General features: G+C 46.1%; 5 protein-coding genes across 6 annotated transcripts in view; all 5 read left to right on the top strand.

Annotated features, from left to right (window-relative positions):
- LOC135509179 (ankyrin repeat and BTB/POZ domain-containing protein 3-B-like) overlaps positions 1-1,362 on the top strand; it is a 134,204-nt gene extending 132,842 nt beyond the window's left edge. For both annotated transcript variants that reach the window (XM_064929611.1, XM_064929610.1), the window contains one exon: positions 1-1,362. This exon is cut by the window's left edge and continues 317 nt beyond it. The gene's annotated coding sequence lies outside the window, so the exon portion shown is untranslated.
- A 5,032-nt stretch (positions 1,363-6,394) lies between these two features.
- On the top strand, positions 6,395-18,527 carry LOC135508796 (membrane protein MLC1-like). The gene is made up of 12 exons (XM_064929012.1): positions 6,395-6,485; positions 6,687-6,831; positions 6,948-7,002; positions 8,583-8,672; positions 10,162-10,322; positions 12,194-12,292; positions 13,262-13,370; positions 14,131-14,247; positions 14,418-14,504; positions 14,577-14,699; positions 15,467-15,628; positions 18,438-18,527. Exons 1-12 carry the CDS (start codon positions 6,395-6,397, stop codon positions 18,525-18,527), a joined length of 1,329 nt encoding a protein of 442 aa, XP_064785084.1.
- Positions 18,528-26,006: 7,479 nt separating this feature from the next.
- Positions 26,007-35,234, top strand: LOC135509178 (pannexin-2-like). Its single transcript, XM_064929609.1, has 5 exons — positions 26,007-26,309; positions 28,580-29,694; positions 31,522-31,654; positions 31,910-32,098; positions 32,419-35,234. Exons 1-5 carry the CDS (start codon positions 26,081-26,083, stop codon positions 32,724-32,726), a joined length of 1,974 nt encoding a protein of 657 aa, XP_064785681.1. The 5' UTR covers positions 26,007-26,080; the 3' UTR covers positions 32,727-35,234.
- An 8,657-nt stretch (positions 35,235-43,891) lies between these two features.
- LOC135509175 (protein adenylyltransferase SelO-1, mitochondrial-like) lies at positions 43,892-51,594 on the top strand. Its single transcript, XM_064929607.1, has 9 exons — positions 43,892-44,568; positions 44,742-44,945; positions 45,050-45,227; positions 45,708-45,838; positions 46,036-46,313; positions 48,253-48,412; positions 48,690-48,875; positions 50,424-50,580; positions 50,723-51,594. Exons 1-9 carry the CDS (start codon positions 43,967-43,969, stop codon positions 50,954-50,956), a joined length of 2,130 nt encoding a protein of 709 aa, XP_064785679.1. The 5' UTR covers positions 43,892-43,966; the 3' UTR covers positions 50,957-51,594.
- A 583-nt stretch (positions 51,595-52,177) lies between these two features.
- On the top strand, positions 52,178-63,870 carry LOC135509177 (mitogen-activated protein kinase 12-like). The gene is made up of 12 exons (XM_064929608.1): positions 52,178-52,756; positions 54,922-55,051; positions 55,522-55,580; positions 55,790-55,901; positions 56,030-56,059; positions 59,289-59,336; positions 59,681-59,795; positions 61,110-61,181; positions 61,422-61,501; positions 61,600-61,678; positions 62,626-62,799; positions 63,256-63,870. Exons 1-12 carry the CDS (start codon positions 52,638-52,640, stop codon positions 63,321-63,323), a joined length of 1,086 nt encoding a protein of 361 aa, XP_064785680.1. The 5' UTR covers positions 52,178-52,637; the 3' UTR covers positions 63,324-63,870.
- The last annotated feature ends 7,557 nt before the right edge of the window (positions 63,871-71,427 follow it).

The raw sequence follows: 71,427 nt of genomic DNA, 5'->3' as shown, positions 1-71,427 counted from the left end.
AAATTGCTTGCTGTGCTAACACGCCATTGCCATTCTCCTGCAGCCTACTGAGCTTTGGGCCGAGCACTTAGGCAAATGGACAGCGCTGGAACCCCAGATATTGTGATAAGGAGATTTTCATAGGGCTGAAGTAAAGCTGACTCATCACAGCAATAGTGGGACTATATCGCTGAGATGCAGTGAGGGATGTGTGTGTGTGTGTGTGTGTGTGTCTGGAATCATTCGTAAAGCCCCAGTCAACATTACTTCGCTCCTTGACATTAGTCTCCAGACTGCATTCAGACCTGTCATTACTCCACGTGACTACTGGGAAGAATCATTGTTGGTACTTTTCTCAGCATGGTTCTGCAATCCTACATAGCTTTATAGTCTATTTATAACTGGGCCTAGCCAAACTTAACATAAGAGCAGACCTGAGTTCAATATTATTTGAAATAAAATAATTTTAGCATTTGCTCTAGTCTGCCCGGGGTGTCAGATTGGTGCAGTTTGCACTTTTGTGACTATTATATTGGTTCCATTGTGCCAGGCAAGCTCAATCACGCCTAGATAAAGTATTTAACATGATTTCAAATAGTATTTGAACCCTGGTCTGCTACATGTAAAAGTGATATGTGGATATACTGTATGTCATGTGGTAGTATGTTTTAAGGGAGTCATGCAAAGGAGAGAGGTATTGGGAAATTCTTCAAGCTACGTTTGTGAAAGCTGGAAAACAGTAAACACATTTCCTTCCTTCATCCACTGTTAGAACTGTGTAAATATTGTGAATAAAACACAGAGCTTTGGCTCCTCTTGTAAGTTAATGTATATATCCTACAGATGTTTCTTCTTCTCATGCGTCTACTCATTGGATATGGCTTTATAAAATGTTGTTCTTTTCAATGTGTTATCGTTCTGTATGTTTCAAGTTGCATGTCATGAGAATGACTGTTTTGCTGGTGTTCAGTTTGGTTTAAGAGTGGCATGAGACTTTAAGAGTGGAAGCAGGAACGGTATTGAGGAGCGATATTGTCAGCATGTGTCTCTAAATGTGTAGACGTGTACTGGTGTCTTCATTTCAGGAGAGAACGGTTATGGCCCTGTATTCAAAAAGCGTCTCTGAGTGGGAGTGCTGATCTAGAATCAGGTCCCCCTGTCTATAATCACATTCATTATGATCTAAAAGGATAAAACTGATCCAGCACGCCTACTCTGAGACACTTTATGGATAGAGGCCTAGTTCAAAAGATGATCAGGGTCTATCCTAAACCGGAGAAGCGTCATCTGTTGTGTTTTCCAGACATTGTGAAACTACATGTAAATGTGTGACTTAATATCCGTTTCCTCCATAAAGATTAATATAAAGAATGATATGAATCCTCCATAGATATCAACTGGTTTTCTTGTCTCGAACAACAATCTCAACGATTTTTCCACTGTGAAACCTTAGTAAATGGTCTCCAGTTGTTGTTGGGACCTATGGATTTACCCTCTGGTGTTCTGTCATTAGCTGGATCCCTCATGGCGGAAGGTTTGGGAGTGGTCATGTGACATCACACACTTCACAAGCTGTACTACAGAGAATAAATTACCTTTAGGTTGGATCCCAATTGTCCACCCTTCTCCCAAAGTGTGCACTTGCATACTTCCAGTCATGGATCTCCTTCTCTCTCTCGGAGGACCTGAGCCCCAGGACCATGCCCCAGGACTACCTGACATGATGACTCCTTGCTGTCCCCAGTCCACCTGGCCGTGCTGCTGCTCCAGTTTCAACTGTTCTACCTTATTATTATTCGACCATGCTGGTCATTTATGAACATTTGAACATCTTGGCCATGTTCTGTTATAATCTCCACCCGGCACAGCAGGAAGAGGACTGGCCACCCCACATATGCTCTCTCTAATTCTCTTTCTTTATCTCTCTCGGAGGACCTGAGCCCTAGGACCATGCCCCAGGACTACCTGACATGATGACTCCTTGCTGTCCCCAGTCCACCTGGCCGTGCTGCTGCTCCAGTTTCAACTGTTCTGCCTTATTATTATTCAACCATGCTGGTCATTTATGAACATTTGAACATCTTGGCCATGTTCTGTTATAATCTCTACCCGGCACAGCCAGAAGAGGACTGGCCACCCCACATAGCCTGGTTCCTCTAGGTTTCTTCCTAGGTTTTGGCCTTTCTAGGGAGTTTTTCCTAGCCACCGTGCTTCTACACCTGCATTGCTTGCTGTTTTGGGTTTTAGGCTGGGTTTCTGTACAGCACTTTGAGATATCAGCTGATGTACAAAGGGCTATATAAATAAATTTGATTTGATTTGATTTGATGGATTTCACAGTGGTGGAAACTCCCTTCAGCCAATAGTTACACCAATCCAACTGTTTTAAATCCATGACAGGGAGTGTTCAAGTGCGGTCGGAAAAACAGGGAGAAGGTTGGAAAATCGGGATGTAGCCTTAGACTACAATCCTGACAACTTTGTCTAGCTGCTAGGGAAAGGGGGATACGTAGTCACTTGTACAATGGAATGCATTCAACTGTAATGATTCTTCTGCATTTAACCCAACCCCTCTGAATCAGAGATGTGCAGGGGGCTGCCTTAATCAACGTCATCGGCACCCGGGGAGCATTTGTTGTTGGAGGTTAACTGCCTTGCTGAAGGGCAGAACGGCAGATTTTTCCACCTTGCTGGCTCAGGGATTCAAACCAGCAACCTTTTGCTCCTAACCGCTGGGCTACCTGCTACTGTTCAAACTTAACTGTGATCAATAGATATTCATGTCTGTAGCCTAGAATCCAAACTGATATGCTCAGTTTCACTATGGTTTAACTTCATAAAAGGGAGCAAATCAGTTTGGATTCTGGGCTAAGGCTGCCTGACAGTCAGTGAGTCAGTCAGTCAGTCAATCAGTCAGTCATTCAGATCAGACAGAAGAGTTGATGAGGGATGAGGAACAGTCTGTCTGTCTGTCTGTCTGTCTGTCTGTCTGTCTGTCTGTGTCAGTACTGTGGTAGCAGCTAAGTGGGCCTGGCTTGCCAAACAACATGATGAATCACAATCAAATCATTACTCCTGATAGGAATAAGATGACAGGACTTTAATGACACGCCAGGTTAGTTTGATCTGGGGGGTTTTCTACACGCCAGGTTAGTTTGCTCTGGGTTTTTTTTTCTACATGCCAGGTTAGTTTGCTCTGGGGTTTTTTTCTACACGCCAGGTTAGTTTGCTCTGGGTTTTTTTTCTACATGCCAGGTTAGTTTGCTCTGGGGTTTTTTTTCTACACGCCAGGTTTGTTTGCTCTGGGGTTTTTTTTCTACACGCCAGGTTAGTTTGCTCTGGGGGTTTTTCTACACGCCAGGTTAGTTTGCTCTTGTTTTTTTTTCTACATGCCAGGTTAGTTTGCTCTGGGGGGTTTTCTACACGCCAGGTTAGTTTGATCTGGGGGTTTTTCTACACGCCAGGTTAGTTTGCTCTGGGTTTTTTTTTCTACATGCCAGGTTAGTATGCTCTGGTTTTTTTTCTACACGCCAGGTTAGTTTGCTCTGGGTTTTTTTTCTACATGCCAGGTTAGTTTGCTCTGGGTTTTTTTTTCTACACGCCAGGTTTGTTTGCTCTGGGGGTTTTTCTACACGCCAGGTTAGTTTGCTCTGGGTTTTTTTTCTACACGCCAGGTTAGTTTGCTCTGGGGGGTTTTCTACACGCCAGGTTAGTTTGCTCTGGGGGGTTTTTCTACACGCCAGGTTAGTTTGCTCTGGGTTTTTTTTTCTACACGCCAGGTTAGTTTGCTCTGGGTTTTTTTTCTACACGCCAGGTTAGTTTGCTCTGGGGGGGTTTTCTACACGCCAGGTTAGTTTGCTCTGGGGTTTTTTCTACACGCCAGGTTAGTTTGCTCTCGGGGTTTTTCTACACGCCAGGTTAGTTTGCTCTTGGTTTTTTTTCTACATGCCAGGTTAGTTTGCTCTGGGGGGTTTTCTACACGCCAGGTTAGTTTGATCTGGGGGTTTTTCTACACGCCAGGTTAGTTTGCTCTGGTTTTTTTTTTCTACATGCCAGGTTAGTATGCTCTGGGTTTTTTTTCTACACGCCAGATTAGTTTGCTCTGGTTTTTTTTTTCTACATGCCAGGTTAGTTTGCTCTGGGTTTTTTTTCTACACGCCAGGTTAGTTTGCTCTGGGTTTTTTTCTACACGCCAGGTTAGTTTGCTCTGGGGGGTTTTTCTACACGCCAGGTTAGTTTGCTCTGGGGGTTTTTTTCTACATGCCAGGTTAGTTTGCTCTGGGTTTTTTTTTCTACACGCCAGGTTTGTTTGCTCCTGGGGTTTTTTTCTACACGCCAGGTTAGTTTGCTCTGGGTTTTTTTTCTACACGCCAGGTTAGTTTGCTCTGGGGGGGTTTTCTACACGCCAGGTTAATTTGCTCTGGGGGGTTTTTCTACACGCCAGGTTAGTTTGCTCTGGGGGTTTTTTCTACACGCCAGGTTAGTTTGCTCTGGGTTTTTTTTCTACACGCCAGGTTAGTTTGCTCTGGGGGGTTTTCTACATGCCAGGTTAGTTTGCTCTGGGGTTTTTTCTACGCGCCAGGTTAGTTTGCTCTGGGGGGTTTTTCTACACACCAGGTTAGTTTGCTCTGGGGTTTTTTCTACACGCCAGGTTAGTTTGCTCTCGGGGTTTTTCTACACACCAGGTTAGTTTGCTCTGGGGTTTTTTCTACACGCCAGGTTAGTTTGCTCTCGGGGGTTTTTCTACACGCCAGGTTAGTTTGCTCTGGGGGGGGGGGTTTTCTACACGCCAGGTTAGTTTGCTCTGGGGGGGGGGTTCTACATGCCAGGTTAGTTTGCTCTGGGGGGTTTTCTACACACCAGGTTAGTTTGCTCTGGGGGGGTTTTCTACATGCCAGGTTAGTTTGCTCTGGGGTTTTTCTACACGCCAGGTTAGTTTGCCCTGGGGGGGGTTTCTACACGCCAGGTTAGTTTGATCTGGGGGGTTTTCTACACGCCAGGTTAGTTTGCTCTGGGGGGGTTTTCTACACGCCAGGTTAGTTTGCTCTGGGGGTTTTTTTTCTACACACCAGGTTAGTTTGCTCTGGGTTTTTTTTCTACACACGCCAGGTTAGTTAGCTCTGGGGGGTTTTACACTGGAAGCTCCTGGCTGGTTGACGGCTCTGGCAGCTCCTAGCTGACTGACGTGGACCCCACTTCACCATAGTTTTTGTCCGACTCCTCAACCGCCCCCTTGGCCTCTTATGAGCGGTGACCCTCGCCGCCGACCTCGGACTGGGGACCCTCACCACAGGTCTCGAATGGACGGGAGACTCCGGCAGCTCCGGAGTGAAGGACGGCTCTGGCAGCTCCTGGCTGGCTGACGGCTCTGGCAGCTCCTGTCTGGCTGACGGCTCTGGAAGCTCCTGGCTGGTTGACGGCTCTGGCAGCTCCTGGCTGACTGACGGCTCTGGCAGCTCCTGTCTGGCTGACGGCTCTGGAAGCTCCTGGCTGGTTGACGGCTCTGGCAGCTACTGGCTGACTGACGGCTCTGGCAGCTCCTGGCTGGCTGACGGCTCTGGCAGCTCCTGGCTGGCTGACGGCTCTGGCGGCTGCTGGCTGGCGCTGCCGGAGTCTCCCATCCATTCGGGACCTGTGGTGAGGGTCCCCAGTCCGAGGTCGGCGGCGAGGGTCGCCGCTCATAAGAGGCCAAGGGGGCGGTTGAGGAGGCAGACAAAAACTATGGTGAAGTGGGGTCCACGTCCCGCGCCAGAGCCGCCACCGCGGACAGACGCCCACCCAGACCCTCCCCTATAGGTTCAGGTTTTTGCAGCCGGAGTCCGCACCTTATTTTTTTGGGGGGGTACTGTTACGTTCTGACCATATTTCTGTTATTTTATCCTTTGTTTTATTATGGTCAGGGACGGAGTTGGGGTGGGCAGTCTGTTTGTTTTTCTATATATATTTTTGTGTTCGGCCTAGTATGGTTCTCAATCAGAGGCAGGTGTCGTTAGTTGTCTCTGATTGAGAATCATACTTAGGTAGCCTGGGTTTCACTTTTGTTTTGTGGGTGTTGGTTTCTGTGTGAGTGTTTGGTCCACACGGTACTGTTTCGGTTTTGTAGATTTCACGTTTATTATTTTTGTTCCCGTGTTCAGTTGTGTGATTTTGAATAAATCAATATGGACACTTACCACACTGCGTTTTGGTCCGATCCTTACTCCTCCTCAGACGAAGAGGAGGAAAGTCGTTACAGAAACACCCACCAACAAAAGGACCAAGCAGCGTGGTAATGGGCCGCAGCAGCAGCAGCAGCGATGTCAAGACTCCTGGACTTGGGAGAAGATTTTGGACGGCAAGGGACCCTGGGCACAAGCAGGGAAATATCGCCACCCTAAAACAAAGCTGGAGGCAGCGAAAGCGGAGAGGCACTGGTATGAAGAGGCAACAAGGCAGCGCGGCTGGGAGTCCGAGAGGCAGCCCCAAAAACGTCTTGGGGGGTCACACGGGGAGTATGGCTAAGTCAGGTAGGAGACCTGAACCAACTCCCCGTGCTTACCAGAGAGCGAGAGGGACCGGGCAGGCACCGTGTTATGTGGTGGAGCGCACAGTGTCCCCGGTGCGTGTGCATAGCCCGGTGCGGTACATTCCAGCTCCTCGTATCTGCCGGGCTAGAGTGGGCATCGAGCCAGGTGCCATGAAGCCGGCTCTACGCATCTGGTCTCCAGTGCGACTCCTCGGGCCGGTGTACATGGCACCAGCCTTACGCGTGGTGGCCCCGGTTCGCCAGCACAGCCCAGTGCGGGCTATTCCACCTCGCCGCACTGGTATGGCTACGGGGAGCATTCAACCAGGTAAGGTTGGGCAGGCTCGGTGATCAAGAGGTCCAGTGCGCCTGCACGGTCCGGTCTATCCGGTGACACCTCCACGCAACAGCCCTCCTGTAGCAGCCCCCAGCACCAGGCTGTCTCTCTGTCTTCTCCCTACAGGTGCTCCCGGCTGTCCAGTGCTGTCAGAGCCTTCATCCTCTCCAGCGCTGCCAGAGTCGCCCATCTGTCCTGAGCTGCCAGAGCCTTCCTCCTGCCCAGCGCTGCCAGAGTCTCCCTTCTGTCCTGAGCCGCCAGAGTCTCCCTTCTGTCCTGAGCCGCCAGAGTCTCCCGTCTGTCCTGAGACGCCAGAGTCTCCCCTCTGTCCCGAGCCGCCAGATCCCCCAGTCTGCCCCGAGCCGCCAGATCCCCCCGTCTGCCCCGAGCCGCCAGATCCCCCAGTCTGTCCTGAGCCGCCAGTCTGTCCTGAGCCGCCAGTCTGTCCTGAGCCGCAAGAGCCGCCAGTCTGTCCTGAGCCGCAAGAGCCGCCAGTCTGTCCTGAGCCCCCAGAGCCGCCAGTCAGCCAGGTGCTGCCAGAGCCGCCAGTCAGCCAGGGGCGCCAGAGCCGCCAGTCTGTCCTGAGCCACCAGAGCCGCCAGTCTGTCCTAAGCCGCCAGAGCCGCCAGTCAGCCAGGGGCCGCCAGTCAGCCAGGGGCCGCCAGAGCCGCCAGTCAGCCAGGAGCCGCCAGAGCCGTCAGCCAGCCAGGAGCCACCAGAGCCGCCAGCCAGCCAGAAGCCTCCAGAGCCGTCAGCCAGCCAGGAGCCGCCAGAGCCGTCAGCCAGCCAGAAACCATCAGAGTCTTCAGCCAGCCAGAAGCCATCAGAGCCGTCAGCCAGCCAGAAGCCATAGAGCCGTCAGCCAGCCAGGAGCCGCCAGAGCCATCAGTCAGACAGGAGCTGCCAGAGCCGTCAGCCAGCCAGGAACTGCCAGAGCCATCAGCCAGCCAGGAGCTGCCAGAGCCATCAGTCAGACAGGAGCTGCCAAGCCATCCTTCACTCCGGAGCTGCCGGAGTCTTCCGCCTGTCCGGCGCTGCCGGAGTCTCCCGCCTGTCTGGCGCTGTCGGAATCTCCCGTCCATTCGGGACCCGTGGTGAGGGTCCCCAGTCCGAGGTCGGCGGCGAGGGTCGCCGCTCATAAGAGGCCAAGGGGGCGGTTGAGGAGTCGGACAAAAACTATGGTGAAGTGGGGTCCACGTCCCGCGCCAGAGCCGCCACCGCGGACAGACGCCCACCCAGACCCTCCCCTATAGGTTCAGGTTTTTGCAGCCGGAGTCCGCACCTTATTTTTTTGGGGGGTACTGTTACGTTCTGACCATATTTCTGTTATTTTATCCTTTGTTTTATTATGGTCAGGGACGGAGTTGGGGTGGGCAGTCTGTTTGTTTTTCTATGTTGGTTTTTGTGTTCGGCCTAGTATGGTTCTCAATCAGAGGCAGGTGTCGTTAGTTGTCTCTGATAGAGAATCATACTTAGGTAGCCTGGGTTTCACTTTTGTTTTGTGGGTGTTGGTTTCTGTGTGAGTGTTTGGTCCACACGGTACTGTTTCGGTTTTGTAGATTTCACGTTTATTATTTTTGTTCCCGTGTTCAGTTGTATGGTTTTGAATAAATCAATATGGACACTTACCACACTGCGTTTTGGTCCGATCCTTACTCCTCCTCAGACGAAGAGGAGGAAAGTCTTTACACACTGTGTGTGTGCGCGCGTGTGTTTGTATGTGTGTCTGTATCTGTGTCTGTGTGTGTGGGTGGTCCACAGAGCAGTCTGCTGGTCATAGCTGGCTTCTCTTTCTACCTGGGCAACGTGTTTCCTGCTGCTATGGACTACCTGCGCTGTGCTGCAGGTTCGGTGAGGGGCTCTTAGCTGACTAGAGTCTGAAAAAGGCTGATCCTCATGTCCCAGAGCTATTTGTGCTGTCTATCCAACTTCTATGACGAATAACATAGGAGTTGGCAAGACAGCACAAACACATCTGGTATCAGGCTAGGAATTACCTGATAGTAGCATGAAAATGGTGCCGACGGACTTGGCTGCCGTGCTTCTAGCTGTTAGGAAATGTTGCTGCAATATTTCTGTTTATGTGTTATTTCTTACATTATTAGCCCAGGAAATGTTTTGTGTTATTACTTACAGCCGGGAAGAACATCTGGATATCAGAACAGCAGTAACTCACCAGAATTACCTGCATTACAACCAGGAATATGACTTTCCCGAATCGGATCCTTTGTTTGTTTGTAACATCCTTTGTTTGTAATATACTCTGTTTCACGGAAACATGGCTCTCTCTGTATATACTGTCTGAGTTCGTTCAGCCAGTTGGATTCTCAGTTCATGGCACAGACATGAATACATATCTCTCTGGGAAGAAGAAGGGGGGCGGGGGTTCATGTTTTATGATTAACTACTCATGGTGTGATTGTGATAACATACAGGAACTTAAGTCCTTTTGTTCACCCGACCTAGAATACTTCAATCAAATCAAATGCCGACCATATTATCTTCCAAGAGAATTCTCTTCGGTTATAGTCATAGCCGTGTATATTCCCCCTCAAGCCATTACCACGACAGCCTTCAAATAACTTTAATGGACTTTATGCAAACTGGTAACCACATATCCTGAGGTATACGCATTCATTGTTGCTGGGGATTTTAACAAAGTAAATTTGAGGAAAACTTTACCGAAAATCTATCAACACATTGACTAGCTCTGCTGAAACACTCAACCACTGCTACTCCAAATTCCGGGATGCCTACAAGAACCTCCCCCGCCCTCCCTTTGGCAACTGATATCACAACTCCATTTTGCTCCTCCCTTCCTATAGGCAGAAGCTCAAACAGGAAGTACCTGTGGTAAGGACTATTCAAAGCTCAGAATCCTCTCTTCAAGATTGTTTTGTTCACGTGGCCTGGGATATGTTCCGGGTAGCCTCTGAGAACAACATAGACAAATACACTGACCCGGTGACTGAATTTATCAGGAAGTGTATAGGAGATGTTGTACCTACTATGACTAATAAAACCTGCCCTAACCAGAAACCATGGATAGATAACAGCATTCGCACAAAACTGAAAGCGCAAACCATCCCATTTAACCATTGCAAGGTGACTGGGAAAATGGAAGAATACAAACAGTGTAGTTATTCCCTCCGTAAGGCAAGCAAACAGGGCACAACGTCAGTATAGAGACAAAGTGGAGTCGGAATTCAACTGCTCAGGCACAAGATATATGTGGCAGGGTCTACAGACAATAACGGACTACAAAGGGAAAACCAGCCACGTTGCGGACACCGACGTCTTTCTTTCAGACAAGCTAAACACCATCTTCACCTGCTTTCAGGATAACACAGCACCACCGACACAGCCCGCTACCAAGGACTATGGGCTCTCCTTCTCCATGGCTGACGTGTGTAAGACATTTAAGCGTGTTAACCCTCGCAAGGCTGCCGACCCAGATGGCATCCCTAGCCATGGCCTCAGAGCATGCGCAGACCAGCTGGTGTAGTGGAAATATTGAGTCAAATAGTTCTCAGATACTGGAACTTGTAAATTCAAATAGACTTTATTACAAAAGTAACTGAGCAAGCGGAGCAATTCCATGGAACAACTGAATTCTCTTGTTACTACAGACCTCAGGCTTTATTGGTTTCCACCTTCAGAAAACACACATGGTCACTCCTCTCTATGTAAATTATAAACCCCCCTTTTCCACTATCCACCATTATCTTTCTGTTTCAATTCTTGCTTGTTCATGCCCACATCTGATTTATCTTTGCTCAGTTTAGATTATATTGGTGGCGGCGCCATAGTATTAAAACCTCTTGGTGCACCGATCCCTTTAGGGGGATCATTTTCGTCAACATCCGCTGAATTGCAGAGCGCCAAATTCAAAATAAATTACTAAAATTATTTCATTTTCATGAAATCACAAGTGCAATATACCCAAGCACAGCTTAGCTTGTTGTTAATCCACCTGGCGTGTCAGATTTCAAAAAAGCTTTACAGCGAAAGCAAACCAAGCGTATAAATTAGGACAAGTCTCTCAGCAGACAAAACATTACAAACAGCTAGCAGCAAAGTAGATTGGTCACAAAAGTCAGAAACGCAATCAAATGAATTGCTTACCTTTGATGATCTTCAGATGTTTGCACTCACGAGACTCCCAGTTACACAATAAATGTTTGTTTTGTTCCATAAAGATTATTTTTATACCCAAAAACCTCCATTTGATTGTCGCGTTTTGTTGAGTAATCCACAGGCTCGTGCAGGTCATGAAAATTCCAAATAGTATCCGTAAAGTTTGTAGAAACATGTCAAACGTTTTTTATACTCAGTCCTCAGGTTGTTTTTACAATAAATAATCGATAAGATTTCACCCGGGCGGTAGCCTTTTCAATAGGAGAGAGATAGAAAAGGTCTGCTCCAAGCTGCTCACGCATGCAAAACTCTGGGGAAACACAGCTATCCACTGACGCGATGTGATCATTCTCGCTCATTTTTCAGAATAAAAGCCTGAAACTATGTCTAAAGACTGTTCACACCTTGTGGAAGCTATAGGGAAAGGAATCTGGTTGATAACCCTTTAAATGGAGGACAGGCTTGCAATGGAATTATGAAGGACCTCGGCGTTACTCTGGACCCTGATCTCTCTTTTGACAAACATATCAAGACTGTTTCAAGGACAGCTTTTTTCCATCTACGTAACATTGCAAAAATCTGAAACTTTCTGTCCAAAAATGATGCAGAAAAATTAATCCATGCTTTTGTTACTTCTAGGTTAGACTACGGCAATGCTCTACTTTCCGGCTACCGGGATAAAGCACTAAATAAACTTCAGTTAGTGCTTAATACGGCTGCTAGAATCCTGACTAGAACCAAAAAATGTGATCATATTACTCCAGTGCTAGCCTCCCTACACTGGCTTCCTGTTAAGGCAAGGGCTGATTTCACTTTTTTACTGCTAACCTACAAAGCATTACATGGGCTTGTTCCTACCTATCTCTCTGATTTGGTCCTGCCATACATACCTACATGTATGCTATGGTCACAAGACGCTGGCCTCCTAATTGTCCCTATAATTTCTAAGCAAACAGATGGAGGCAGGGCTTTCTCCTATAGAGCTCTATTTTTATGGAATGGTCTGCCTACCCATGTGAGAGACACAGACTCAGTCTCAACCTTCAAGTCTTTACTGAAGACTCATCTCTTTAGTGGGTCATATGATTGAGTGTAGTCTGGCCCAGGAGTGTGAAGGTGAACGGAAAGGCTCTGGAGCAATGAACCGCCCTCGCTGTCTCTGCCTGGCCGGTTCGCCTCTTTCCCACTGAAATACTCTGCCTCTAACCCTAAAATAACCTCTCACCCAACGTCAGCAAAACTAAGGAGCTGATCGTGAACTTCAGAAAACAGCAGAGGAAGCACCCCTATATCCACATCGACAGGACCGCATTGGAGAAGGTGGAAATCTTCAAGTTCCTTGTCGTACACATAACTGATAAACTGAAATGATACACCCACACAGACAGTGTGGTGAAGAAGACACAACAGTGCCGCCAACATCAGGAGGCTGAAGAGATTTGACTTGGCACCTAAATCCCTCACAAACTTTTACAGATGCACAATTGAGAGCATCCTGTCAGGCTGTATCATCGCCTTGTATGGCAACTGCACCACCCGCAAACACGTACGCTACGGTCACAAGATGCAGGCCTCCTAATTGTCCCTAGAATTTCTTAGCAAACAGCTGGAGGCAGGGCTTTCTCCTATAGAGCTCTATTTTTATGGAATGGTCTGCCTACCCATGTGAGAGACGGAGACTCGGTCTCAACCTTTAAGTCTTTACTGAAGACTCATCTCTTCAGTGGGTCATATGATTGAGTGTAGTCTGGCCCAGGAGTGGGAAGGTGAACGGAAAGGCTCTGGAGCAACGAACCTGTAACGGCTTTCTTCCTGGGAAGGAGAGGCGGACCAAAACGCAGCGTGGCTACAGTTCATGGTAATTTAATAAGGTAACTCAAACATTAACAGGATACAAAACAATAAACGTGAAAACCGAAACAGCCCTATCTGGTGCAGAAAACACAAAGACAGGAAACAACCACCCACAAAATACCCAAAGAATATGGCTGCCTAAATATGGTTCCCAATCAGAGACAACGGTAAACACCTGCCTCTGATTGAGAACCACTCTCGGCAACCATAGACTTACCTAGACAACAAACTGAACACAACCCCATAAATCTAATAAACCCCTAGACAAGACGAAACACAATAAATCACCCATGTCACACCCTGGCCTAACGAAAATAATAAAGAAAACACAGATAACTAAGGCCAGGGCGTGACAGAACCGCCCTCGCTGTCTCTGCCTGGCCGGTTCGCCTCTTTCCCACTGAGATTCTCTGCCTCTAACCCTAAAATAACCTCTCACCCAACATCAGCAAAACTAAGGAGCTGATCGTGAACTTCAGAAAACAGCAGAGGAAGCCACCCCATATCCACATCGACGGGACCACAGTGGAGAAGGTGGAAATCTTCAAGTTCCTTGTCGTACACATCACTGATAAACTGAAATGATACCCCCACACAGACGGTGTGGTGAAGAAGACGCAACAGCGCCTCCAACATCAGGAGGTTGAAGAGAGTTGACTTGGCACCTAAATCCCTCACAAACTTTTACAGATGCACAATTGAGAGCATCCTGTCAGGCTGTATCATCGCCTTGTATGGCAACTGCACCGCCTGCAACCACATGGCTCTCCAGAGGGTGGTGTGGTATGCCCAACGCATCACCGTGGGCAAGCTACCTGCCCTCCAGGACACCTACAGCATCCGATGTCACAGGAAGGCAAAAATGATCATTAAGGACAAGAACCACCCGAGCCACTGGCTGTTCACCCCGCTATCATCCAGACGGCGAGGTCAGTACAGGTGCATCAAAGCTGGGATCGAGAGACTGAATAGTAACTGCTGTGTATTCCCAATAGTCCCTGCCATATATTCCCAATAGTAACTGCTGTGTATTCCCAATAGTCACTGCCGTGTATTGCCAATAGTAACTGCGGTGTATTCCCAATAGTTACTGTCGTGTATTCCCAATAGTAACTACTGTGTATTCCCAATAGTCACTGCTGTGTATTCCCAATAGTCACTGCCGTGTATTCCCAATAGTCACTGCCATGTATTCCCAATAGTAACTGCCGTGTATAACCCAATAGTCACTGCCGTGTATTCCCAATAGTAACTGCCATGTATTCTCAATAGTCACTGCTGTGCATTCCCGATAGTCACGGCCGTGTATTTCTGACAGTTGATTGAGGTGATAGTAGGAATCTCGGCTGTGTTTGGCGGTATCATGGCTCTCAACATGGACGTCTTGCTCCCTGGTCCATACCTGTCTGTCATCTTCTTCTGGATCTTAGTGGCTGTAAGGCTGCATGTGTCACCACCGATTCATTAATATTTTCTACCCCGCCGCAGACACAAACCTGCTTCCAGACACATCCAGTCTTTTTTCATGATCCAGTAGAGAGTGGCTGTGACTCAACAATGGGTGAAAGACTTGAAACACCTCTATTTTGTTCCCTGTCTCTGCAGTGTTTCCCCAGTGCCATTGCCAGCCATGTCGTAGCAGAATACCCCAACAAGTGTCGTGAGTTTTTAAAGGATATGTATTCTGGACAGGTGTTATGCTCAACCATTTCCTCACTGAATGAAGACTATCTCTATCTCTCACTCCTCCCCTCTCCTCCTCAGGTGGATATGTTGATTGCCATCAGCAGTGTGACCTCCCCACTGCTCTTCTCAGCCTCAGGCTTCCTCTCCTGCAGTGTGCTTAGTTTCATTGACATCTCCTTGAATGAGGTGCCTAGAGCTAAGGTGAGCTGCCTAGTGTTCTGTGATAGATAGAGTCTCTGTACATGGGATGAGTTCAGTAGGACTGCCTCAGGTCAGCCTCCAGCTCAAAGTCTTTGTCACTTGTGAATACAACGTTTTTGAGAATCATGGTCAAGGTATAACTAACAACTCTGCAGAAATGGTAAACACATACAGAGCTTTTCATGTTTTTTTTATTTTTAAAGACTTTATTTAACAAGGCAAGTCAGTTAAGAACAAATTATCATTTACAATGACAGCCTACATCGGCCAACCCCGGATGACACTGGGCCAATTGTGCGCCTCCCTATGGGACTCCAAATCACGGCTGGTTGTGATACAGCCTGGATTCGAACCAGGTTGTCTGTAGAGACACCTCTGGCACTGAGATGCAGTAGACCGCTGCACTAGTGAGCCCATGTGGTGGTATTAACTCAGATATTGAGTGAATCCAATGTTTTGAGAAAGGGACAATCAACATGTTCAAAACGTATATACTTAAAGACATCCTCCAGCGATTGTTGAACTTTTACTGTTGAAAAGTGATATTCCAAGTTTTATCAAATTTGTGTTTTTTTGCCAGAGGAAATATAGAGGAGCAATAGACTGGTGTAATGCCATGACTTACCTGGACCACCTATTGAGATGTGCCTTTTGTTAAGTAAATCAGGTGTTAAGTGAGGTGAAAATTAGACTGGAATGCCACTTTAATGACTCTGTGGTTACAACTCAGATGGCGTACCAAAACAATATGTATGTGTCCCCCCTAGCAATCATATGACATCCTGCTGCTGATTCTGATGGTGTTGCTGCTGGTGCAGGCTGTTCTGACTCTGGCCACCGTAGTGCACTGTGCCTCCTACAAGAGTCAGCTCCGCATGGGGGCTCTAGAGTGGGATGACAGCCAGCAGCTCCCAGCTCTACACTTAGAGGTACTTTACAAACGCATTCTGTACCTACTGTTTACACAGTCATGCAGATTCACATAGACATGAACTAGGACTGCTGCACACATCAGGCTCCCCTCTCACTCTTTCAAACGCAAACACATGCACGTACACACACACACATTGAGTTTTGGCAGATGAGATGTTGTGCTCTATGACTAACTGATGTAGAGCCACTGATGCTTAGATAGCTGGTACATCTCTCACATCAGTCTCTCTGGAAATGTCACTGATGCTTAGATAGCTGGTGCATCTCTCACATCAGTCTCTCTGGAAATGTCACTGATGCTTAGATAGCTGGTACATCTCACATCAGTGTCTCTGTAAATGTCACTGATCCTTAGATAGCTGGTACATCTCTCACATCAGTCTCTCTGGAAATGTCACTGATCCTTAGATAGCTGGTACATCTCTCACATCAGTCTCTCTGGAAATGTCACTGATCCTTAGATAGCTGGTACATCTCTCACATCAGTCTCTCTGGAAATGTCACTGATCCTTAGATAGCTGGTACATCTCTCACATCAGTCTCTCTGTAAATGTCACTGATCCTTAGATAGCTGGTACATCTCTCACATCAGTCTCTCTGGAAATGTGCTTGCAAATGTATTAAAAATAAAAACAGAAATACCTTATTTACATAAATATTCAGGCCCTTTGCACTGATCCTTACTTAAATGTAAATGTAAATGATTTAGTATTCAGAGGTGGGGTTTCAGGTGTCTCTTACTCCGCTGTCCTCCGTGAGGATAGCTGGTACATCTCTCACATCAGTCTCTCTGGAAATGTCACTGCCGTGTGAGGAGGACTGACGCTTATGTAGCACATGAAGATGTGGGAAACTTACTCCTCAGCATTGAATCCATGTTTATGTCGCTCAAGAACTAGCTTTTGAGTGGCACGACGAGTATAGATGCTTGAGGGAGGATGGTCACGTGTGTTTGTGAAGGAGAGGTCCCGGGTTCGAGGCAAGTACAATGCATTCGGAAAGTATTCAGACCCATTGACTTTTTCCACATTTGGTTAAGTTACAGCCTTGTTCTAAAATTGATTGAATATATGTTTTTCCTCATCAAATCTACACACAATAATCCATAAAGACAAAGCGAAATCAGGTTTTTAGAAATGCTTGCAAATGTATTAAAAATAAAAACAGAAATACCTTATTTACATAAATATTCAGGCCCTTTGCTGTGAGACTTTGAGTTTGACTTTGAAGATGAGCTCAGATGAATGCTGTTTCCATTGATCATCCATGAGATGTTTCTACAACTTCATTGGATTCTATCTGTGATAAATTCAATTGATTGAACATGATTTGGAAAGGCACACACCTGTCTATATAAGGTCCCACAGTGGACAGTGCATGTCAGAGCAAAAACCAAGCCATGAGGTCGAAGGACTTGTCCGTAGAGCTCAGAGACATGATTGTGTCGAGGCACACATCTGGGGAAGGGTACCAAAAATGTCTGCAGCATTGAAGGTCCCCAAGAACACAGTGGCCTCCATCATTCTCAAATGGAAGAAGTTTGGAACCACCAAGACTCTTCCTAAAGCTGGCTGCCCGGCCAAACTGAGCAATCAGGGGAGAAGGGTTTTGGTCAGGGAGGTGACCGAGAACCCGATGGTCACTCTGAAAGAGCTCCAGAGTTCCTCTGTGGAGAAGGGAGAACCTTCCAGAAGGACAACCATCTCTGCAGCACTCCACCAATCAGGCCTTTATGGTAGTGGCCAGACGGAAGCCACTTCTCAGTAAAAAAGGCACATGACAGCCCGCTTGGAGTTTGCTAAAAGGCACCTCTAAAGGTCTCTCCGACCATGAGAAACAAGATTCTCTGGTCTGATGAAACCAAGATTGAGCTCTTTGACCTGAATGCCAAGCGTCACTTCTGGAGGAAACCTGACACCATCTCTACAGTGAAACATGTTGGTGGCAGCATCCTGCTGTGGGGATGTTTTTCAGTGGCAGGGACTGGGAGACTAGTCAGGATCGAGGGAAAGATGAATGGAACAAAGTACAGAGAGATCCTTGATGAAATCCTGCTCCATAGCGCTCAGGACCTCAGAAGGTGAACCTTCGCCCCAGTCTAACAGCACAACAACCCTAAGCACACAGCCAAGATAACACAGGAGTTGCTTCGGGACAAGTCTTTGAATGTCCTTTAGTGACCTAGCCAGAGCCTGGACTTGAACCTGATCGAAAAACTCTGGAGAGATCTGAAAATAGCTGTGCAGCAACGCTCCCCATCCAACCTGACGGAGCTTGAGAGGATCTGCAGAGAAGAATGGGAGAAACTCCCCAAATACAGGTGTGCCAAGCTTGTAGCGTCATAGCCAAGAAGACTTGAGGCTGTAATTGCTACCTAAGGTGCTTCAACAAAGTGCTGAGTTAAGAGGTCGGAATACTTATGTATATGTGATATTTCAGTTTGTAATTTTTTATAAATTTGCTAAAATTTCAAAAAACCTATTTTTTCTTTGCCATTACGGGGTATTGTAACCATTTAATCAATTTTAGAATAAGGCTGTATAGTAACAAAATGTGGAAAAAGCCAAGGGGTCTGAATACTTTCCGAATACACTGTATGTGCTGAATCGTGAGGAAGTGGTACTTGCTAAGCAAGCAGCGTGATGTCCTTTACACTTATGACTAAGCCGGTTATTCATGGATTAACAGTATGTTGTGCAGTGATGACATGCAGACTGCAGTGACAAAAGTCTCTCTATTTTCTATTCCAACCTCTCTCCTCTCCTATCTATCCCCTCTTCTCTCTCCCTTCTTCCCTCCCTCCAGCTTGCTCTCTCAGCAACAAGCATCCAACGGAACACTGGGGACTTTGACAAAGACAAGGCCTGGAAGGCGGTCGTGATCGTGGCACACTGAACAGAGGAGGAGGAGAAAGGGGACAAAACAGAAAAGACAGACAGGGGAGAGGAAGGAAAAATAAATCATAAATATCAGTTGTCAGTTTCACTGTGCGATAGAAGACAAGGAGGAAAAGAGATAGTAAGATGAGAAAGTTGGAGCAAAGAGGAGAATGACAAAAGAGTGAGGGAATCGAGAGGAGGGATACAGGATGAAGTGTGTGATGTTATAAGCATTCAAGTCTCTCAGATATAAAATGTTTATACTTGCTAAAACAATCTGCTTACTGTGTACAATCTTTCGACCATTGGGAACTCTCATTCCTCTTTGTGTTGTATTTGCAGCTCAGTATTATTTTGGTATTTGTCTATATGTAGTGAACTTTACGCATAGGACTTTAGGTCTAATTGATATTGACATGAAGATATGTAGTGTGCATTCAGAAAGTATTTTCTGACCCGATGACTTTTTTCCACATTTTGTTACATTAAATACTTTTTCTAAAATTGATTAAAAAACACCCCCCCCCCCCCCCATCAATCTACACACAATACCCCACAATGACAATACAAAAACAGGTTTTTAGACATATTTGCAACAAAAAAAAGAGTTAGTTACAGTTACATAAGTATTCAGACCCTTTACTCAGTAGTTTGTTGAAGCACCTGTGGCAGCAATTACAGCCTCGAGTGGACATGCATCAAGCACACCCATCTCATTGGTGGTGGTGAGATTAGAGATATATCAGTTTAATTTGCAATTGAATGTCATAGCCTCACATTAAAAGTGTATGATGGTGAGTTGAGAACAACATCAGCAATACTGTTAGAATGTTTTACAATTGACTGCAATAGCCCCAATTTAAAAGTTAACATTGGCTGTTTATTACATAATTATTTTTCTCATGATTAGGGTCTTGAGAATTTTCAGATATCAAAATGGGGTTGTGGGCCAAAAAAAGTTTGGGAACCACTGCCTTAACTCTTTTAGCAAAACCTTCCCCTAACCTTAATCATTTAATAATAACCTCGCTCCTAACCTTAACCCTAACCCTGGCTTAGCTAACATTAGCGTTAGCCACCTAGCCACTTAGCTAACATTAGCAACAACAAATTGAAATTCGTAACATATTGTACGTTTTGCAAATTCGTAACTTATTATAGGAATCGCAATTCATAGCATATTGCACGAATTGTAATTCGTAACATATCATACGAATTGTAATTCATAATTTATCATCCGAAATTAATGATGAACATCCACAAATTATACATTCCATACAAAACGTAATATATAAAACTAAATGGAGTGTCTCCGGTTGCAGCCACAACACATTAAATTGCTTTCTTGATTACCATTGCGATGCAGCAGTGGTGGAGAGAATCCTATATTTGGAAGCAGTTATGAGGAATGGAACCTAACCGGTGAAAACCAGCTAGGAACCTGACCGGAGTCTGAAGCGCGCGCCTTGGCTTGCTTGCTCGCTTGCTATCGATCTGACCTGTACGGGAGTCTTACCAGAAACAGCCAACCTAAACAGCCTAGCTGTAGCCAATCGTGAATAACCAGAGGCACCACATCTCTGAGCAAAAACACAGCTGCTGCGGGTGGCGTGATTGGGGGTGAGCGAGTTAAGACAGAGTGTTTATTCCATGTTTAGCTGCTGGCTGTTCTCCCACTGGGACTTCATGAGTGTGTGTGTGTTTGAGGGAGTGGGGAGTTATAATGCCTACATCACAAGGAAAGATTGATTGACTCACTGTTCCTCTCCTCCTGAAACGCAAGATAGCGACAGCTTCGTAGGCTAGCCGAGACTATATCCTCAGAAGCTTGCTTCAGTGTGCCCAATTTCGTTTTACTGATAATGTAAGACCTTTTATAAACTACATCCAAAGTGTCGAGTTTGTTCCTCCATCTAAAGATCACAACCCATTGTCTGGGTTTTCACAACACAGTCAAATGGACATTTACATCAGGATTTGTCATTTCAATTTGTGCAAGGAGAGAGGAAGCAATGATTTGTTGAATCCTAATGCGTTACCTATCTCACCTCATCTTTGGTTCTGGGGAAAGGAGAGAGACAAAACCGGGAAGGGAGGGTGAGGACTGAGGAGGGGTAAATGCGGAACAAACCGGTGTGCCCGGATACACGCTGTAGCGGCTCGCCCGCACTGCAGTCACTCTTAGCACGCCGAGGATGCACAAGACCTGTGAGTACATTATGTTTCCTCCTTGTGTTAAATGGGTGAATTTGAACCCACGGTGGATTCTCGGGCTTGATCTATTTTCCTTATGGATAGACCGTGAATTGTCTGTGCCTGTCACTGATATGGACAGGTGGACGGCAGCTAATACATGTAGCCTATAGAATCTCAAAGAGCTGAAAGTCTAATAAGTGTCCTTACTAAACCCGTTTTAGACTAATACGCTCAAATTTTCAGTGCCCCGTCTACATTTTGGGAGCTGTCCACCGCACCAAGTGCTGAATTGACGTGCACATTCGTTGACTTGCAGCGGAGAGTTTTGTTTTGTGCACCGCTCCTTTGATGTAAGTAGCCAATAGCATGTGGATGACTAGACAACCAACAGTGCGGCATGTTTGAGAATGACTCTTGGACAATTTCACAAGATTAGTAGAGGAAACTCTATCATATGATAGCCTGTATGTAGCATAACCACAATAGCTTTGTTGCTCTGTTATTGTAGAATTTTGTTTTGCAATGGTCTTGCATTTGGTGTCACAGTATCCTAACGCTATTGTTTGCACGGTTAACAGTATTTTTTAATTTTGCTTAACCTGTCATTTGTGTCCTTGAAAATGGCAGAGTGAATAGGCGCTATATTGGGGACTGTGCATTGTTGAGGTGAAATTGCCATGCTCACTTTACAACAGGAGTAGCTAGTTTGGAAGTTTTTGGACGGAGTCCAATCTATAAACTCATGATCACACTCGGAATGGATGCTCACTAATGAGGAGGACCGGTGAGAGTACTTGAAAGATCACACAGTTCCACTCACAATCCTTCAAACATGCAGCCTACAGTGAATTGTGTTCACCTCTTCAGAAAAAGTTAGTCTGATTACACCAAGAGTGTCTATCTGTGTAACAGGGACAGCCTAAACAAACGTGGCATACTGTAGTACTGGCAACTGAATGTGGGCATCCCCTTTAAACACGTGTAGCAGGTCCAACTGTGGGGCATAATCTGTTGTTGGACTGGTGCCAAGGGCTCACCACTGCCAGAAGCTGAGTTACTGAAATTAGATATTGTCTCCTACAAGACAAAATCGATTTAAATTTGGCAACTGTTGGTTGTAAACCAGATTTTTGGAACTGTTGGACAGACAATTACACGAATCATCAGGTCATAAATATTAGGATATTGTTTTATGTTAAGGCCATTTTCGTGCCCAAGAAAAGCATGTTCAATAATGAAGGAACACAAATAATACATGTGCTACACAGAAGGGCCTTTCCCAGAATCAAGTAGCCTGAAATGTAAATCTCAGGGCTTTCTCATTGTCTGATCCAAGGATCCCTCAAAGATCTTCAGAGTAGGAAAGGGTGTTATCGATTGCTTCAGGGGTGGTTGACAATGTTTCCCCTAGGTACAGATCTGGGACCAGCTTCCCATCCTCCAATCCTATCCTTAAACATTAGTGAGGAAAATGCTAAACTTACCCAAGAACAGCATCTAGGGGAAACTTCACCCTACACGTTATCTATTCACACATAGTCAGTAGTCACTACCTATGACTAATGTTTCATGAATGGTGGCTTGACAAGTTTATATTTTATCTCACAATGATTTATTTATTCAACATCATTTTACAGCAGATGAACTTCAGCCTATTCTACACATCACATCACGTTATTCTCAGATATGCTCCTTTATGATGACAAATGGAGTGTAATGCTCTCAAAAATAATATGAATGATTGGTCTTAGCCAGGGGCAATGTATTGAGTAGGTCATGATGCTAACAATTCAGTTGGTAGGCAGGATTTCCGTCCCTCTATCCCTGCACAATGTAATCCACTCTATGGACCTGCTTCTGTGTGGCTCAAGGACTATGGATATTTATTCCAGATTGAGAGAGAATGAGAAGAAGCGAGAAAGAGATGGAGAGAAAAAAGAGATGGAAAGAGGGAGAGAGAGCATAAGATGGAGAGAAAGAAAGATGTGAGTGGTGTGGGGTGAGCGGGGACGATGTGATCACACTCCTCTCGAAGGACATTCATGTAACCTTCCTGGAGTGTGCATGCAGCAGCAACCCCCTCCTCACTTGCAGAGTGCAGCAGTGGCAATGACACACACACATACCATAAAGCAGCATCCCCCTGACAGGTGTCCTGGATTCTGACATTCAAAATCCCCAGGTTTGACAGTGTTCATTAAAGATAATGTCTCACAGCTCCATGGGAAATGGTTTCACTGTAACACTGAATGAACGGAACATGAGCATAATGTCATATGACTAATGATTACATCACTGATATGAATCAGAATCTAATAATATCGATTGACTCAGCCATGAATCAGATCGTTTTTTGGTACCATGTTTGGAAAAAAAAAGCATGTCCTTGTACTGGTCCATAAAAGTTTTTTAAAAGCTTTTTAAGGTCATTATTCTCATCAGAGTGGGTGACTTCGCCCTTCACAGTTCTTGTGTACTCAAAGGCAATTATCCCCCACAGATGTGACCACACTGACCCACTCACTGGAAACTGAGCTCTCACTGTTACTGAAACAGTAAGCAAAATTACATAGAACATTTGTCTTTTAGACGTCTTTTTCTGACGTTGAAATCAGGTGCATTTTAGGTGCCAAATGAAAGTTGAAAATATGCATTTCCCGGATGTCGAAAACAATATTTTACAGGACGTCGAAAATACATAATTTCCAGACATCTAAAATATGTATTTTCTGGATGTTGAAATCAGGTGCATTTTAGGTGCTGAATGAAAGGTGAAAAGACGTATTTTCCTTATGTCAAAAAGATTTACAGACATTGAAAATCCATCTTTTTCAGTCATTGATTCTATGTCCAAATTTCTGGAAATACATTCTTTCAAGTCTCTTAATATACTGTAGGAAAGAGGAACCAACTGAAGATTATTGCTCCCATCTGTCACATGCACTTATGCTAGCTTTTCAAAGCATTCCAACCTACAGAATAAACCAACAGACCACTTCAACTACAATAGCATTCTCAGTAGCAGTAAAAAAAAAGAAACCTTGCTATGACTGTGATATGTTGTTGTTTATCTAGCTTAGTTACGTAGCTCTGTCTGCTGAATTACCAAAATGTAAAAATAAAAACACAAAGCATGCTGGGTATTATCCTAATGAGCTCCTCTCCCAAACAAGCACATATTTGATCTGAACAAATCATAGACCTCTAAGCTATGTTTCACTAGTTTAACATCACAGTACGACACAGTTTAGTACAGTAGAGAAGAGTGCGCTACAGTACGGTATAGGATAGCAGTTTTATTCAGGATAGAATAGGATAAGATAGAGTTTTATTCAGTAGAGTAGACTACAGTAGAGTATAGTACAGTACAGTTTAGTTCAGTAGAATACATTAGAGTAAAGTAGGGTTTAATACAGTACACTTTACTGTACTCTGTGCTCTACTGTATGTTTATTTACTGTGCACTGTACTCTGCTGTGCTCTATTGTACTGTACCGTGCTGTCCAAAATTGTGAAGCATAGATATCTATGATTGGTTCAGATTTGGTTCTGACCAAATCTGAACCAATTATAGACGTCTATGTTTGGACCAAATCAAGGTCGGTTCGGACCGGACCAAATCTGAACCAATTATAGATGTCTGTGGACATTGAAATCAAGGCCGGTCCAGACGGAAGTCTGTTTGGTTCAGATTTGGTCCGGTCTGCATTAAAAAAAGACCTGTCCAGACAGTACTAAAGAAAATACATCTAAAAGACATTGCCGTCTGTAAATGCCTAGCGGGGAGTGAGTACAACAGGAATGTAGCTGCATACGGTGATGCAGAACACTGGTTAAAGTACCTTTGAGATGGTGTACCTGAGTGGTGTACCTGAGTATGGTGTTGGTTAGAGAGATAATCTCAACCAGATGATTTACTTGAACTAAACTGTTGGATTTATTTTCAGTGTTTACTGAGATAGTGTTTTGTTATTGCTCTGTATTTTAGAAGAATAGGCCAACATTTTGCAAGTATATATATAGTATGTTTCTTGACAATCCAACCTGGTCTCAGAGCATTTCATATTATTCTTATTGTAAATCTGAGACACTCCATTTTGTATGATATGTTACGTTTGGTATGGTTACATAAAACAGACGGTTAGTTAAGGCAAAAAAATGAAAGTAGGGTAGTTGGTTGGGGTGGATGGAAGGGTGTATAACACAAACGTTGAGCAACCTAAAGGTTGCGAGTTCAGATCTCATCACGGACAAAAACGTTTTTTTTCTTCTAATTAGCAACTTTAAACTACTTACTACTTTTTAGCTACTTTGCAACCACTTAGCATGTTAGCTAACCCTTCCCCTAACACTAACCCTAACCTTAAAACTTTTAGCTAACCCTAACATTAACCCTTTAACCTAACTCCTAAACTTAACCCTAAATCCTAGCCTAGCAAACGTTAGCATGCTAGCTAATGTTAGCAACCTAGCCACCTAGCTAGAATTCGTAACATATCATATGTTTACCAAATTCGTAACATATAGTACATTTTACAAATTCGTAATATAGTGTACATTCATAACACATAACACATAATACAATTTGTAATATAAATCACACAAATTAATACATACCATACAAAACTTAATATTACATACTAAATGGAGTGTCTCGGATTTACATTCAGAATAATACGAAATGTTCTGAGACCAGGTTGGACAATCTGTCTTTTGCAGGAAGATGGAATCGGAGTAGGTATCCCTATTGATCTGGGTATACTATAAATCCATACAAACTCATCCACCGGAGACCACACTCTTGGAGAACCGAGAGAAAGATCATCTATCCTTCCTTTTACCTGACACACTGTGTGTGGACCAAGGCCAGTTAAAGGTGAGAGAGAACAAAAACTCAGAATGTACACAGCACAACTGGAACCCACAGTAAACCACTGACTGAACACAATGTCCTTCCTCTGTGAGGGAAGAGAGAGTCAGAGAGCATCAATCTGTCTGACTCATCGTCAGTGAACATATCCAAGACTGTCCATCAAAACCCAGTTGTTCCTGTCGCGCCATATGACCAGCTCTGGCATTGAGACCGCCAGTCCTGTGTGAGTTGGTGTGTAACAGTGTGAGTGGACGTAGCTAGGAGGAGGGAGGTCCCACTTACAGTCAGTGACGATCCCAATACACCCAAGAGACTGTCAATCACATCAAGACCCAGCCATTACTGACTTTACATAACCACATAACCAGGTCTGGCCTGGAGACAGCCAGTCCTGTGTGTGTGTGTGTGTGTGTGTGTGTTTGTGTGTGGAAGTAGCCCAGTGTGTGTGAGTGGGTGGAGGTATCTAGGAGGAGGGGGTGGCCGTTGTCTTCTCAGGCCGGATGCAGAACATCCTCGAGCAGAACTTAGACATGGCCACGGCTCTGCTGGCGGGAGAGAAGCTGAAGGAGCTGATCCTGCCTGGCTCTTCCCAGGATGAGAAGGGAGGAATGCTGGCTGGCCTTATGGTCCAGCTTAAATTGGAGCTACCATTTGACCGCGTCGTCACCATCGGCACTGTCATCATACCCATCCTGCTCGTCACTCTGGTCTTCACAAGGAATTTTGCAGGTCAGTGGGTCGGCAGACCTGGCTTCAACTATTATTTGAAATAATATACTTTAGTTGTGCTTGTCTGGGGAAATTTAACCAGTAGAATAGTTGCAAAAGTGCAAACACCGCCCCTTTTGGCACTCCAGGCAGACTAGAGCAAACGCTCAAAATATTTAAAATAGTATTTGAATCCAGGTCTGGCAGACGGCCACTAGCGGGGCCTGTGACAGCGCTATGCTGCTGCTGTAAACACCAAACACACACAGCAGGTTGGGAAGGGAACTGTATGTCCTAACGTGTTGTTGTTAACTCACATCACATCAGCCTGTCACTTTACACTGAACCAGAACACAGATACTAGTAGACAGCTGTAGTAGCTTTGTTATTCATACGATGGCATTGGTATATTTAAAAAACAACAAAGGTTTCTCTCACAGACAATGCCCCAACAACATTGGCATTCATAATGTCTAACAGTAGGACATTATCCTGAAGAGTTTACTTGTGCTCTATTGATGCTTTTCCAGTGAGTCTCACACCCACACCAGGTTGTCACCAGTGTTTTATGTTAATGTGAGCTCTAAGGTTATCGTGTTTCCATCAGGAGTGTGACACTAAATATTTGTGGTGAGCTGAATCAACAACCTCGGTTTCATTTCATGTTGTGTTGTGTTGCTGCCATGCTGTGTTGTTGTCTAAGGTCTCTCTTTATGTAGTGTTGTGGTCTCTCTCTTGTCGTGATGTGTGATGCGTGTTTTAATCCCGTCCCAGGGGCTGAAAAAAAAAGACAACACACACATTGCGACAAGAGAGACCTAAGACAACAACACAGCATTGCAGCAACACGTGACAACACAGCATGGTAGCAACACAACATGGAGGCAGGAGGCCTTTTGCTAGGCCGTCATTGTAAATAAGAATGCATTCTTAACTGACTTGCCTAGTTAAATAAAGGTAAATAAAAAATTAAAAAATCATGACTGTTGGTTTATAAGAAGGTGTTAAAGCTCACAGTTCGCCATTGTTTTGTAAATGCAGCTGAAAAGTACTCAGAGCCTTGCCTGGCTCCAAGTCAGAGCAGGTGGAGCCGTGGCCAGTGAGACACGGGGGCCGGCCTGCGTAGATGGAAACAGAAAAGTCTGAATCTTTTGGGTAAAACACTCTGGTAAATCCTCAGATGAAATGCACCATACGATTTTTATTTTTTATCAGAATGATAGATCTGGGAAATGTAGGGTTAGTATGCAGTGCTTTTGGGTTTTGGTGTGAGAGATCAGTTCAGAGATTAGACTGGGATACTGTAGTGAACAGAGAGGAGAGAAAGGAAAGCTCAATGCTGAGTCAGGCTGTCTGCATAGCAGCACCAACCAGCTTTGACTGAGCATTTCACCTAGTACCGGGCGGGAAGCACTGGTCCGACAGAGGATGGGATTGAGTGGGAGCCCATCTCTGCATTCTATGCACTGCTCCTCTTCAAAACATAGGTTGCCAACTGGACCCATTTGATAGGCCCCACAAACCTCAAGTGCCATGGCAACAACCAAAAACAGCAGTGCAATGTGCACTATGTTACATTTATGTACAATACTTATTGTATTGATGTCATTGGTTTCTACCCTGAAATTGAACAAATTATGTTGGATTTAAGTCTCAGGCAAAGTCCAATACCAAATGAAGGAGCCTACAGGCCAAATATGAACGTGTGCAAATTTGAAGAGCAATCACATAAACTTTGTCAAGCCTGAAAAACAGCCCTTTCCCAGACACAGTACCCACCCCAGCCCTCTGACACCTGGCTCAGCGCTTTGCAGGCAGTGTGTAATGTTCTCATGCTCAGTTCAACAACCATTAAATGAAAGTCACAAGTGCACCTCAGGGCCAGATGCACCCCTGAACCTACCAGACCTTGTCAGTCGACCGTCGAATGGCCTTGCTGCTACCATACTCAAGCATAACAGGGAACGAATGAATGGAATACAGGTGTGGCTTGAAGTGCTGCCTCCTTCTCAGTCTCCTCTCCAGATGGTTTTATACCATGAATCAGCACTTCCAGAAAGTAATGAAATCTGAGAAGTCTTCTGACGCAAATGGATTAAATTAATCAATGGTATTTCCCCCACATAGGAAACATCTATAAAATCAACATTATATCAAGGACTAGCTGTTAGAGGAAAGTTTGACAATTCATTTTTTTAATTCACTTACTGTAAATAGATAACAAACATCCATTACCCTCAGTTGTAATGTCAAATTATGAGGCTAACTCTCTCCTTCTTTTCCCCTCTCAGAGGAGTCAATCTACTGTTACACGCCTCACAACTTCACCCGTGACCAGGCCCTGTACGCACGAGGCTACTGCTGGACAGAGCTGCGTGACGCCGTTCCCGGGGTGGAGCCTGACCTTCGACCTTCGCTGTTTGAGCACAAGTTCCTACCTTACGCCCTGCTGGCCTTCGCCGGCATCATGTACATCCCTGCTTTGGGCTGGGAGTTCATGGCCTCCACAAGACTTACATCCGAGCTCAACTTCCTGCTTCACGAGATCGACAACTGCTACCACCGGGCTGCCGAGGGCCGGGCCCCTAAGATCGAGAAGCAGATCCAGTCCAAAGGACCAGGCATCACGGAGAAAGAGAGACGAGAGATCATCGAGAATGCGGAGAAGGAGAAGAGCCCCGAGCAGAACCTGTTTGAGAAGTACCTGGAGAGACGAGGACAGAGCAACTTTCTGGCCAAGCTGTACCTTGCGCGCCACTTGGCCATCATGTGCCTCAGCTCCATCCCCATCTCCTACCTGAGCGCCTACTGGCACCGCCAGCGCCAAAACGAGTTCAGCTGTGCCCTGGGGGAGCCTCCAGACTCCAGCAGCATCCCTGAGCTGAGGCTCAGCGTCAACTGCAAACTGCCAGCCGTGCAGCTGCAGCGCATTATGGCCGCCGTAGACATCGCCCTGCTGAGCACCATGAACCTTGTCATCCTGGTCAACTTGCTGCACCTGTTCGTGGTGCGGAAGTCCAACTTCGTGTTCGACAAACTGCACAAGGTGGGCATCAAGACGAGGCGGCGCTGGCAGAAGTCTCAGTTCTGTGACATAAACATCTTGGCCATGTTCTGTAACGAGAACCGCGACCACATCAAGTCACTCAACCGCCTTGACTTTATCACCAATGAGAGCGACCTCATGTATGACAATGTGGTAAGGCAGCTGCTGGCCGCCCTGGCCCAGTCTAACCACGACGCTACACCCTCTGTGAGGGACTCAGGCATCCAGACCCTAGACCCCAACATGGACCCCTCTCTCTTGGGAGTGGGGGAGCTGGGAGGGGAGCCGCTGGTCATCAAACGACCACGCAAGAAGATGAAGTGGATCCCCAGCTCCAACCCCCTCCCTCAGCCTTTTAAGGTAGGTCCCCATGCATAGCGGCCTAAATGCTGCCTGCCACAGGTTTGCCTAAAGATCACTGTTACACCATGGATATTCAGTCTGAAAGAAGTCTGCCTAAAATATAAAGTCTACAAGTCAGAATGTTGAATGTAATTACTTACTTACTTTACCGGTTATCCGTGCTGTTGGTGCTTTTGACAGTAGGAGGTGGAGGATCCACAGGAAAGTGTTGTTTACCTGACTTTTTGTGGTTCTGTCACTTGCATTTTCAATCTCCTCATGCATTTTGCATGATGAGCAACATGTAAACAATAGCCAAATGTACCGAACATAGTCAATCGAACAATGTTTCCTCGCAATCAGATGGAAGCGTTTGTGAAATTTGACAGCTGATTGTGTGGGACAACATTCTCTCTGTGGTTCGGTTAGACTTGGCCATATTGTGCAAATGTTTGTCGCATGCAAAAAAATAAATATGATATACAGACCAGTGTACTGAAGGTCGGGTTGATAACACTTCCCTGTGGATATTTTGTCTCAGATTACCTCCGACATAGGGACAAACACAGCGGACAAGAGGTAAAGTAAGTTGAAATGAAGTTTGTTCAACATTCTGACTTGTAATGGGACTGTTTGTGAATGCTGAGCCTACATGTTAGAGACGAGACTAAGTATTTCACTCTCTGATTCTAAAAGAGGGTAGCCACAGGTCTGCATATTCTGGCCAATTATCATGGGCTGGAAATGCGATCTGTTTGTCTAAAGCTGAATTACACATAGTAGACTAAGTCTATTGTTGTTTTGACTAATTACCACCAATGAAAAAAGGATATTCCTGATTTCCAACCCAAATTAACTGATATTGATTAATCTTCTCACACTAAAAAAACCAACCTGTGGATTTCCTTCCGATTAATGCCTTAGGATATTCATCTAAATTAATATGCAATAAAATAGTCTTCACCCACTGTGCTGAACAACCAAAGCACCTGTCACGTGTGCTCCCTCTCAGGCCTCTAGGTCACCAGGCCGCTCGTTATGGCGCACACCTGTCACCATCGTTACACACACCTGCGTGTCATCAGACTCACCTGGACTCCATCAATTCCATGATTACCTTCCCTATATACAGTGGGGCAAAAAAAGTATTTAGTCAGCCACCAATTGTGCAAGTTCTCCCACTTAAAAAGATGAGAGGCCTGTAATTTTCATCATAGGTACACGTCAACTATGACAGGCAAAATGAGGGAAAAAAAAAAAAAATCACATTGTAGGATTTATAATTAATTTATTTGCAGATTATGGTGGAAAATAAGTATCCTTGTTGATTATTGTTCCATGTCCGTTGGTCTTGTGAGACCTGTGCTCTGTTGTGTCGGCTTGCGTGTTACTGTGTTAATGTGCACTTGTTATTACGGGTCTCGTCCCGTGTCTTGTTATTACGGGTCTCGGCCAGTGTATTTATTAGAGGTTTACACCTTGCTCTTTGCTTGGGTTACAGCCTTGTGATACACACACACACACACGTTTGTTTTGGGCTTCATCCCCATGTTCATGATGTACTCTATGTTGGGTAGAAAGAAAAAAGATATCGTATTCCTGCGCCTGTCTCCTATCATACAACGTAACAGGATCGTTCACTTTTTAAGTTTGAACTTTTTTGCAAATTATCTAGAGTGTTGTTTCATCCCAACCATTGTAAAGTTTGTTAAAGGTAATCCTTAGTAAGTCGGAAAAAACCCTTGGTAAAATAAGATGAAACTTCACAAAAGTGAACTATCCCTTCAATAATCTAATTCTGCTTGGGATAATTGTGCTAACTGTCCATGTCTGTCCATGGTGAAGGAACCTCTGACAATGACACGTTTGGAGAACAGCACTAAGACTGAGAAGCCCAAACCGGTGAGGAGGAAACCAGTTGCAGAGAACTATGTTGCTCCATTAAGCAAGAGCACACAGTACCCACCCTCTGCCAAAGGTACTGTACTGAGAGCAGTGACATTACTGTAGAAATTATGGTAATAGAAAGTTGAGTAGGCTAATATACATTTTATGGTTACTCAGAATTTTGCTATATTTCTCTATTTTGGATATTTGACTAAAACTGCTTTTGCATAGAAAAGTGCTTCAGGAATGCCACAAACTGTAAATAAAGTTGTGCAACTCATGCACAATTTGGTCCTGCTATTGTGTTCTATCCTCCTTACCATATCTGTTGAATGCCCGACTGTAGATATGAGCGCAATGGAGAAAAAGCACAGTCGCAACTTTACCCTGGATGTCCACCCATACATGTTGACCATCCGTAAGCCCACCAAGGTAGAGACAGTCAGCACAGAGCCTCTGCCCCCTGACCACACCCTGGACTCTGTGTTCATTGAGGGCACACACACCATCGTCCATGTTTCTGCTTCTATCACAGGTAAGATTGCCATGCCTAATCTCAGGAGGAATCTATCACCAAGGCAACAAAACCTTATTCTATATATTCCTGTCTCCCCTGATACTTTTTGGCATTTTTGAGAAAGGAAAGAAAGGAGAGAACTGAGAAAAAGCCAACTCTAACAGAATGCTTAACCTAATGCAATGGTGACCCAGAGTTTTGCATGACCACTTTGTCTTTATAGACTACAAGTAGGCTATAACTAGAGTCTAAACATTTTCCTGGTTAGGTCATGTGGTCAGGAAAAAACTATGGGCCTGTGTACAATACCATTGTTTTCTCTCTCTCTCCCTCTTCAGAAAAGAAAGATTGCACCCCAGAGTCCACCAACACGGTCTTCTCTACAATGACCGTCCCCACTAGCATCTATCTGAACAGTGCCACACCCAGACCCCACCCACCCTCCCTCGCTGAATGCCACCCTACAGAGTCCCTGATCGAACAAGAAGAGCCCGAAGCCCAGCCTGCAGTCTTTACTCGGATCCCTTCCCACCAGCTTCTAAGTATGCACCAGATACTCAGTATGGAAGAAGAGGGGGCTGGAGGCCAGGGGGCCAGACTGACTGAGAGACCCGTGGGGGAACTAATCGCTGCTGGGGAGTGCTGAGGAGGAGGCACACATGTTTGGGGACATATTTTGAGGGGGGCACACAGCAACATATACTCACCACTTCCATGCCAATCACTGTCTGCCTATAGAAAACAAACCTTGTCCTCCTGACCACACAGTTGTGCTGTGCTCACAATGCACCTCTTCTCTGGTGAAGGGACTGAGTGAGGGTGCTGAACCATCATTTTTTGATAGAGATTTAACAAGATGCAGCAAAAGAGAGGATACTGGTTCAATGTGTGCTAATCAACCCTGTCATCTGATGTAACTCTCTCAGCACTTGATTTGTCCAGGATGGGAAGCAAGGAGACTTTGTTGAAATGCAGACAGCATTTGTTGCTCATATCCTTGACTTGGAGAGGAAGCAGCTCATATTACAGAAGCTAGGAAAGAGAAAAGGGAAGGTGGAATGCTTTTTACACACATTTTAGTAAAGCACACCGTGTAAAACACTGCTTTACCTACAGTTAAATTCTGAAAACATGTTTATAAAAACATTACTATCATTGCTTATTGTCCCTCTATCCAAGTATACTGAGAGCCCATGCAATACGTTTAAAAATCTGCACTGCAATATATGCAAAAGAATATGCAATAATGTATACACTTCCAACTTAGAAGACATTTTACATACTGTAAATCATCTATAGACTCTGTAGCCCTGTCGGTTGTGGTGTGCTTCACACATAAATGTTCAATTAGTTCATCAGTGTCATTTGACCACACAGAGGACAGAGGAGGCGAAGTGAGAATGCACCTACCTTACTGAAGATTGGGCTCAGATGTTGCAATCTGTAACTTTAATTTTCCCAGTGGCACCCACCTATCCAAGAAGTGAAACAAAAACAAATGGTTACATTCGTTTTAGTTCCTCTTTAGTTTACAAACAAATGCAGGGGCAGTACTTTTGAGTGGGAATGAAAGTTACAGATGACAACTTTAATGGGTTCCTCTCACACCACTAGTGCACTTATTATGTGAGGTTGATTGATCCATCCAATAAGGAAGTCATATAATAGATTTTCTTGTGTAAAATACACGTCAGAAACACCTCCACTTTAATGAATATAGGCAAGAATATGCATAATAATTTTTTTGCCAACATTTTGCATTCAAGTTCCATTCATCTTCTTGCTATGGATCTACAAATGTGTTCCAACCTTGCCACCTCTCAATGTCAGTGTTTGTCCCTATATGTGCCCTAATTACTGTGATAGTTACTCTGAACTGTTGAGCTGTCAAAGTACAGTCGTCTTTACACCAGCACTGCATTTCAACTGAAACCTGGACACATTTGGGGACATTACAGTCACCCCCAGCTGGACATTGCAGTCACTTCTTGTGAAAGTTTTGAAGAATAAGTGAAGTGATACGTAGATAAAGAAAACATTTTACACAATGAAATATACAGCATCTGAATGCTTTGCTTTTGACTGTCCTACCATTTCACCATAGGCCTGCCTTGCCACGTGCCACCACATTGAGAGCAACAGCACCCCATCTCAGTAACACTTTCTCACCGTGCTGTCTCATTACTCACCAAAGACAATGAAATTAACGAATGAAAAGTACAGTACTGTAGTTAGTAGAATTGTTATCAGGATATGAAAGCACCTTTCACCAGGTATGATGCCATAGACAAGGGGATATGTGTAGCAAACAACCACCATCAACTGTATGTCTGAGCAATTGGTAGCCAAAACTGAGCAGTGATGGCAGACCAATCTACAACAAGAGGGTATTTTTCATGAACACACTATGAGGATTCCTCTATGCTGTGAATCTGTCATCTTGGGCAATAAAACATGTATAAAAGGGCATGTAAAAAGGTGCATGTAAAAAGGATTAGAAACCCTATAATATTACTTAACCTACCAGTGAGATATAGGGTAAGTGTATGTGGCAATGTAAAGTTGACCTTCCAATTAGATTGATGGTTGTGATGTTCACAGTCTAAAATCCACTAAATGCATGGTTTGGGAAACTACCTGCCTGGGTAGGCTACCTTAGAAATATTATTCAGCAGATGCAATCTGAAGGGTGCTTGTCTGGCAATTTTTTAGATGACAAAAAATACATTAATTTCATGATCTGTGGTTGGCACACTATCCCCTTGATGTACTCAGCACACTAATGCATCCAAAGGCACTTTAAATATGACATGTAGCACAAGTTTATGAGTGTGAGCATGTTGATAGAGCAGCGCTCCTCCTCATGCTTTCTTTGGGGTTGGGGACCTCAAATTGGGGAAAGAAACGGTTTTGTTCCTGAAGGCTCTGTCTTGGTAGACTGCCTACATTCCCTGCCTGGGTACAGATCTAGGAACAGTTTATCCACCCCAAATCCTAGTCCCAGTAAAACAGAGGAAAGACCGTGTAACTTGATCCTGCTCTTTCTTAAAATTAAGGTGGGTGGTGTTTCTCCGGTGAAATAAGTTGTGGGGGGTTATAAGATGTAGTCATGAGTAATACACTTTAACAATAAAATAAAAGTTGAACATGAGTTCTTTCTATACATGTTTCTGTAATTAATAGCATATGCATGAAAATAGATACATAAAATACACAATAATAAGAACATTTCCACCACGAACTATAAGTACCAGAAGGCAACGACAACAGACGAGTCACAGTCTGACTGAGTATGGGTGAGAGCACACAGGTTGGCGAGCCTGTAAGTTTGCATTCCTATTTATTATATTAATGTAGCTTTAATATTGCAATATATGTGATATACACCTGTTTACCAAGGAGTTAGCCAGCTATCAGATATGCCAGCCAGCTTGCCTGTCAAACTTGCTAACACCCTAAATGAATACTGTTACTCATTTCTGCGAGTAAATGTGTCACTAGAAGCTAGCTATCTAGCTAGTAAGTTTGAAACCATTAACTAACGTGACTTGCTAGCCAGCAAAAATAGATAGCTGTCAACAATTGTGTCAAACTGTTTATGACGATGATGTAGCTAATCTTGCATGAAGTAGCTACATGCAGTTTCGCAGCATGAAATAGCTATTTTTTAGTCATGATGAAAGTATGGTTGGGCGGTATCCAGATATTCATATCGTCATACCATCTCGCTCTCATACCAGGATATACGGTATTACCGGCGTAGTACACAAGGGGGTGCCAACAAACGCTAAACAGACCAGTGGGCGTTTATTACCAGAATGCTAACAAAATTAGCTCAACAAATTTCGATGGAGGCTGCTAGCTCCAAATATGCTAAAGAGAGCCTATATATGCCATTTATCAGATTAAAATAAATGAAGAACGAAAATAAACGAATTGCAAAGACAGGCAATCCAGCTCATAAAGTTATTGTCACGGCTTTCGTCTGTAGAAGGAGAGGCGGACCAAAATGCAGCGTGGTTGTTATTCATTGTACTTTAATAAAGAAAACTGTACACGAATAAACTAACAAAACAACAAATGTGCAAAAACCTAAAACAGTCCTATCTGGTGCAAAACACAGAGACAGGAACAATCACACAGTGAAACCCAGGCTACCTAAATATGGTTCCCAATCAGAGACAATGACTAACACCTGCCTCTGAGAACCATATCAGGCCAGACATAGACAAACAAGACATCCAACATAGAATGCCCACTCAGATCACACCCTGACCAACCAAAACATAGAAACATACAAAGTAAACTATGGTCAGGGTGTGACAGTTATACATATATAGGTAGAAGCTACCGAATATCATTTTTGGTGAGTTTGGACATTTATAAGGGAATGTGAACGAGATACATTGTGCAAATTAATAATGTTTTTATGCATGCTTGTCTGAAGGAAGAACATTACTGGCTCTGGAGCAGCATGTGTAGGATACATGCTGTGTGGAGTGTGGAGTCTGGAGTCGCTAGGGCAACGGGCCTACATGCTCTGCTTTGAGAAGAGGGGAGAGAAGAACAGAGAGGAGAAAAAAATAAAGAAATCAAGATAGTGGCAGCTCTACAAATAACTTATCCAATGGGCTTTGACCTTCCAAACACGGCAGAAGGCTATCACAAAGCCCCCCTCTCCCCTGTAACTATTCCCCAGGTCGTTGCTGTAAATGAGAATGTGTTTACAGTCAACTTACCTGGTAAAATAAAATAAAAATATATATTTTAAAAAATGATGCTCTGCCAACTTATTAATTCATCCACTCACTTAGATTCACTAGCAAGTTAAACTTAGGGGTCACGTTAATGCAGGAAAAAAAGACAAAACGCATAACAAATATCTTGCTGTGTTTAGTAAACGCAGATGTAAAATACTTATTTCTGCTTCAGATGCACTTCTCTAATCAGATGAGAATTCACAAAAGAGCCTTCTATCAGCAGACCATGCTCGGACTGATATGGAGCTACTTTTTCCACTACTTTTACAGCCTACTTTTCTTGGAAAAATGCAAAGCAAAACATTAGGAAATGTAGCTGGCTACATTCTTCCTATGGTAAACATTAGAGATATGATGGCAATGCATCGTTTTTCCAAAACATACCTTTTTCATTGTTAGCTTATTTACTTGTGTGGCTGCCAAAAAGCTTTGCACATAAGCTGTTTTCTGATGAATATGTTACATTAATGTATTTTCTGTGAAGGTTAAACTATAGTTGCACATCTCTGATCACTCTATTTAAGCAAAAAAAAAAAAAACTTGACTTTCAATATAAAACTCGATCCCCCACAGCTGGACTCACCTGCTCCTCCCACTTTCTCCCGTTGTGCTGTTTACAAACAAACATTGTTACTGGCTCAACTTGTCACGTCCTTGGAAATTAGCGGACCAAGGCGCAGCGTGAGTATAGTTCCACATATTTAAGTGAAACTAACAAAATAAAAACGTACAAAGACCGTGAGGACGTAGTGCCCAAAAACACTAACAAACAATCTATATCCCACAAACACAGGTGGGAAAAATGCTACCTAAATATGATCCCCAATTAGAGGCAACGATTACCAGCTGCCTCCAAATAGGAACCAAACGAAAACACCAACATATACATTTGAAACTAGAACACCCCCTCGTCATGCCCTGACCTACTACACCATAGAGAAACAAGGGCTCTCTGTGATCAGGGCGTGACAGTACTCCCCCAAAGTGCGGACTCCGGCCAGCAAAACATGAAACCAAATGGGAGGGTTAGGGGGGTGACTAGTGTCGGTGGCGGCTCCGGTGTGGGTCGTAGCGTCCGACCAGACCCCGGATACGACCATGGCGCCAGGCTGAACGACGTGCCCAGACTGGGCATCGGCACAGAGGAAGGCTCCGGCCATGGAGCTGGGTTGAACGCCGCGCCCGGACTGGGCCCCGGCGCAGAGGAGGGTTCCTGCCATGGAGCTGGACTGGACGCCGTGCTTGGACTGGACATCAGCGCAGAGGAAGGCTCCTGCCATGGTGCAGGACTGGACGCGGTGCATGGACTGGGCGCAGAGGAAGACTCCGGCCTTGGAGCGGGACTAGACGCCGTGCCTGGACTGGGCGCCGGCGCAGAGGAAGGATCCTGCCATGGAGCTGGACTGGACGCCGGCACAGAGGAAGGCTCCTGCCATGGAGCGGGACTGGACGCCGTGCCTGGACTCTCCGGACCGGGGACCGTCGCCGGAAGCTCCGGACTGTGAACCGTCGCCGGAAGCTCTGGACTGTGAATGCGCACTGGAGGTCTAGTGCGTGGAGCCGGTACAGCCGGTACTTCAGGGCGAGTGCGGGGAACAGGCACAGGACGTACCGGACTGGGGAGGCGCACTGGAGGCCTGATGCGTGGATCCGGCACAGGTGGCACCGGACTGGTGTCACGTTCTTCAGCACACCTGTACGGCAGCATTCTCATCGCTACCACCTCTCTCCGGAATATTTAATCAAATTCCTCCTCCGACTCCCAAACAGGCTCTGGCACTCTCCGCTGCCCGACCACCAGCTCCATGTGCCCCCCCCAAAAAATCTTGGGGTTTCTGTGGCCGTGGTCCCCGGTGTCGTCGCTGTCCTTCCATGCTCCTTGGCGACTCCCGCCAAGGAAGGGTCTCGTGTCCTCTCATGTCCTCCCAAGTCCAAAACTTCCTTACCTCATTTTCAAGCTGCTTGGTCCTTTGTTGGTGGGATATTCTGTCACGTTCTTGGAAATGAGCGGACCAAGGCGCAGCGTGAGTATCGTTCCACATATTTATTTAAGTGAAATTAACAAAACAAAGACCGTGGTGCCCAAACACACTAACAAACAATTAATAGCCCACAAACAGAGGTGGGGAAAAATGCTACCTAAATATGATCCCCAATTAGAGGCAATGATTACCAGCTGCCTCTAATTGGGAACCAAACCAAAATGCCAACATAGAAATTTTAAACTAGAACACCCCCTCGTCACGCCCTGACCTACTACACCATAGAGAAACAAGGGCTCTCTATGGTCAGGGCGTGACACAACTGTTCTAGGGAACTACGATATGCTTCATAATGTAAAATAATGTGACAGGTGAAATGAAGAACGTGGACTGCTTTATTTCCTAACTTATTGCACAATTTGGCCGGAGGTATTTACTTAAAAAGTATGTTCAAATATTAAAATATATTTGAGTCGGACCGCAGAGTGAAGGAAAAGCAGCCAACAAATGCTCAGCATGTGTGGGAACTCATTCAAGACTGTTGGAAAAAGCATTTCAGGTGAAGCTGGTTGAGAGAATGCCAAGAGTGTGCAAAAGGGTGGCTATTTGAAGAATCACACTTTTTTGGTTATTACATGATTCCATGTGTGTTATTTCATTGTATTGATGTCTTTACTATTATTCTACAATGTAGAAAATAGTAAAAAAAAAAGAAAAACCCTTGAATGAGAAGGTGTTCTAAAGCTTTTGACCGGTAGTGTTTGTGTGTGTATTTATATATATATATTCGGAACGTATTCAGATCCGTTCCCTTTTTCCACATTTTATTATGTTACAGTCTTATTCTAAAATTGATTAAAATTGTTTTTCCCTCATCAATCTACACACACTACCATGATGAAAAAGCAAAAACAGTTTTTTAGAAATGTATAAAAAATCTAATAATGAAATATGACATTTACATAAGTATTCAGACCATTTACTCAGTACTTTGTTGAAACACCTTTGGAAGTGATTACAGCCTTGAGTCTTCTTGGGTATGACAATACAAGCTTGGCACATCTGTATTTGGGATGGCAGGTAGCCTAGTGATTAGAGTGTTGGGCCAGTAACCAAAAGGTTGCTGGATTTAATCTCCGACCTGACAAGGTAAAAATATGTTGTTCTGCCCCTAAGCAAGATAGTTAACCCACTGTTCTCCGTTAGGCCTTCATTGTAAATAAAAATTTGTTCTTAACTGACTTGCCTAGTTAAATAAAAATTATTTTAAAAATTGGGTAGTTCTCCCATTCTTCTCTGCAGATCCTTTCAAGCTATGTCAGGTTGGATGGGGAGCGTTGCTGCACAGCTATTTTCAGGTCTCTTCAGAGATGTTTGATCGGTTTCAAGTCTGAGCTCTGGCTGGGCCACTCAAGGACATTCAGCCACTTGTCCCAAAGCCACTCCTGCATTGTCTTGGCTGTGTGCTTAGGGTCATTGTCCTGTTGGAAGGTGAACCTTCGCCCAAGTCTGAGGTACTGAGCACTCTGGAGCAGGATTTCATCAAGCATCTCTCTGTACTTTGCTTCATTCATCTTTCCCTTCGATCCTGACTAGTCTCCCAGTCCCTGCCACCGAAAAACATCCCCACAGCATGATGCTGCCACCACAATGCTTCACCGTAGGGATTTTATTAGCCAGGTGATTAGCGTTGCCTGACTTCCTCCAGGCGTGACACTTGGCATTCAGGCCAAAGAGTTAAATCTTGGTTTCATCAGACCATAGAATCTTGTTTCTCATGGTCTGAGAGTCCTTTAGGTGCCTTTTGGCAAACCATAAATGGGCTGTCATGTGCCTTTTACCGAGGAGTGGCTTCCATCTGGCCACTCTACCAAACAGTTCTGATTGGTGGAGTGCTGCAGAGATGGTTGTCCTTCTGGAAGGTTCTCCCTTCTCCACAGAGGAACTCTGGAGCTCTGTCAGAGTGACCATCTGGTTCTTGGTCACTTCCCTGATCAAGGCCCTTCTCCTCCGATTGCTCAGTTTGGCTGGGCGACCAGCTCTAGGAAGTGTCTTGGTGGTTCCAAATGTATTCGATTTAAGAATAATGGAAGCCACTGTGTTCTTGGGAACCTTCAATGCTAGAGAAAGGATTTGGTACCCTTCCCCAGATCTGTACCTCGACCCAAACCTGTCTCAGAGCTCTACGGACAATTCCTTCAACCTCATGGCCTGGTTTTTGCTCTGACATGCACTGTCAACTGTGGGACCTTATATAGACAGGTGTGTGCCTTTCCAAATAATGTCCAATCAATTTACCACAGGTGGACTCCAATCATGTTGTTGAAACATCTCAAGGATGATCAATGGAAACAGTATGCTCCTGAGCTCAATTTTGTCTCATTGCAAAGGGTCTGAGTACTTATGTAAATAAGGCATTTCTGTTTTTCAGGTTTAATAAATTTCCAAACATTTCCAAATACCTGTTTTTGCATTGTCATTATGGGGTATTGTGTGTAGATTGCTGAGTTTTTTAAAATTTATTTGATAAATTTTAGAACAAGACTGTAACATAACAAAATGTTGAAAAAGTGAAGGGATCTGAATACTTTCCGAAGTTATGTAAGTATGCTCCATGACCGAAAGTATGTGGACAGCTGCTTGTCAAACATTGCATTCCAAGTCATGGGCATGAATATGGAGTTGGTCCCCCGTTTGCTGCTATAACAACCTCTACTCTTCTGGGAAGGCTTTCCACTAGATGTTGGAACATGTCTGCTGGGACTTGCTTCCATTCAGCCACAAGAGCATTAGTGAGGTCGGGCACTGATGTTGGGCGATTAGGCCTGGCTCGCAGCATTCCAATTAATCCCAAATGTGTTCAATGGGGTTGAGGTCAGGACTCTGTGCAGGACAGTCAATTTCTTCCACACCGATATCTACAAACCATTTCTGTATCGACCTCGCTTTGTGCATTGGGGCATTGTCCTGCTGAAACAGGGAAAGGTTCTTTCCCAAACTGTTGCCACAAAGTTGGAAGCACAGAATAGTTTAGAATGTCATTGTATGCTGTAGCGTTAAGATTCCCTTCAATGGGGCAAATCCACTAACCATGAACTACTGCCCCAAACTATTATTCCTCCTCCACCAGCACTATGCATTGGGGAAGCAGTATGCATTTGGGCAGGGAAAACCCAGATTCTTCCTTCGGACTGCCAGATGGTGAAGCGTGATTCATCATTCCAGACAAGACGTTTCCACTGCTCCAGAGTCCAATGGCAGGGAGCTTTACACCACTCCAGCCGGCGCTTGACATTGCCCATGGTGATCCTAGGCTTGTGTGCAGCTGCTCGTCCATGGAAACCCATTTCATGAAGCTCCCGACAACAGTTATTATGCTGACGTTGCTTCCAGAGGCAGTTTGGAACTCGTAGTGAGTGTTGCAACCGACCGAGGACAGGCGATCTTTTCACGCTACGTGCTTCAGTGGTCCCGTTCTGTGAGCTTTTGTGGCCTACCACTTAGCGGCTGTGCCATTGTTGCTCCACTTCACAATAACAGCACTTACAGTTGAACGAGGCAGCTCAAGCAGGGCAGAAATTTAACAAACTGACATGTTGAAAAGGTGACATCCTATAACGGTGCCATGCTAAAAGTTATTGAGCTCCTCAGTAAGGCAATTCTACTGCCAATGTTTGTCTATGGAGATTGCATGGCTGTGTGCTCAATTTTTTACACCTGTCAGCAATGGGTGTGGCTGAAATAGCCGAATCAACTAATTTGAAGGGGTGTCCACATACTATTGTATATACAGTATAGTGTATGTAACTGACTACACTTTAGTTTCCCACTGTTGTGGTAAAGTTCTCTCCCCAGCCAAGAGACAAGATTTTAGTAACTAGTTTTAGTGGTGCTATGCCTACACAGACAGTCAAGTGCCTCCTTTACTGTGTAAAGGGCTCATAGTACGTTTGAGGACAGTAAACCCAGGGAATAGGCTATTTCAGTTGTTGTAGTGACTACATCTCTCTTCTGGGCACACAATTTACTGTTCCTCAAGGCATAAACTGATCTGTTCTGGTTGGCGTTACACACAACCAGCCATACTGGTGTATACAGACAGAACAACCTAATGCTTAGACGTGTGTTATAAATACCTGTACTGTTGAAGGCAATGCCCAGCTCAAATTTGTACTGGTATTTTAAGTGAACTGTCATGATTAAATTTTTTCAAAGAACTGCATGTCAGCAGGTTAGTTGTGTGTAATGTATTGGTTGGACTTGGAAGGGTAAAATACCATAACACCAACACGTGTTACATACTTAATTTAAAAGGGCTAATGTTTGATATTTTTTTCATGATGGAGATGCTGAAGCAAGCAATACATTTTAAATGGGAACATTTTTTATATTTGATTGTACTGAGGCACCTTCAACATCTTAAACATAACTGCAGCTTCCGGAGTGATGGGTCACACTGGACATGATGAGAAAATATGCAATTTGTACAACAAGCCATCAATGAACTCTCTCTGTACAGGAACATCTGACATCCAGATTAAATTACTCTAATCTAAAACGTGCATGATTCTATAACCGTAATCCCTAGGAATTAATGGGTTAATTTAGGAGATTCTGTTGGACTGGATTGAGAGCTGTGGTTGTTCATCTCTATCTGTCCCTTATTGTTCTGTCTTCCTGTTTCTGTCTGAATGTTTCTGTTCGTACATACTGCATGTCTGGGTGTGCTGTATACATATTGGGTAAGACTCTCAGACAACAGGTTGTGGATTCTGCGTGTGTGTGAATAATGTTTTTTCTCAGATGGTAGGTATGCCCACCCTCACTGTAGTAGTTTCACTGTAAACAAGCCAAATATTGAAGCCTGAATTATGCATTGAACTTTAAAAACTTTAAAATAAAATACATGTTTTATAAAAAAAAAGAATAATTCTATTTGTACTTAATCTGTCATTTTATCTAACATATCTCATTCATTTAGACATTTAAGGATTCCTTGGCTGCCATCAGGCTGCCATGGCCAATGCACAAGTCTTAGTTCCGTCTCGTATTGTTTCCGGAAGGACCAATAATAGAGTAGCAAACCAGTTCTGACAAACATCCGTAGTGCAGACCTGTGATAGTGTCGTATCTTAGAGGTGTGAATGAGGTCTCTGCTGAGTTTAAACAGACCTACCGGCTTTAGTTGGATGACTTCTTTAAAACTTCGTCTGGCACGGTCAAATTTTCTTCGCTCTGGTATTGTCGTCGTGGTTAGATACTTCTCCGTTGTTGTTATGGACGACATGGGTCTGGCGGTCAGTCGTTCACCGCTCGAGCGCCTCGAATTTGACAATGTCGCACTCAAGAAACTTCCACTGGATACATCAGAAGAACCTGGTCCGCGAAGGGTGACAGGAGCCTGTTTCTCTCGAGTAAAACCACAACCAGTGCTCAAGCCCAGATTTGTGGCCGTCTCGAATGATGCTTTAGCTTTGCTTGGGCTGAACGCCATGGAGGTTCTGAACGACCCACTGGGTCCAGAGTACCTGAGCGGCTCCAAAGTAATGCCAGGGTCCGAGCCTGCAGCGCACTGCTACTGCGGTCACCAGTTCGGGTCATTCGCCGGACAGTTGGGGGACGGGGCGGCCTGCTATCTGGGTGAACTAAAAGCTCCAGCAGACCAGTGCTCCGAGCTGCTGCGAGAGAACCCCAGTGGCCGGTGGGAGATTCAGGTCAAAGGAGCTGGACTGACGCCCTACTCTAGGTTGGACAGTATTGCATAAGCATGACTAGACAGTTCAAAAAATTCTTTAGCTAATGAATCTGTTTCCTCAGTCAAATTCCTCTGTTTAAATACAGTTGACTATCATTGTAGCCCATGAAAATGTGCTAATGTTGTTGAATACATTTCTATCATACTTTCTCTTCCATTCCCAGACAAGCGGATGGGCGTAAGGTGCTGCGATCCAGCATCAGGGAGTTTCTGTGCAGTGAAGCAGTGTTTGCTCTGGGCGTGCCCACCACGAGGGCGGGGTCGCTGGTGACCTCTGACAGCAAGGTGGTACGGGATGTGTATTACAGTGGGAACCCCCGCAAAGAGAGGTGCTCTGTGGTCCTCCGCATCGCACCCACCTTCATCAGGTGCATAGCCTATCACATGTTCTCAGTCTTAAAGTTATGGCAAATGACTTTAAGGAACAATGCTAAAACGTGTCACTCTGATCATTGTGTTTGCGTGCGTGCAGATTTGGGTCCTTTGAGATCTTCAAGGCGACTGATGAGAACACAGGCCGCCAGGGCCCCAGTTACGGCCATGATGCGATCAGAGGTCAGATGATGGATTATGTCATAGAGACCTTCTACCCAGAGATCCAGCAGAACCACACTGACAGAGTGGAGAGGAATGTGGCATTTTTCAGAGAGGTATAGTATAAACACCACTAGATTCAGTGAAGCATCCATGATTCATTATGTTAAAGGGTACAGTAATGCTCTTAGGCTTTATGAACTTGAAGGATATCCTTTTATGTCCTTTGTGAAAGTAAAACTAATTTGACTCAAAGCAGACTGTAGGCCTACATTTGAGCGCTCTCTATCCTTGACCTTTTTGTCATGGATCCAAGAACACTGCTATCCTCTTATCCTGTTAATCTGCTCTCGCTAGGACGTTGAAGAAATACAGTGAGTGTGATACTGTCTTAGCACACACTGTGCTATTAAGGAATTTTCTAATGAAAAATATTATTTGACCACCACAGTATATAATCCCTAAATATGTATTGCCTAACCCAGCACCTAAGCAAGAGGTACATACATTTAAAGTTTAAACTACTAGACCCAAGTAATCTCCTCTTCCTTCTGTTCTGACACTGGTGCGTGTATGTGTTTCTCCCTGACTGGTAGGTGATGTTACGTACAGCTCGGCTGGTGGCCCAGTGGCAGTGTGTGGGTTTCTGCCATGGAGTCCTCAACACAGACAACATGAGCATTCTGGGACTCACAATAGACTATGGCCCCTATGGCTTCATGGACAGGTACATCATACAGTACTCAGCAGCAGTCCATCTCTTCCACAGCAGTAGCCTTGACTAGCATGGATGGCTGACCTGCTTTATTTTATTTTGATTATGGCCATCTTCAAACTTCAACTTCACTTTTAATGTACTTGTTACTGAATCCAAACAAGGGTCTGGCTTAACACTGCCTAATTCCCCCTCTATCTTGTCTGCAGGTTTGATCCTGACTTCATCTGCAATGCCTCAGACAACTCAGGCCGCTACTCCTATCAGGCCCAACCGGCTATCTGCCGCTGGAACCTGGCTCGCCTGGCCGAAGCCCTGGACCCGGAGCTGCCCCCAGGCCGGGCAGAGGCTGTTCTGGACGAGTACCTGCCCCTCTACAACACCTTCTACCTGGGTAACATGAGGAAGAAGCTGGGCCTGCTGAGGAGGGAAGAACCGGAGGACGAGATGCTCATCACTGAGCTGCTGCAGACCATGCATAACACAGGTAGGGGGGGAGAGAGAGACATACTCACCGGACAGTTTATTAGGTACATCCATCTACACTGAACAAAAATACATCGCCTGTTTCTTGAGCTGAAATAAAAGGCCCTAGAAGTGTTCCATATGCACGAAAAGCTTATTTCTCTCCAACTTTGTGCACAAATCTGTTTATGTCCCTGTTGGTGAGCATTTCTCCTTTGTCAGGATAATCCATCCACCTGACAGGTGTGGCATAGGTAGAAGCTGATTAAACAGTATGATCATTACATGGGTGCTCCTTGTGCTGGGGACAATAAAATTCCACTCTAAAATGTGCAGTTTTGTCACACAGCACAATGCCACAGATATCTCATGTTTTGAGGGAGCATGCAATTGGCATGCTGACTGCAGGAATGTTCACCAGAGCTGTTGCCAGATAATTTTAATGTTAATTTCTCTATCATAAGCCACCTCCAACGTTGTTTAAGAAAATTTGTCAGTACGTCCAACCGGCTTCATATCGCAGACCACGTTTAACCATGCCAGACCGGGACCTCCACATCCGGCTTCTTAACCTGCGGAATCGTCTGAGACCAGTCACTGGACAGCTGATGAAACTGTGGGTTTGCACAACCAAAGAAGTTTCTGACAATTCATACAGAAATATCTCAGGGAAGCTCATCTGCGTGCTCGTCGTCCTCACTAGGAAAAATGCTCACCTTCGATGGCCACTGGCACGCTGGAGGAGTGTGCTCTTCGCGGACTAATTTCGGTTTCAACTGTACTGGGCAGATGGCAGACAGCGTCGTGTCAATTTTGTGAACAGTGTCTCGTGGTGGTGGGGTTATGGTATGGACAGGCATAAGCTACTGACAACGAACACAATTGCATTTTATCGATGGCAATTGGACTGCACATAATTACCGTGACGAGATCCTGAGGACCATTGTTGTGCCGTTCATCCGCCGCCATCATGATAATGCACGTCCCCATGTCACAAATATCTGTACACAATTCCTGGAAGCCGAAAATGTCCCAGTTCTTCCATGGCCTGGATACTCACCAGACATGTCACCCTTTGAGCATGTGTGGGATGCTCTGGATCTACTTGTACGGCAGCGTGTTCCGGTTCCCGCCAATATCCAGCAACTTCGAACAGCCATTGAGGAGGAGTGGAACAATATTCCACAGGCCACGATCAACTCTATGCGAAGGAGATGTCATGCTGCATGAGGCTAATGGTGATCACACCAGATACTGACTGGTTTTCTGATCCACACCCCTACTTTTTTTAAGGTATCTGTGCCCAACAGATTAATATCTTTATTCCCAGTCATGTGAAATCCACAGATGAGGGCCTAATGAATGTATTTAAATTAACTGATGTACAGTAACTCAGTAAAATCTTAGAAATTGTTACATGTTGTGTTTTTATTTTTGTTCAGTGTAGTACAGGGTCAGACCCTCCTTTGCCTCCAGAACAGTATTTTGTTTGTAACACCATTCTCGTTAAACCCTCGACACTTGTGTGTGAAAAGCCCAGGATGGTGGCCATTTCTGAAATACTGGGTCTGGCGCGCTTGGCACCGACGATCGTACCACGCTCAAGTTACTTAGGTCACTCGTTTTGCTCAATCGAACTGTAACCAAATGTCTGTCTGCCTGTTTTATATAACAAGCCACGGCCACATGACTCACTGTCTGTAGGAGCGATCCGTTTTAATGAACGGGGTGGTGTACCTAATAAACTGGCTGATGAGTGTACATAAGAAAGCTATGGGGAATGAGGAGGGACAAACAACTGAGGGGTGTGCCGCAGAACACTCAGCACTGATGCATAGAAAGGTGATTCTCGGTCACATTATTCACACAGAAGACATGTTGCCAGTAGAAGACAGCTATGACACTGACACTGACTAAGCATGACTGATTTAATATCTGATCCTTCTCTTCCTGGACACTAGGAGCAGACTTCACCAACACATTCCGCTGTCTGAGCCAGATCCCCTGCCCCACTGAGGGAGATGGGGAAGGAGTCATCAAAATGGCCAAAGACCTCCTCCTGGAGCAGTGTGCCTCTCTGGAGGAGCTCAAGGCTGCCAACAAGCCAAGCATGGACCCACGGTGAGATAATATATTGACATGAGCAATGAGAACACAGGTAATGGTTTGTTGGAAGCTTCTTGGTCTTGGGTCATTGAAGCTGTAGTAGAGCTTTGGAATTTGGTCAATAATACAGTAGTGGACAAAGTTCATTAGATGGACATGATCCTCTGACCCAAGTTTGTCTATTCTAGTCCATCTCTTTCACCTTCCTCTGCCTCTCCCTTCTAGTAGCTATTTTTTTTGCGATCACATTTTTGACATTTTGCATTAACACCACTCTCCCTTCACACTTCAGTGAGTTGGCCATGCTGATGCAGTTGGCCCAGAGCAACCCGTCCCTGTTCCAGATGATATCAGACCGGAGGACGGTGGCCATGCAGCTGGAGAAGCTGGGCAGGCTGAAGGAGCTGCTTGAGGCTGATGAGGTGGAGGTCAAGGCCAAGCACAGGGAGGACTGGGCCACCTGGATCACCTCATATAGGCAAGTGCTTGTATTTTTAAAGCATCTCAGAAAAAGTCCTAGGAATCCTGTTAACCTATTTTAAGACAACAAAAACTCCCAGCTCAGGGTAGTTTTTAGGATCTTGCTAAGACACTGCTCAGACAAACTCTGAGCCAGGAATAAAAATAAACTCACAAAAGTTTCTCAGCTAGTAATCACAACAGTTTTAGGTACCGCAAAGGAAAGATAGTGATGACACTCATTGACATTGGTTATTTCCAATCATTTGTAACAATCGCAATGAGGCATGCCAGCTGTGAACGCTATAGCACGCTTCAGACAACCACTGTGAATGTGACTGTACATCAAATGTTGCCATGTTTGATATAATTTTTGCTTGACACGATCACTTTGCCTACTCTTAATTGTTGCCGATGTGATTGCACTGAATCATACAGTATGATGGTTTTTAAAAGTGGAATTTCGATAGTATTACTGCTATATCAACACACTTGTCACTCCCGTTCAACTTTAAATTGCTTTGGCACAGTAGGCATCACGTTACTTGACAATAATGTTGCAGAAAATGTTTGAAAGGTTTAATTTTCACCGAACACAATCAGTTAAAATAGGGCCTTGATGCTTTCAATTGCTCAAGTTATAGGCATTTAGGAATATATTTTTAACAATGTGATATTGCTCTCCAAAGGGGTAACTTTAAATAACTTAATATAGGTTGATTTAAATAATGTATTAGTCTAGTATTTAGGCATATGATGTGGATTAGGCCTCAAGTCAAATCATTCTCAAAATATACTGTTGCATGTAGGCCTAGCTTGTTTATAGGTTGAGCATATCGAATTATCAAAACATTATTTTAACAACTCCGAAGCAATTGCCTGTCTATGGTGCAGGAACCATTGACTCGCTGCCTTTTTCTATCAAAACACCTGCTGGTAACTCCTTAACAGGTTAGGATGCCTCATGAGGTCTCCTTAATATCTGTCGACTAGGTGACTCTTATGACTAAAGAGGCTTCATGCATAGCTTTTATTTTTACCCATAAGATTAGGGGTAAAACATATTTTCTCAATAGTTACAACTAATTCTCTACTCTGAGAAGCTTTGTGGATACAGCCCCGGGTCTTCCTGTCTTAATCATTATGATCCAAAAGGCAAAACTGATCCTAGATCAGCACTCCTATTCCACGCAGTGAATACAGGCCCTGAATTTAACTTGTCTTTTTCTCCAACTCAGTGTTTGACACTATATGAAGGTAACTCTACCATCAGATATATTGCTTTAGAAATGTAGCATTGGGAGATGGAGAGGATGAGAAGGGAATGGAATAAAAGCTTAGAAAAAAGCAGGTTGGTCAAATGTTTGCAGTAAAGGTGGTGTTAGTCTTAGTTATTTGACCATGCCAGCCCATCCTCTCTGAACAGTGGGGGGGTTTCATTAGGCACCAAACGGAAGAAAACTAACATAGGGAGGGACGAACTGCATACTTGTTTTTGTTCTCCGTTGCAAAGCGTTTTAGTCAGGTGTGCCCTAATGATTCTAATTGTGTGTTGTGATTGGTGCAGGGAGCGTCTGGCTAGGGAGGTCGAGGGCCAGAGTGATGTCCAGGCACTGCAGGAGGAGAGAGTGAAGGTGATGGATGGCACCAACCCACGATACGTCCTCAGGAACTACATTGCCCAGAATGCAATAGAGGCAGCCGAGAACGGAGACTTCAGTGAGGTCAGTCTCCGATCAAGCAATGATGTCACTAGAACAGTAGGATTATCCAAAGGAAGGAAAAAACATGCTGTCTCTGCCTTTACTTGCTTCTCTGGATTTCCCTCCCATGGTTTGATCTTTCTCCCATCTCTCTGTGTCATAGGTCCAGCGGGTGTTGAAGGTTCTGGAAAAGCCTTTCTCTACCCAGCTGGGTCTGGAGCAGCCGAGCTGGCTGGGCCTGAGGGGGGCAGAGGGGCAGAGGAATGAGGGTGGAGAGGAGGAGGAGGAGGAGGAGGCACAGCAGGGGGCAGAAGCAGCATCATCCCGAATGCATGTTCCCTATGACAGCAAGCCCCCGGTTTGGGCCAATGAAATTTGTGTTACCTGATCTTCGTAGTCCCTTCCCTGACAGTGAACCCACCTAAAGTTAGAAGCGAGTCATTCAGTATTTCCTTCACCTCTGTTTACCTTTACCTCTCCACTCTCTCGCTTTACTTGGGTGGGTAATGTCAAGGAAAGTACATTTATGAGTTAAGATGCTACAATGTCAATCAGTCAGTCTGTAGAGGAGAGGATGTGTTAAGAGTTTTGGGAAATTTCAGAGTACAACCCCAGAAACACCTTTGATCCAAGTGATAATTACATTTATGGAAATATCACGTCTTTAGTAGATCTATACTCTTAATACAGATACAAATCCCGCTCTGTAGATCTGCGTAGCCTATTGACTGTCTGGTTATGAATGACGGCCCAGACGTCCAGTCCCACAGTGACCCGTCTGAGTCTGAGAGACTAGGAGTATCACCTCAATATATCAAATATCATGTGTCTGTATGCGTGTGAAAAGGATTGATTGTAGATGAAGATTTACATATACTCTGAATCGTACTGAATGGTTCACATATGTGTATGTGACTGATTGAGCTGCAAATGACTTAGCGCACAAGTATAACATAATTGGCAACTTTTACACTACCGGTCAAAAGTTTTAGAACACCTACTCATTCTCATTTGCATATTAAATCATAAAATATATGTATATTTCCCATGGTTTTCTTGGTTGACTATCAGTTTTGAAGCTTCCTGGAAAATGTAGGCAATACATAGAATGTTATCATGACCAACAACAATGTTGTGGTGTTCTATTTGTGCAATGAAGCACTAAGTGGTCAGTATTGTGGCTGCTATGACATATATACACTACCGGTAAAAAGTTTTAGAACACCTCATTCAAGAGTTTTTCTTTATTTTGACTTTTCTACATGTAGATTAATTATGCATGTGAAGTATTGATGTTGCTCATGTTAAACAGTAAATACTAGAGCCTGCCACACCTAGCATAAAATATATTTTCTTTGTTTCTTTGCAGAAATGTTCAGAAAAAAAGACAAAGCTATTTTATTTAACTATTTCAAGATATGCTGTTTCTTTCTCCCAAACATGTTTGTGCAGTGTATCCTGGTATTGTGTATATTATGTCTGTTCCTCAGGCCTACACACAACTTTTTGAGTTTCTCCAACCAACCTTGGCGCTGTGGGAGGAATGTCTGTACCCTTGTGGACTCCTCAATGCACATGTCCCAGCAAGCCCTATTTACACTACACTGTAGGCTACACCTCAACATGGCCAATGCAGAAAGACATATAAAGGAGCAGCAACATCAAACAGGCCTGTAAAGATTTAACTTACACACAGTCATACTTGTATTCTGTCCTGGGTTTGACTTGTATACAAGTGATATTCTGATCTTCCAGGTTATATAGTTATCTAATAATAGGGTGCTTTCTTCTACTCCGCAGACGTGAAAATGACAAACTTGTCACCGTTTATTTGTCCAAACAGAACGCATACAACATTAATCAGCAGTTATATTGTGCACACAGCAGTGGATGTGTTGTCACACCACGCTTCATAAGACGCGGGAGTGGCTGTGTTCTGGTTGACCCCTGCAGGCGGCGCCTCGTTGCGCGTTACGAGAATTTCAAGAACGCATAGGTAGGACAATGGGTGTGTAAACGAAACTGGGAAATCACCTCTTGGGACACACAGTGAATTTGTTAAAAAGTGGTCACATAAGATGTCGAGCCGGACCAGACCTGGCTACTGTCGCCAGGACGTGAACAAAACCACCTGGGAGGTACCGGAGCAGTACCGGGAGCTGAAACAGGTGGGGACGGGGGCTTACGGTACAGTCTGGTAAGTGTCGTGGCAACTGGGGTCGAAAGAGATGTAACAACTAACGTTATGTATGTCTTGGTGCACTTTGACATAGTTTAGGCTATTCTAAATGTTATAGACCTAAAGCGGTGTGGTTAAATTTCGCATGTAACTAGGTTTTTGTTTGTTCTCAGTTCGAGAGAAAACGGCACCTATTGAGTTTCACGCCAAAGCGAGGGGCACTTCCTTATTTGAGGGCAGATTTCTCTGTATCACCTCAACCCATTTTGACATTTCACAGCCTATTTGCGTTCTCATCTCACAGGTCTTTGGAAGTGCCCATCTTGAATAGGATACTCATTCTAATAATGTAGGCTAAACTACAGCCTAGAATAGAATGGCAATATGTATGAAACTCACAAATTAAACTAAGTGTGTATTATTCCTACATCACTAAAAAGTTAAACGCTCAGAAACAGATCTTTAAATAATATACGCATTGCACTGTAGTCACATTACCTTTTTGTGACTGGCAGCATAGGTCCTTACATTGAGTACAACAGTATGAGTCATAATGCATATAAAAACTAGTGGTCAAACAGGGAAATGGTTCCAATAGGTTTTGCAACATTCATTGTTTTAAATATATTATACACTGCTCAAAAGAATAAAGGGAACACTAAAATAACACATCCTAGATCTGAATGAATAAAATATTCTTATTAAATACTATTTTCTTTACATAGTTGAATGTGCTGACAACAAAATCACACAAATTATCAATGGAAATCAAATTTATCAACCCATGGAGGTCTGGATTTGGAGTCACACTCAAAACTAAAGTGGAAAACCACACTACAGGCTGATCCAACTTTGATGTAATGTCCTTAAAACAAGTCAAAATGAGGCTCAGTAATGTGTGTGGCCTCCACGTGCCTGTATGACCTCCCTACAACGCCTGGGCATGCTCCTGATGAGGTGGCAGATGGTCTCCTGAGGGATCTCCTCCCAGACCTGGACTAAAGCATCTGCCAACTCCTGGACAGTCTGTGGTGCAACGTGGCATTGGTGGATGCAGCGAGACATGATGTCCCAGATGTGCTCAATTAGATTCAGGTCTGGGAACGGGCGGGCCAGTCCATAGCATCAATTCCTTCCTCTTGCAGGAACTGCTGACACACTCCAGCTACATGAGGTCTAGCATTGTCTTGCATTAGGAGGAACCCAGGGCCAACCGCACCAGCATATGGTCTCACAAGGGGTCTGAGGATCTCATCTCGGTACCTAATGGCAGTCAGGCTACTCCTGGCGAGCACTTGGAGGGCTGTGGGGTCCCCCAAAGAAATGCCACCCCACACCATGACTGACCCACCGCCAAACCGGTCATGCTGGAGGATGTTGCAGGCAGCAGAACGTTCTCCACGGCGTCTCCAGACTCTGTCACGTCTGTCACATGCTCAGTGTGAACCTGCTTTCATCTGTGAAGAGCAGAGGGCGCCAGTGGCGAATTTGACAATCTTGGTGTTGTCTGGCAAATGCCAAACGTCCTGCATGGTGTTGGGCTGTAAGCACAACCCCCACCTGTGGACATTGGGCCCTCATACCACCCTCATGGAGTCTGTTTCTGACCGTTTGAGCAGACACATGCACATCTGGAGGTCATTTTGCAGGGCTCTGACAGTGCTCCTCCTTGCACAAAGGCGGAGGTAGCGGTCCTGCTGCTGGGTTGTTGCCCTCCTACGGCCTCCTCCGTGTCTCCTGATGTACTGGCCTGTCTGCTGGTAGCGCCTCCATGCTCAGGACACTACGCCGACAGACACAGCAAACCTTCTTGCCACAGCTCACATTGATGTGCCATCCTGGATGAGCTGCACTACCTGAGCCACTTGTGTGGGTTGTAGAGAGTTGTCCAGAGTTGTCGACTGGCTGAATGCCAAAATGTAACAAAAGATCTACTCAGACTTCCAATGTGGTTCATTTGTATTTGTTGTGAGTTGTACTACAAAGAAGCATCGCTTTCTATGTTTGGCTGGGAAATGGTGTACAGGCGGTGGGAAGGGATGTTTAAAAATGGAATTAACCTAATTCTGCAATTGTATAGGACTCAAAGCTTAAATTAAGGTTTTAAATCACTTTTTGAGGACCTTTGTACTTCTTTCTCTCTCCCTCCAACACCTCAACCTCATCTCCATGTCTGTCTCCAGCTCTGCGGTGGACTTCAGGACAGGGACCAAGGTGGCCATTAAGAAGCTCCACAGGCCCTTCCAGTCTGAGCTCTTTGCTAAGAGGGCCTATCGGGAGCTGAGGCTGCTCAAACACATGAAACATGAAAATGTAAGACCTGCAAGCCTATAGTCCAAAATCAACTCTTATCCTGTTTCAATGCATTACTTTAGTCCTTGAGGTTTGTTGTCCTCAAGGTGTTTCCCACCCTGAGTGACACTAAGTAATTGCAATCAAGTAGGACAGCTGGTGTTTTAATAATAATAATATTTTTTAAACTTACTCACCCATAGAACAGCAAAATTATAAATATTTAAAAAAGAACATAACTGTATATTAATATCAATCTCTTCCCGTTGAGCCAGTTACCGAAAGGTCGCTGGTTAGAATCCCTGAGCAGGCTAGGTGAAAAATCTGTCAATGTGCCCTTGAGCAAGGCAATTATCCAGAGCGACTTACAGGAGCAATTAGGTTTAAGAACATCTGTTTAGTGACTTACATGTAAATGTAGCCTATAATATATCAAATACAACCCTTATTAAATACCTCATGGGTTGTTTCTGTTCTCTCCCTGGGACCAGGTTATTGGCCTTGTCTATGTATTCACTGCAGACCTCTCCTTGGACAGATTCCATGACTTGTGAGTACACTTGTGTTTTCATATTTGGGCACAATAGCTCACAAACCTCAAGTAAACTAAAACAGGAGACACAATATCCACATTCCACCCATTGGATTTTTAGCCAAGTCTTTGTTCCATCTTTCCTCTTCATGTTGGTTGGTTATTGTGAAGATAATAGACATTTCAGTCTCTCGGAATCTGTCCCTCCCTCCCTCGCTGTCTCTCAGCTATCTGGTGATGCCCTTCATGGGAACAGATCTGGGGAAGTTGATGAAGTTACAGAATCTCTCGGAGGACAAAGTACAGTTCCTGGTGTATCAGATGCTGAAGGGACTCAAGGTGTGTCTCACATAGCTACAAACGATCTCATAGATATATATTTCTACACATGCAGAACATAAATACAACTTGATTTGACCCTACTGCTGTATGTTATTGATGGAGATTGTTGTCGTCTTTTATTACAGTATATCCATTCTGCTGGCATCATTCATAGGGTGAGTGAATCTCCTTTTTCCTGTGTGTATCAAATCAAAGTGTATTTGTCACGTGTGCTGAATACAACAGGTGTAGACCTTACAGTGAAATGCTTACTTACAGGCTCTAACCAATAGTGCCAAAAATAGGTAAGTAAAAAATAAAAACAACAGTGAAAAATAACAGTAGCGAGGCTACATACAGTAGCGAGGCTACATACAGTAGCGAGGCTACATACAGACACCGGTTAGTCAGGCTGATTTGAGGTAGTATGTACATGTAGATATGGTTAAAGTGACTATGCATATATGATGAACAGAGAGTAGCAGCCGTGTAAAAGAGGGGTTGGGCAGGGGGGGGGGCACACAAAGCAAATAGTCTGGGTAGCCATTTGATTACCTGTTCAGGAGTCTTATGTCTTGGAGGTAAAAACTGTTGAGAAGCCTCTTTCTCCTTGACTTGGTACTCCGGTACCGCTTGCCATGCGGTAGTAGAGAGAACAGTCTATGACTGGGGTTGCAGGGGTCTTTGACAATTTTTAGGGCCTTCCTCTGACACTGCCTGGTGTATAGGTCCTGGATGGCAGGCAGCTTAGCCCCAGTGATGTACTGTGCTGTACGCACTACCCTCTGTGTTGTGCCTTGCGGTCGGAGGCTGAGCAATTGCTGTACCAGGCAGTGATGCAACCAGGCAGGATGCTCTCGATGTTGCAGCTGTAGAATCTTTTGAGGATCTCAGGACCCATGCCAAATCTTTTTAGTTTCCTGAAGGGGAATAGGCTTAGTCGTGCCCTCTTCACGACCGTCTTGGTGTGTTTGGACCATTCTAATTTGTTGGTGATGTGGAACCAAGGAACATGAAGCTCTCAACCTGCTCCACTGTAGCTCCGTCAATGAGAATGGGGGCGTGCTCGGTCCTCCTTTTCCTGTAGTCCACAATCAACTCCTTAGTCTTGGTTATGTTGTGGGATAGGTTGTTATTCTGGCACCACCCGGCCAGGTCTCTGACCTCCTCCAAATAGGCTGTCTCGTCATTGTCGGTGATCAGGCCGACCACTGTTGTCACCTGCAAATTTAATGATGGTGTTGTAGTCATGTCTGGCCATGCAGTTGTGGGTGAACAGGGAGTACAGTAGGGGACTGATCCAGTGTTGAGGATCAGCGTGGCAGATGTTGCTACCTAGCCTCACCACCTGGGGGCGGCCCGTCAGGAAGTCCAGGATTCAGTTGCAGAGGGAGGTGTTTAGTCCCCGGATCCTTAGCTTAGTGATGAGCTTTGAGGGTAGTATGGTGTTGAACGCTGAGCTGTAGTCAATGAACAGCATTCTCACATAAGTGTTCCTTTTGTCCAGGTGGGAAAGGGCAGTGTGGAGTGCAATAGAGATTGCATCATCAGTGGATCTTTTTGGGTGGTATGCAAATTAGGGTGGGTCTGGTTTCTGGGGTAATGTTGTTGAGCCATTACCAGCCTTTCAAAGCCCTTCATGGCTACAGATGCAAGTGCTACGAGTCTGTAGTCATTTAGGCAGGTTGCTTTTGTGTTCTTGGGCACAGGGACTATGGTGGTCTACTTGAAACATGTTGGTATTACAGACTCAATCAGGGATATGTTGAAAATGATAGTGAAGACACCTGCCAGTTGGTCAGCACACGTCCTGGTAATCCGTTTGGCCCCGCAGCCTTGTGTATGTTGACTTTTTTAAAGGTCTTACTCACGTCGGCTACAGAGAGTGTGATCACACAGTTGTCCGGAACATCTGATGCTCTCATGCATGCCTCAGTGTTACTTGCCTCGAAGCATAGAAGTGATTTAGCTCGTGACACGAGGCAGCCCGCGGCTGTGCTTCCCTTTGTAGTCAGTAATAGTTTTAAGCCCTGCCACATAAGATGAACTTCGGAGCCGGTGTAGTATGATTCAATCTTAGCCCTGTATTGACGCTTTGCCTGTTTGATGGTTTGTCAAAGGGTATAGAAGGATTTCTTGTAAGCTTCCGGGTTAGAGTCCCGCATCTTTAAAGCGGCAGCTCTACCCTTTAGCTCAGTGCGAATGTTGCCTGTAATCCATGGCTTCTAGTTGGGTTATGTACGTACAGTCACTGTGGGGACAACGTCCTCGATGCACTTATTGATAAAGCCACTGACTGATGATGTCAATGCCATCGGAAGAATCCGGAACATGTTCCAGTCTGTGCCAGCAAAACAGTCCTGTAGTTTAGCATCTGCTTCATCTGACCACTTTTTTATAGACCGAGTCACTGGTGCTTCCTGCTTTAATTTTTGCTTATAAGCAAGAATCAGGAGGATAGAGTTGTGGATGGATTTACCTAATGGAGGGCGAGGGAGAGCATTTGGTAGAACTGATTTAAGTTTCCCTGCATTAAAGTCTCCGGCCACTAGGAGCGCTGTCTCTGTTTGAGTGGTTTCATGTTTGCTTATTTCCTTATACAGCATCTGTCTGTGGCGGTAAATAAACATCCACGAAAGTATTGCTGAAAACTCTCTAGACAAGTAGTGGCCTAAAATTGATCACAATTTACTCTACTTCAGGCGAGCAAAATCTAGAGACTTCCATAGATTTTGTGCACCAGCTGTTGTTTACAAATATGCACAGACCCCCTCGTCATACCAGAGTGTACTGTTCTATCTTGCCGGTGCAGCGTATATCCCTCCTGCTGAATATCCATGTCATCATTGAGCCACGATTCCAAGAAACATAAGATATTACAGTTTTTGATGTCCTGTTGGTAGGTTATTCGTGATCCTACCTTGTCTAATTCATTGTCCAATGATTGCACGTTGGCAAGCAATATTGACGGTAACGGCAGCTTTCCCACTTGCCTCTTGCGGGTCCTCACGAGGCATCCCGCTCTGTGTCCTCTAAACCTGCGTCTACTCGTCTTGCAAATTACGGGGATGTTGGCCGTGTCGGGTGTTTGGAGAATGTCCTGTGCTTCCTGCTTGTTGAAGAAAACATATTTAGTCTAATCCGCAGTGAGTGATCTCTGTCCTGATATCCTCAAGCTCTTTTTTGCCCTAAGATACAGTTGCAGAAACATTATGTACAAAATAAGTTACAAATAACACAAAAAAAACACATAATAGCACAATTGGTTGGGCGCCTGTAAAACTGCTGCCATTTCTTATGGCGCCATTTTCACACGCGTGTGTGTATGCACGAACCTGTGTAATGCAAGTGTGCGTGCGTGTGTGAGGCCCCGCAAAATGACCCACTTAATGTTTGTATCTGCAGGACCTTAAACCTGGGAATCTGGCTGTTAACCAGGAATGTGAGCTCAAGGTACACAGTCACACACACAGTGCTCTGAAAACCTAAGTAAACATTCCACCATTGTGTCCAGCTCCACTGTCAATAACTCAGTCTGTGGCTTAACGGCCTCTGCACAGACCAACAGACAACATTTCACTCTGTTGTCATGGTTTGATGTTTGAGGACAGTTTTGCAATTATTATAACTTGCATAGTATTTAGTAGTCATGAACTGTCCCAATTTATTATTAGTAGGACTGATTTTGTAGATAGCATGTGGTTGTTTTACCTTAATTGAATGAAGAGCGTGTCTGCTGAATGACTCAAATGTAAATGTGTTGTCCAGTAATAACAAAAGCATGTTGTGTCTGTCAGATCCTGGACTTTGGATTGGCGCGGCAGGCTGACAGTGAGATGACTGGCTACGTAGTGACTCGCTGGTACAGAGCCCCAGAGGTCATCCTCAGCTGGATGCACTACACCCAGACTGGTCAGTACACTACGCAAAACTAATCTTAATTGGTCCAGGATTTGTGTTTGTAAGCCACTGATGGTTAAGGCTAATACTGGGATACATACAATTGATTCTAGATTGGATCCTCTACAAGGATGTAAAGTAATCTGAGTGGTCTACGTAGATGACCGTGTCTACTGAATGCATTGCATACTGTATGTAGTGTACATTGAAGCCTATGGATGATGGTAGAATATCCATTAGGTGGTGCTCTGTTCTGTATTTTTTCCTGGTGATAAATGCACTCAATCATGGTTTTATCAGCTCTGAACACCAGTCATGTTAATTGAGGTCCTTTCTATCAAAAACTGTATATTCATGACTGCTTTGTCAGGAAACTTAAGGAGAGAGATGCTGCTTACAAACACAGCAAGGTGACCAGGGACAATTGTATGGTTAAACAGTACCGATATGACCTACGGACGACGCAATCGCCATTACACTGCCTTCATCCATCTGGACAAAAGGAATGCATATGTCAGGATGCTGTTTGTCTGCAGCTTGGCCATAGTGCACTAAGCTCACCACAAAGATTATGGCACCGGGACTGAACTCCTCTCTATGCAATTGGTTCCTGGACTGCCTGACGGGCCGTCTTCAGGTGGTAAAGGTAAGCAACATTACCTCCTCCGCACTAATCCTCAACACGAATGCGTCCTCAGTCCCCTCCTGTACTCCCTAATACCCGCGGCTGCATGGCCTCACACAGTTCCAACTTGGTGGCGGCACGACAGTAGTAAGCCTGATTACCAACAACAACGAGACGGCAGCGTGGTGCCAGGTAAACAACCTCTCCCTCAATGTCATCAAAACAAAGGAGCTGATTGTGGACTTCAGGAGGAAGCACGTTTGGCACGTCCCCATCCTCATCAACTGGGCCGCCGTGGAGACGGTCAAAAACGGCAAGTTCCTCAGCAGTTTGAATCGGTCAAACCACACAGACACCTTGGTGCAGAAGGCACCACATCGACTCTTCACCCCCTGGAGGCTGAAGAAATGTGTCCTGTCCCCGATGGCCTTCCGTGCTCTACAGTGTCACCATTGAGAGCATTACCCCCCCCCCCCCCCCAAAAAAATGAACATTTACTCTGCCCCTCCCCCGATGTATATTTATTGTTGTAAATATATATTTTTTTCATTCACTTCTCTTTTTGACCTGCACTGTTGGAGCTCAAGAGTTTAAGAATTTCACTGTATCCTGCAATTACATCTGCGACCCTGTTCATGTGACTAATAAACTAATCTAATGCAATCAGTTAACAGTATTCTCTCCTTTTCTTCTCCTCTTAGTGGACATCTGGTCAGTGGGCTGCATCATGGCAGAGATGCTGTCGGGAAAACCACTGTTCAAAGGCAATGACCGTATCCTGATTTGACGTGATCTGACCTGCCCCTGAGCCTTCCCATCCACTGTTGCACAATACACTTATACAATTCTATTACTGTGGTTAATGCTGTTTATTGTGGAATCATGACTGTTTCCATTTGTACTTTTCAGTTTACCTGACTATAACTAGATAATACCCCAGGTGGTTCTGTTTCACCTTTACTGTAGATATTATGTGTTCACTATGTAGTTTGACCTTGACCTGTAGAGCACAGACCTGGATCAGCTGACTGAGATCATGAAAATCACTGGGACGCCCACTCAGGACTTCATCACCAAACTGCAGTCTCAGGATGTGAGTCATACACATACTGTACTTACAGGCCAAACACATACTATATGCCGACATACACATTGGCCTAAATTTAAATATGTTGACATTCTATTTCTCAGGCAAAGAACTATGTCAAAAGCCTTCCCAAAGTGCAAAAGAAAAACCTTCAGGAACTCTTTTCCAAAGTCAACCCACAGGGTAAAACTATCACCATCGCGTATAGTGAATCTGCAGAATCCCATTGGCATGACTACTGTGTGCTGTCTTTATCTCTGTCTTTATCTCTCTGTTTAGATGTACACTGTACATCTTTTTTTCTTCTCATTTTGTATGTCATAGTTGAAGTGTACCTATGATGAAAATTACAGGCCTCATCTTTTTAAGTGGGAGAACTTGCACAATTGGTGGCTGACTAAATACTTTTTTGCCCCACTGTATGTATTCCCTCTGTTCTGTTTAGATGTATGTATTCCCTCTGTTCTGTTTAGATGTATGCATTCCCTCTGTTCTGTTTAGATGTATGTATTCCCTCTGTTCTGTTTAGATGTAGGCATTCCCTCTGTTCTGTTTAGATGTAGGCATTCCCTCTGTTCTGTTTAGATGTAGGCATTCCCTCTGTTTTGTTTAGATGTAGGCATTCCCTCTGTTCTGTTTAGATGTATGTATTCCCTCTGTTCTGTTTAGATGTATGCATTCCCTCCGTTCTGTTTAGATGTAGGCATTCCCTCTGTTCTGTTTAGATGTAGGCATTCCCTCTGTTCTGTTTAGATGTATGTATTCCCTCTGTTCTGTTTAGATGTATGCATTCCCTCTGTTCTGTTTAGATGTAGGCATTCCCTCTGTTCTGTTTAGATGTAGGCATTCCCTCTCTTCTGTTTAGATGTAGGCATTCCCTCTGTTCTGTTTAGATGTAGGCATTCCCTCTGTTCTGTTTAGATGTATGCATTCCCTCTGTTCTGTTTAGATGTAGGCATTCCCTCTGTTCTGTTTAGATGTAGGCATTCCCTCTGTTCTGTTTAGATGTAGGCATTCCCTCTGTTCTGTTTAGATGTATGCATTCCCTCTAAGTGTATTGAGACTGTGATGTACTTTAAAATGACATTTTGCTTGATTTTATTCAATATCTCCCTTCGTTTCATCTCCAGCGGTGACAGTTATAGAGTGCATGCTGCTGCTCGACCCAGAGAGTAGGGTGATGGCGGCAGAGGCCCTCGCCCTGCCATACTTCTCAGAGTTTAGAGAGCCAGAGGAGGAGACTGAGGCCCAGCCTTACGACCACTCGGTAGACAACTCTGACTTGTCCCTGGAACAGTGGAAACGTAAGGAGGAGGGGAGGGGTGTATTCATTAGGCACCAAACAGAAGAAAACAGACTGAACGGGGAGAGATTACCTGAACTTGTCCAATAGCAACGATTGTTTTTGTTTACCATTTGCAAAACGTTTGCTACTGTGTGGCGTAATGAATACAACCCAGGACAGAGGGGAAGACGTGTCAATAGGGACCAGTTTGTTTTCATTGGTTAACATTATTACATGAAACCGTTATTGAAGGCATTTTTAAGGGATATCCAGTGGTCTTGTTTGGTGTGAAAGTCGTCACACTGTGCAGGCCTCCCTGGAATAGTGACTTGTTTTTTAGAATGTTTGTGTTGCTGATGGATTTTACAGTGAGCTACTGCAATATGCACATTTGCAGGATTTCATTCTGAAAATCCTTCTATATGTAAACACTGTTATTTATGTCTTCTCTCTTCCTCCATTTGTTTGTTCACAGGTCACACGTTCACAGAGATCTTGTCTTTCCAGCCCCAAGTGGTTGAGTCCAGGGAAACCGCACTGTAAGGTGAAGCGTCGCACATGGAAACCAACCCCCACCCACCATTTGTTTTTACAAGTGTCCTCCTCTGTTATCCAACATTCTCAGACTGTAATGTTTGTATGGGTTTACTCCTCACGTGTGTATATTTTCAGCTATTTTCATACCACTCTTGTTGGCTCCTGGATCAAGCGCTTGTCAAGACAGCGATTTTTGTCATTTAGGATAAGACGTTGTTTGTCCTTTGACTAGAATTCTAGGACGTTTCCGTGTGTGTGTGTGTAGCTGTGTAGTTGAAACATGTCTGTGACCCCTACTGATGTTTCCTTAACCTTGTCATTTACTTTTATCACCTTAATGAACAATGGTACAGGTCCAAACACCTGAAACCATTTACTAAAGTGTGAGCACAGGAGCAGTTATTTGATGATACAGTTTGCAGACACATAAAAACCATTGGTGGTCTGCAAAACGTTGCATAATTTTTTTACATTTTTTTTTAAATATAAGCCGTTTACTGTAATTTTGCTTACATTGGATATTTATTTTTTTATTAAAACACCATTGTTTAAAGATGTGTTCTTTTTTCATGCATACCTCTTTGTAGATATTTATATAAATCAAATCAAATTTTATTTGTCACATACACATGGTTAGCAGATGTTAATGCGAGTGTAGCGAAATGCTTGTGCTTCTAGTTCCGACAATGCAGTAATAACCAACAAGTAATCTAACTAACAATTCCAAAACTACTGTCTTATACACAAGTGTAAGGGGATAAAGAATATGTACATAAAGATATATGAATGAGTGATGGTACAGAGCAGCATAGGCAAGATACAGTAGATGGTATCGAGTACAGTATACACATATGAGATGAGTATGTAAACAAAGTGGCATAGTTAAAGTGGCTAGTGATACATGTATTTCATAAGGATGCAGTAGATGATATAGAGTACAGTATATATGTATACATATGAGATGAATAATGTAGGGTATGTAAACATATTAGGTAGCATTGTTTAAAGTGGCTAGTGATATATTTATATATTTGATATATTTTGCATCATTTCCCATCAATTCCCATTATTAAAGTGGCTGGAGTTGAGTCAGTGTCAGTGTGTTGGCTGCAGCCACTCAATGTTAGTGGTTGCTGTTTAACAGTCTGATGGCCTTGAGATAGAAGCTGTTTTTCAGTCTCTCGGTCCCAGCTTTGATGCACCTGTACTGACCTCGCCTTCTGGATGATAGCGGGGTGAACAGGCAGTGGCTCGGGTGGTTGTTGTCCTTGATGATCTTTATGGCCTTCCTGTAACATCGGGTGGTGTAGGTGTCCTGGAGGGCAGGTAGTTTGCCCCCGGTGATGCGTTGTGCAGACCTCACTACCCTCTGGAGAGCCTTACGGTTGTGGGCGGAGCAGTTGCCGTACCCGGCGGTGATACAGCCCGCCAGGATGCTCTCGATTGTGCATCTGTAGAAGTTTGTGAGTGCTTTTGGTGATAAGCCGAATTTCTTCAGCCCCTTGAGGTTGAAGAGGCGCTGCTGCGCCTTCTTCACGATGCTGTCTGTGTGAGTGGACCAATTCAGTTTGTCTGTGATGTGTATGCCGAGGAACTTAAAACTTACTACCCTCTCCACTACTGTTCCATCAATGTGAATAGGGGGGTGTTCCCTCTGCTGTTTCCTGAAGTCCACAATCATCTCCTTAGTTTTGTTGACGTTGAGTGTGAAGTTATTTTCCTGACACCACACTCCGAGGGCCCTCACCTCCTCCCTGTAGGCCGTCTCGTCATTGTTGGTAATCAAGGATAATCCACCTGACTATAAGTCAACTCTTTTGTGAGAAATGCTTTTGTGTTTTGTGTTCCCTTTGCCATCTCTTGTTGGATACAAACCTGTATTGCTGCTTTCAAGATTGGTACAATAAGGAAGCTTCTTACCCCCCAAATATGGTCATTTCCTATCAGATAACAGTAGAGGGCAGCACCTTCACAAAAACATGTTTTCCAGGACAGACGTGGCTCCCAGTATTATTGTACTCGACAGTTTCCTCTTCATTTATCAAACATAATGAGTGATATGCTGTGTTTCAATCATATCTCAATATTATCTACAGCATGTAGACCCCAGATATATAGCTAATATTGTAAGCCTTTCCTCAATATCAACACGGAGTGTAGAAAACATTAAGAAATCCTTAATATTGAGTCGCACCCTACCTTTTGCCCTCAGAACAGCCTCAATTCAAGGTGTCAAAAGTGTTCCACAGGGATGCTGGCCCATGTTGACTCCAATGCTTCTCACAATTGTGTCAAGTTGGCTGGATGTCCTTTGGATGGTGGACCATTCTTGATACACACGGGAAACTGTTGAGCGTGAACCCAGCAGCATTGCAGTTCTTGACACAAACCTGGCGCCTGGCACCTACTACCGTACCCCGTTCAAAGGCACTTAAATATTTTGTCTTGCCCATTCACCCTCTGAATGGCACACATACACAATCCATGTCTCAAGGCTTACATTTATTTTATTTAACCTGTTTCCTCCCCTTCATCTACACTGATTGAAGTGGATTTTTACAAGTGACATTAATAAGGGATCATGACTTTCACCTGGTCAGTCTGTCATGGAAAGAGCAGGTGTTCTTAATGTTTTGTACACTCAGAGTATTACCATTCATAATTTGAAATATTTTGAAATCTGATTCCCAGATTCTATTGTTTCTTCAAATTTTCCACCAACTGCAGAATGTAACATGGTGGTCTTGACTGACCCCTGACCTCCAGGATCCTAGGTCCTCTCAACCAGACGATGTTCATCCTCTCTAAGTTCCCTCTAACCCTTCGGTCAGTGTGTATGTTGTGTTATGTTATCCATCCCTTTAAGGTGCTTGATATGGTTCAGTCAGAACTCACCAAGTTCTGTTCCCAAGCTCAGACTCGAAACGGTTTGGAAAACAATTTTTGTACCCTCCTCTACCATCACACCACTGACCACCCCTCCTCTCCTCTACCGCCCCAACACCGACCACCCCTCTTCTGCCCCACAATCGTCCCCTCTGCCGTCCCACCGCTGACCACCTCTCCTCTTACCACCTACCACGACCACCCTCAACCGCCCCACCACCGACCATCCCATCTCCCCTCTGCCGTCCCACCACTGACCACCTCTCCACTACCGCCACACCACTGACCACCCCTCTACCGCCCCACCACCGACCATCCCATCTCTCCTCTGCCGTCCCACCGCTGATCACCTCTCCTCTACCGCCCCACCACCGACCATCCCATCTCCTCTACCGCCCCACCACCGACCATCCCGTCTCCTCTACCGCCCCACCACCGACCATCCCATCTCCCCTCTACCGCCCCACCACCGACCATCCCGTCTCCTCTACCGCCCCACCACCGACCATCCCATCTCCCCTCTACCGCCCCACCACCGACCATCCCATCTCCCCTCTACCGCCCCACTACCGACCATCCCATCTCCCTCTACCGCCCCACCACCGACCATCCCATCTCCCCTCTACCGCCCCACCACCGACCATCCTGTCTCCTCTACCGCCCCACCACCGACCATCCCGTCTCCTCTACCGCCCCACCACCGACCATCCCGTCTCCTCTACCGCCCCACCACCGACCATCCCATCTCTCCTCTACCGTCCCACAACCGACCATCCCATCTCTCCTCTACCGTCCCACCACCGACCATCCCGTCTCCTCTACCGCCCCACCACCGACCATCCCGTTTCCTCTAACGCCCCACCACCGACGATCCCGTCTCCTCTACCGCCCCACCATCCCGTCTCCTCTACCGCCCCACCACCGACCATCCCATCTCCCCTCTACCGCCCCACCACCGACCATCCCATCTCCCCTCTACCGCCCCACCACCGACCATCCCGTCTCCTCTACCGCCCCACCACCGACCATCCCATCTCCCCTCTGCCGCCCCACCACTGACCACCCCTCTACCTCCCCACCACTGACCACTCCTCCTCTACCGCCCCACCACCGACCATCCCATCTCTCCTCTACCGTCCCACAACCGACCATCCCATCTCTCCTCGACCCTCCCAACACCGTCCATCCCATCTCTCCTCTACCGCCCCACCACCGACCATCCCGTCTCCTCTAACGCCCCACCACCGACCATCCCGTCTCCTCTACCGCCCCACCATCCCGTCTCCTCTACCGCCCCACCATCCCGTCTCCTCTACCGCCCCACCATCCCGTCTCCTCTACCGCCCCACCATCCCGTCTCCTCTACCGCCCCACCACCGACCATCCCATCTCCCCTCTACCGCCCCACCACCGACCATCCCATCTCCCCTCTACCGCCCCACCACTGACCATCCCGTCTCCTCTACCGCCCCACCACCGACCATCCCGTCTCCTCTACCGTCCCACCACCGACCATCCCGTCTCCTCTACCGCCCCACCACCGACCATCCCGTCTCCTCTACCGTCCCACAACCGACCATCCCATCTCCCCTCTACCGCCCCACCACCGACCATCCCATCTCCCCTCTACCGCCCCACCACCGACCATCCCGTCTCCTCTACCGCCCCACCAGCGACCATCCCGTCTCCTCTACCGTCCCACAACCGACCATCCCATCTCTCCTCTACCGTCCCACAACCGACCATCCCATCTCTCCTCGACCCTCCCAACACCGTCCATCCCATCTCTCCTCTACCGCCCCACCACGACCTTCCCGTCTCCTCTACCGCCCCACCACCGACCATCCCATCTCCTCTACCGCCCCACCATCCCGTCTCCTCTACCGCCCCACCACCGACCATCCCTCTCCTCTACCGCCCCACCACCGACCATCCCGTCTCCTCTACCGCCCCACCATCCCGTCTCCTCTACCGCCCCACCATCCCGTCTCCTCTACCGCCCCACCATCCCGTCTCCTCTACCGCCCCACCATCCCGTCTCCTCTACCGCCCCACCACCGACCATCCCGTCTCCTCTACCGCCCCACCACCGACCATCCCGTCTCTCCTCTACCGTCCCACCACCGACCATCCCATCTCTCCTCTACCGCCCCACCACCGACCATCCCATCTCCCCTCTACCGCCCCACCACCGACCATCCCGTCTCTCCTCTACCGTCCCACCACCGACCATCCCATCTCCCCTCTACCGCCCCCCACCACCGACCATCCCGTCTCTCCTCTACCGCCCCACCACCGACCATCCCGTCTCACCTCTACCGTCCCACCACTGACCATCCCGTCTCTCCTCTACCGCCCCACCATCCCGTCTCCTCTACCGCCCCACCATCCCGTCTCCTCTACCGCCCCACCACTGACCATCCCGTCTCCTCTACCGCCCCACCACCGACCATCCCGTCTCTCCTCTACCGCCCCACCACCGACCATCCCGTCTCTCCTCTACTGCCCCACCACCGACCATCCCATCTCCTCTAACGCCAAACCACCGACCATCCCGTCTCCTCTACCGCCCCACCATCCCGTCTCCTCTACCGCCCCACCACCGACCATCCCGTCTCCTCTACCGCCCCACCACCGACCATCCCATCTCCCCTCTACCGCCCCACCACCGACCATCCCATCTCCCCTCTACCGCCCCACCACCGACCATCCCGTCTCCTCTACCGCCCCACCATCCCGTCTCCTCTACCGCCCCACCACTGACCATCCCGTGTCCTCTACCGCCCCACCATCCCGTCTCCTCTACCGCCCCACCACCGACCATCCCGTCTCCCCTCTACCGCCCCACCACCGACCATCCCATCTCCCCTCTACCGCCCCACCACCGACCATCCCATCTCCCCTCTACCGCCCCACCACCGACCATCCCGTCTCCTCTACCGCCCCACCATCCCGTCTCCTCTACCGCCCCACCACTGACCATCCCGTGTCCTCTACCGCCCCACCATCCCGTCTCCTCTACCGCCCCACCACCGACCATCCCGTCTCCCCTCTACCGCCCCACCACCGACCATCCCATCTCCCTCTACCGCCCCACCACCGACCATCCCGTCTCTCCTCTACCGACCCACCACCGACCTTCCCATCTCCCCTCTACCGCCCCACCACCGACCATCCCGTCTCTCCTCTACCGCCCCACCACCGACCATCCCATCTCCCCTCTACCGCCCCACCATCTCGTCTCCTCTACCGCCCCACCACCGACCATCCCGTCTCCTCTACCGCCCCACCACCGACCATCCCATCTCTCCTCTACCGTCCCACAACCGACCATCCCATCTCTCCTCGACCCTCCCAACACCGTCCATCCCATCTCTCCTCTACCGTCCCACCACCGACCATCCCGTCTCTCCTCTACCGCCCCACCACCGACCATCCCGTCTCTCCTCTACCGCCCCACCACCGACCATCCCATCTCCCCTCTGCCGCCCCACAACCGACCATCCCATCTCCCCTCTGCCGCCCCACCACCGACCATCCCATGTCTCCTCTACCGCCCCACCACCGACCATCCCGTCTCCTCTACCGCCCCACCACCGACCACCCCGTCTCTCCTCTACCGCCCCACCACCGACCATCCCGTCTCGTCTAACGCCCCACCACCGACCATCCCGTCTCCTCTACCGCCCCACCACTGACCACTCCTCCTGTACCGCCCCACCACTGACCACTCTTCTACCGTCCCACCACCGACCATCCCATCTCTCCTCTACCGCCCCACCACTGACCACTCCTCCTGTACCGCCCCACCACTGACCACTCCTCTACCGCCCCACCACCGACCATCCAATCTCTTGTACCGCCCCACCATCCCGTCTCCTCTACCGCCCCACCACCGACCATCCCGTCTCCTCTACCGCCCCACCACCGACCATCCCGTCTCCTCTACCGCCCCACCACTGACCACTCTTCTACCGTCCCACCACCGACCATCCCATCTCTCCTCTACCGCCCCACCACTGACCACTCCTCCTGTACCGCCCCACCACTGACCACTCCTCTACCGCCCCACCACCGACCATCCCATCTCTTGTACCGCCCCACCATCCCGTCTCCTCTACCGCCCCACCACCGACCATCCCGTCTCCTCTACCGCCCCACCACCGACCATCCCATCTCCCCTCTACCGCCCCACCACCGACCATCCCGTCTCCTCTACCGCCCCACCACCGACTATCCCGTCTCCTCTACCGCCCCACCACCGACTATCCAATCTCCCCTCTGCCGCCCCACCACTGACCACCCCTCTACCTCCCCACCACTGACCACTCCTCCTGTACCGCCCACCACTGACCACTCCTCCTCTACCGTCCCACCACTGACCCCACCTCCTCTACCGTCCCACCACTGACCACCCGTCCTCTACCGCCCCACCACTGACCACCCCTCCTCTACCGCCCCACCACCGACCACTCCTCCTCTACCGCCCCACCACCGACCACCCCTCCTCTACCGTCCCACCACTGACCCCCCTCCTCTACCGTCCCACCACTGACCACCCCTCCTCTACCTCCCCACCACTGACCACCCCTCCTCTACCGCCCCACCACTGACCACTCCTCCTCTACCGCCCCACCACTGACCACTCCTCCTCTACCGCCCCACCACTGACCCCTCCTCCTGTACCGCCCACCACTGACCACTCCTCCTCTACCGTCCCACCACTGACCCCACCCTCCTCTACCGGCCCACCACTGACCACCCCTCCTCTACCGTCCCACCATCGACCCCCCCTCTACCGTCCCACACTGACCACTCCTCCTCTACCGCCCCACCACTGACCACGCCTCCTCTACTGCCCCACCACCGACCCCCTCATCTACCGCCCCACCACCGACCACCCCGTCTCTCCTCTACCGCCCCACCACCGACCATCCCGTCTCGTCTAACGCCCCACCACCGACCATCCCGTCTCCTCTACCGCCCCACCACTGACCACTCCTCCTGTACCGCCCCACCACTGACCACTCTTCTACCGTCCCACCACCGACCATCCCATCTCTCCTCTACCGCCCCACCACTGACCACTCCTCCTGTACCGCCCCACCACTGACCACTCCTCTACCGCCCCACCACCGACCATCCCATCTCTTGTACCGCCCCACCATCCCGTCTCCTCTACCGCCCCACCACCGACCATCCCGTCTCCTCTACCGCCCCACCA

The sequence above is a fragment of the Oncorhynchus masou genome, chromosome 22 (genome assembly GCF_036934945.1).
Source record: "Oncorhynchus masou masou isolate Uvic2021 chromosome 22, UVic_Omas_1.1, whole genome shotgun sequence".
In the NCBI taxonomy this organism is placed as follows: domain Eukaryota; kingdom Metazoa; phylum Chordata; class Actinopteri; order Salmoniformes; family Salmonidae; genus Oncorhynchus; species Oncorhynchus masou.
This window is presented reverse-complemented; position numbering and strand designations above follow the sequence as displayed.

Bases quoted from the DNA above. Each gene is read 5' to 3' on its own strand.
- LOC135509178 (XM_064929609.1), top strand. From the start codon at position 26,081: ATGCAGAACATCCTCGAGCAGAACTTAGACATGGCCACGGCTCTGCTG. The intron at 31,655-31,909 runs GTACTGTACTGA...GCCCGACTGTAG, and splicing joins GTACCCACCCTCTGCCAAAG to ATATGAGCGCAATGGAGAAA. The intron at 32,099-32,418 runs GTAAGATTGCCA...CTCCCTCTTCAG, and splicing joins TGTTTCTGCTTCTATCACAG to AAAAGAAAGATTGCACCCCA.
- LOC135509177 (XM_064929608.1), top strand. From the start codon at position 52,638: ATGTCGAGCCGGACCAGACCTGGCTACTGTCGCCAGGACGTGAACAAA. The intron at 56,060-59,288 runs GTGAGTGAATCT...TTGTATCTGCAG, and splicing joins CTGCTGGCATCATTCATAGG to GACCTTAAACCTGGGAATCT. The intron at 61,182-61,421 runs GTATCCTGATTT...TGTAGAGCACAG, and splicing joins ACTGTTCAAAGGCAATGACC to ACCTGGATCAGCTGACTGAG.
- LOC135508796 (XM_064929012.1), top strand. From the start codon at position 6,395: ATGAAGAGGCAACAAGGCAGCGCGGCTGGGAGTCCGAGAGGCAGCCCC. The intron at 13,371-14,130 runs GTACACATCACT...TATTTCTGACAG, and splicing joins AAATCTTCAAGTTCCTTGTC to TTGATTGAGGTGATAGTAGG. The intron at 14,248-14,417 runs GTAAGGCTGCAT...CTGTCTCTGCAG, and splicing joins TCTTCTGGATCTTAGTGGCT to TGTTTCCCCAGTGCCATTGC.